We start from the raw sequence: 72,089 nt of genomic DNA on the forward strand, positions 1-72,089 counted from the left end.
AGACAGTGTGACTACTATTAAAATAGGTTCTAAATGATTTTGTGTCAGTATTTACCAGGGAAATGAGGCTGGCTAACTGAGTATTAAAGTTAACATGGTGATTAGTGCAAGGTTTGAGTTCATCCCATGTAGGCCAATTAGTTTTCTACTCTGAGCCCACACATGACAGTCTCCTTCTTCCTATGGTCCTGCCTGACATATAGGCATATTGAGGGATGGAATTTGAATAGATCAACACAAATTCATGTGTGAGCCAGGCCTCTTGTGTTATGTTTATTTGATTCTAGTTCTGGGCTACAAAATGGCTCAACAGGAAGAGGTTTTTTTCTGTGCAAGCCTGACAGCTTGAGTCAGATTCTTAGGATTCACATGGTGGAAAGAGAGTAAATGACTCCAACAGGCCTCCACATACCCCTTGTGGCAGGTATGGGCGTGTACATGCGTGCGCACGCGCGCGCGCGCGCGCGTACGCGCGCGCACACACACACTAAACACTGCTTTTAAAAAAGATCTAATTCTACATAGAATGAATTGCAGCACTAAAGGCAGATTAGAGACCTATTCAGTGGTGTAGAAGATCGCCCATTTACTCTGGCATCATTCCCTTTACAACCATCAGGTCCTTTGGGTTTTCATTTGATTATCATGAGAGTGAGCATGTCAGTACTAAAATGATGAGATTTACTGCAGAGTTGATAATTAAGGTGCCACCAAATGTTTCAAGGAGTACAATATCATCCCCACTTGGTAGACACAGGAGGATCACATGTTCAAGGTTTTGAGTTGTAGAGTGAGTTCAGGGTAAATCTGGCTAACTTAGTGAGACCCTGTCTGTCTTAAAAAGTGAAAGAGATAGGTATGTAAGTGATGGAGTGCATGCCTGTATGTGTGTGGCCCCAGATTCAATCCAGTACTGACAAAAGAAGGAGGAGGGAGAAGGAGGAATTGCAGCAGACATTCAAATTAATACTTGCTTAAAAACCAGGGTAGGAGTTTGGCGTCCCTCTCAAGCTTGCAAAGACTCCAGGGTGGGTTATATATCTCATCTGGGACTGTTTGAAAAACCAATAAATGATTTACAAAGACACTGACTGACTTTAGAAACTGCTGTAAGTTTCCATCAAAATTTTTTCTATGATTTCCTTAACTATGTTCTCGTGTGTGTGTGTGTGTGTGTGTGTGTGTGTGTGTGTGTGTAAGTGCACATGAGAGCATGTGCTCTTGAGGGTGAGAGGGTGGCATCTGACTCACCGGAGCTCTGGAGTCACAGGCAGTTGTGAACAGCCTCGTGCGGGTTCTGAAAACTGAAGTTGGGTCCTCTGGACTGGGGTCCTCTGGAAGGACAGTACACACTCTTCAGTACTGACCCATCTCTCCAGCCCCTGCTGTACCTTTTCAAAACCAGTAACACCGTGCATTTCTCTCTTATCCCTCTTTTCATGTGCATACAGTTACACACATACAAACACACATACATACACACACACACACACACACACACACACACACATGATTCAAATTTAAGTGAAAATTGCCCCTTTATAGTGTTAGAACCACCACTTAAGGAAATAACAAACATTTTGTGCAGACATATTTAAAAACGACTCTGAGATTTAGATATAAAATAACTGTGAACATTCATTAAAAAGCAACAGACATTAGGTCAGACTGTTTACAACTGGCTCTGCAGAGACTGGAGAGCAGAGTGCAATGGCCACACCCCTCCCAGAAACTGTTTCCAGAGCTAAGAATCAGAAACCAGACCGTGACCTTGCTATCTTCTCCCTCAGAGTCATTTTCTTTCTTTGGCTTCATTCTCTTCTTAGAATATTTGTTTTGTTTCCTTTAATGTCGTTTAACTTTGGTTTTATTTTTGTAAAGTTTTGCACGATCTATAATCACAGTCCCCGTGACATCAAAGTTCCAATTGCTGAAGTGGTACTGTGGCCCCTGCTGGCTGGTGACACACAGTCTTCCTTGCTTGGACGCTTGGAGCAGGAGCTATTTGATAAGTTAGCTCCAGCTACAGGGAACCTTAGATGGTTTAAGAATCTCATTATTCTGGGGGATAAAACAATACATTTTCCCCATGTCTTGCAAAGAAAGGGAAAGAGAGTAATTTCTGTATAACAGGATAAGACTGGTTACTATTTAGAACAATTCCTTGATTGACACATTGTATGTTACTCCTGAAACATTGTCTGGAACTCCTAACAGGCAAACTGGTTTGAGAAATACATTCTACAAGATGAGAACTGAGATTTACAGGTTGTGCAGAAGAGTGTTGGGGAAAAGTGCAAGGTGAAGATTTGCAGCCTGTATTTCCTCTACAAAAGAGAGGTGGAAAAGGCTATTCTAAGAGCAAAGATGTCTAACCATCAAAACAAGCATGTCTTACTTTAATGTCTGGCTTGAATACACTGTAACATACACATCTGTGAGTCTGCAATGAGTATATATCACAGAGGAAGGTGGAAGATAAGGTTTGGGAAGAGGTGAGAGGTGTCTTATTCAAGGTTCTATTACAGTGATGAGACATCATGACCACAGCAACTCTTACAAAGGAAAACATTTAATTGGGGCTGGCTTACAGTTCAGAGGTTTAATACATTGTCACCATGGCAGGAAGCATGGTGGCACGCAGGCAGACATGGTGCTGGAGAAGGAGCTGAGAGTTCTACATCTGGATCAGCAGGCAGCAGGTGAGTCATTGGGCATGGCTTGAGCTTCTAAAACCTCAAAGCCCAACCACCAGTGACACACACTTCCTCCAACAGGGCAACACCTCCTGGCACCACTTGCTAATGATCAGGCATTCAAATATATGAGTCTATGGGGTCTTAATAAGTCATTCCTACTCAAACCACCACAGATGTGCAGAGAAGAGGCAGTGAATAGAGACAGTTTTGTAAATAATTACCAAGCATTTGATTGTAGAGAAAGCAAAATCTGATCAAGGAGCCTGGTATGGCAAAACATGGAAGAGCTGATGTTTGGGTTTGAGAAGGATGAGGTCATAAGCCCCTTGGTCCCAGGTGAATGAGGTGTCATTTCATCCTGAAGCTCCCAAGAACTACTAAATCCATTAGTGACAAGGACTGGGCAGATTTGCAGTCTGGCAGATCTTGGGGCTGTATTCACCAGAATGTCATTTCAGGGATGTCATTGGGGAATTGGGAGCCTCATTAGGGGGTTGTTGGTTTTCCCAAGCATCATGAAAAACTTAAGTTATGGTAAAGATGTGATGTAATTTATTATACAGACACAGAATATAAATTTATAAAACTGAAAGACTGGGGCCATAGCGTGGTGGTATAATATTGCCTAACATACACAAAGCCCTTGGTTTGATTCTCAGCCCTGAAAGAGAGAGGAATGGGTGGGTGGGTGGGCTTAATAATACATATAGCCTATGGAGGGTAAGGAAATATTCACTGATCACTTATTCATGTGGCTTCTGGGTCATAAGGTAGACGCAGATGCAATTCTCTAGATCCGATTTTGGGATGCCATCACCAAAGGACTGTAGGAACAAACATGTTATCTATGGGCCCTGAAAAGTCTCCAGAGCATCTGATGCATGAAGTACTCTTATTAGCTTTGTGCTGGGTAATTTCCTCAGAAATCTACATGTAGTAATTCAGTCACTCTTCTTAGATAAACTAATATTACCATCTTAGTTAGGGTTACTCTTGCTGTGATGAAATACCACAACCACAAACAACTTGGGTAGAAAAAGGGTTATTTGTCTTACACTTCCATATCACTACTCCTTATTGAAGGAAGTCAAGGCAGGAACTCAAACAGGCAGGAACCTGGAGGCAGGATGCTGATGCAGAGGTCATGGCAGGGTGGGGGTTGCTGCTTACCAACTTGCTCCCCATGGCTTGCTCAGCCTGTTTTCTTATAGAACCCACAATCACCAGCACGGTGTGGCCCCACCCACAATGGGCTGAACCTTCCCCCATCAGTCACTAATTAAGAAAATGCCCTACAGGCCTGCCTACAAACTGATTTTACGAGGAATTTTCTCAATTGAGGATCCCTTCTCTCAGTTGTGGCAAGTTGACATAAAACTAGCCAGCACAATTACTTCCATCAGACATGGGTGATGGTTATAATACAATTAATTGTCTGTCTAGGTGATAGTAGTAATACAACTGTATGTCTAGGTGATAATTACAACACAATCATATGTCTGGGTGATAGTTACAACACAAATGTATGTCTGGGTGATAGTTACAATACAATTGTCTGTCTGGGTGATAGTTATAACACAATTGTTTTTCTGGGTGATAGTTACAATACAATTGTATGTCTGGGAGACAGTTATAATTCAATTGTAGGTCAGGAGACACTGAAGCTTAGGATGGTGTTCTTGGAGTTCTGGGGTATGGATGAGAGATCAGAACATAGGTCACAGAAACAAATAGTGTGGCGTGGCCAAGGGATCATGGGGTAAGAATCCCAACCTGCTAGGTTCACTCCTCTGACACATTTTCTGGATGTCTCTGATGGGAATGTATCAGTTTGGGTCATAGGCATTGGAAACACAAGATAGATGAAATTGGTCTCTACTTCTATCATATATATATATCAGGTATATATGATCTAAATAAAAAAAAACAGAAATTATTTCTTGAAGACAAAGTTAGAAGCACCTGCCACCAACTTGGGGCCATCAGTGATTCATATCCATCACTTCAGAAAATGATCCACTCAACTTCCTTTTCCTGGAAATACACAACATAATTACAATGCGGTCTGCATCACACACATTTCCCTTCAATTCAGCAATGCATCACTAATGTTCATTTTCGTAAATGAGAAGGGGATGCACAGTCCCACCCTACATACAGTGCCTAGGTATCTATCCCAAAGTTTGCACTGCTGTTCTTTTTATCCAACTTCGTTCTTCTATCCCAGCTCTCACCGTTTGGAGATAAATTCCATGGAGGTCTTATTGTGTGTCCAAGTTCTTGTCCTGTATTCAGGACAGAGCAAGGAAGTTGCCTGTGCAGATTCTGCAGCACAGAAACTTTCTCTAACCAACTGTAGACAGATCTTAACCATGTTCACAGCAGCCTCGGTCAAACCTGAGGTCTGTTCTTGCAGATGGGTAAGACCTGCTAGTGTTTCTCACTGAGTATCTCAGGGGGCCGGGCCTTTAACTCAATGCAGTCCTCACACCTGAAGGTCTTTCTTGACCCCTGTCCCCCATTGTATCCAGTAATCAAGAGCAGTGACAGAAGTGATGATGGATACTAAGAGATAAGAACAGAGGTCAGCAAAAGGAAAATAAATACTACAATCACACTCAGAGGCCATGCTGACCTAGCTATCAGATAGAACATTCACAAAGCTATGATTAACATATTAGGAACCCCCAATGGAGGAGGCATGGAGAGGTCTTTGTATTCACAGATAGGCACTAAGGGAACCTGGAATGTTAAGCACACAGGGCTGTTCCCTCCAGGGAAAGAAGGCAAAATCTGTTATCTGTCTATGAGACTGGAATTGGGTGTGCCTTTTAGCCTGGTGATCTTTGCACTCTCTGTGTGGCCAGAGACTTTTCCTGCACCAGTTGGATCCTCCCTCAGACCCTTATCATAAATTTGCTTTTCTCAGTCAATCTATAGAACTTATCTTTATGGGCTTCACAGAGTTCCAGCGTAGTCATGTCTGATCTGTATTTAGCTCACTTTGTTCCTCAAGGAGATTTACATATGCTTTGTTGTGTTGGCAGGATTGAGTTAATTATCACCGGAATAGTTTTCACCAAATTGTGCTTTGCTTAAATATGCTTAAAATAAACCACTCAGGGTCAGACTCCTGATGTTTAAACCGACATCGGCTGTGAGTTATATGGATCTAAACTGCCTTCTTGCCTCCCTCTGATCTTTGCTCTGCTGGCTGTGAAGTTTGCGGAGACCCCTGCACCCCAATGTTCAAAAGTAGAGAACACAGAAAATCATTTTAATTGAGAAATGGAAATTTTGTTAAGGGTCAAAGGGAACTTTTAGAAACAAAATATTCTGGTATAAATAAAAATGTGTCTGCTGGGCCTATCAGTATACCAGACAGGGTTGACAGAAGAGTCAGCAAACTTGGTGACATATTAGTAAAAGCTTCCAAAACTGAAATAAAAGCATTTTTAAAAAAGTTTAAAAATAGAGAGCAGAACACTCACGGGTTACGGGGTGATGTCCTGTGGTATAACAAGTGTATAATTGAAAGAGCATGGGAAGTTAAAAAAAGTTTAAAATAGCAGTGGTTGAAATTTTTCCAAAATTAATGACACATGCAAATTCAGAGATCTAGGAAGCTCAGAGAACACACACACACACACACACACACACACACACACACACACGATGAATATAAAATATGAAAAACTGCACGTAAACACATGCAAATTGAAGGAAGCATATATATTCAAAAGCCCTTTAAGACAACGGGATGGAAATTAATTGCATTCTGAGTTAGAATCCATAAAGCCAAGAAGCTCAAGTAGTGTAATATTCAAAGAATTCAAAGAAAAACCTGCATACAACATATTTAGAAGGGCATTTGGAAGTGAAAGAAAATACAATATTCTATTTTTCTTACCCTTAATCGATCTAAAAGGTAACTGTTATAAGTAATATGAATAGAAATATATTTAACAGTGCTGACAGACAAGATGAATGACAGTAATCATAAGGGATTAGATAGGAATTGGGAAATACCACACCTGAGTCACTCTGTTTTCATTTGAAGATATACTTAAGTAAGTCAAGTGATTCAATTTTCAGCTTAAGGGAAAACCATTACAACTTCAAGAACAGACACAAAGTATATATGGTAGTAAAAAAGAAAATGGAATTCTAGAAAATGTTCAGTAGCAGCAAGGAAAGACTAAAATAAAAGAAAGGATCATTGAACTTAAAAAATATTGTGGGTCTTGATTTACAGGTCCAATAGAATAAGACCTAACTTCTTGCTGTCTGCAAGAAATCCAACTTTAAACATAAAGACGCATGTAGATCAGGAATGGGGAAAGATTCATCACACTAATGCTCATTAAAGGGAGGCTGATATCAAACTGAGGCAAAGCAGACTAAGATGGACTCCCGCTGTCCAGACACCCGGCTGAACACAAGCTTCAGCATGGCCTGGGCCGGGGAAGCCCAGAAGCCGCTGTCCTGATTATGGCTTCTCAAGGAAGTAGCGGTTTAGAATTTCTATCTTTAAAATATTATTAATGGATAATAATAGAAAATAGATAAAAACAGATTAATATCTACTGTATGAGATTCTTTGAAGTTAAATAAATTGGTGTATTTGAACAGGCAAATTAAATAAAATGGTGGATTTCCTATTAGTTTGAGAAACTAGTCCTAAATCTGGACAATATATGGTGAGAATTTGCTGTGGAATGGTCTGTATGTCAAATTGCTGTGATTGGTCAATAAATAAAACACTGATTGACCAGTGGCTAGGCAGGAAGTATAGGTGGGACTAACAGAGAGGAGAAAAGAAAGAACAGGAAGGCAGAAGGAGACACTGCCAGCCTCCGCCATGACAAGCAGCATGTGAAGATGCCGGTAAGCCACGAGCCACGTGGCAAGGTATAGATTTATAGAAATGGATTGATTTAAGATATAAGAACAGTTAGCAAGAAGCCTGCCATGGCCATAAAGTTTGTAAGCAATATAAGTCTCTGTGTTTACTTGGTTGTGTCTGAGCGGCTGTGGGACTGGCAGGTGACAGAGATTTGTCCTGACTGTGGGCCAGGCAGGAAAACTCTAGCTACAAGAATTTGCGTCAGTTGTTAATATCATTTGGTTTTAGGTGAAGAGGGAGCTTTGGCCCTCGGCTGCTGTGGAGACTTACCACCTTGTGGAGGCCCAAATTACTCAAGGTCAGAGACTCTGAGCTTGCTTTACCCAGCAGGGTTGCATAAGGGGATGATTTGACCATGGGCGTGGTTACAAGGTGTTTGGAAGGGTCTACACTTGGCTGTATCTAGCAAGGGGGAGGTCTTTCGCCTCACCCCTTGGCATTGTTATAAAAAGCTATTTGAATAAAGTTCTGGGCCATTGAGTATTGACCCAGGTTCTCCCGAATCTATCCAGTGTTTCTGTCTTTCTTTTCGTCTGCTAGGTCTCTGTTTCTATCTGATATTTTCTTATTCCTCTCTCTTCAAGAGTACCCAGGGAAAAGTGGGGGCAGGTCCCCCACACTGTCTCAAGCCATTTCATCTATTCTTGGTCCTCAGGTGGGGTGCCCAGCTTATTCAGCGATTGTGAGGTTCCAAGTTGCCAACAGACTTGGGAGGTGGAGTTTGTTAAAATGTTCAATTTTGTTAGGTACTCCTGTTAAATTAACAGAGAAATAGTCACAATTTCACTTGTGCAGTTCACCTTAAGGTAGCAGGTTGATCCCAGAGCTCTTGAGGAATAGCACCCACTGGATCCCACACACCCCTGCTTTCCCATGCGGCTGGTGGTCTAGATGGAAGAGATCTATTTTAAATCTTAGGAGTCTTTTGGGGAGTCAGCCTTTTGGGTCCTTAGAGGAAAATGTCGTCCTCAGTCGCAAACAGGATACTCAGAACTTCAGAGGTCCTGGGCTCCAAGCTTTGGCTTCTAATCTGCATATGGTGGCATGCACCTCCGCCCCACATTCTGAGCAAGTCAGCAGTTCTAAGAATAGCATCATTCCTACACCAGATCCATAGGGATATCCACCCATGGCAGCCATTCCCTGGCCTCTGAGGTGCAGAGGGCTGCAAAGCTAAAATTATACCTACTTATAAATTTCTGGAAATGTTTTGTGGTATAAAATCTGTTATAACTAGTAAAAGCTCAAGATGAGTCCAGAGTTTTCTCTAGCAGGATGTTAGGAGAAATAACCTCTAAATGGCTACGCCCTGCCCCCTCTGCTTCAGCACCAGGGCCTCTGCTCAGTTCATGCTCAAGCAGCTTCATCAACGGTCCCTCACTCAGTCTCATTTCTTCTTCCTCCTCCTCCTCCTCTTTTTGGTATGTAATACCTATGTGTGGGGTGTGAGTGCAGGAGTGTGTGTTGTGTGTGTGTGAGTATATTCGTCCGTGTCTGTGTGTGCATGTGTAAAGGCCAGAAATTGACTTTCCTTATCCCTTCGCTCTCCAGGCTCTTTTTCAAGGCTGGGTCTCTTACTGAACCTAGAGCTTGTGGTTTTCACTAGACTGGCTGGACAATGAGCCCTAGGGGTCTGACGGCCTCCATCGCCTCCTCTCTGACACCCAGGTTCCAGACACATGCCGCTACGCCTGGCTTTTTACATTGGGTGCTGAGGATCTGAATTCAGGCCCTTGTGTTTGCCCTCTGACCAGTGAGCCATCCTCCAGCCTCTTTTTGTTGTTATTTCTCTACTGCTTTTTAAATGATACTGAAATGTTTACAAATATCAGGCCGTGGTGTGTGTCCGTCTGCATCTACTCCCCCATGCAGATACTGACATTTGCCGATGCTCAGGACCTTTACGTGAACTGTCATAACTCTAAATTGTCAGGAGCTGACATCTAGAGCCTGATGTAGCATAAATACTTCCTATGTATGCTGTTTGTTTAAGGAATGATGAGGAAACACTGTCTGCACATGGGGTATGAGGGTGTGCTTTGAAATGCTTTCTGACTGTGTTGGCTGGGTAAGCGGATCCATGGATGGGAATCCACGGATCTGAAGGAGACTGCTTTTCTCTTCACCTCCCTTGGCCAAAACGTCCCTCTTCTCAAACACAGCCTTAAATCGTCTGAGATTGACTTTGCTTGAGTTTGATTTCTTGGTATTGCTAGAAAATGCACTAAAATTTGGCCTCTTGCTGTTCTTTTCCTACACAGAAAGCCAAAACACAGACATCTCCACACATAAGTTTATATCCTGTGTTTATAGATTTGAGATTAATTTCCCATATGTCTAAATCTCACCAGGCCTCTCTGCAGATACAGTTGACAGAATAAGTAACCAAAATGTAGACTGGAAAAACACAATAATGACTTTAATGGGTAGTCTTGGAAATCAAATCTCAATTCATCACATTTCTTGTCCAAGTGTCAATGACTACTTTTTACTCAGGTAAATGAAAGCCATCCTGTGTTCATATTATTTTCAAGTCAGATATTTAATCTGAAAAACAAATTCATGGTGTGATGTTTGTGATGAGCATTGGAACTAAAGGCATATCCTCTCAAACTAAACATCACTGAAAGTAAATCCCATGGCCAGTGCTTCAGAATGGGAGGAGAGGAGGTGAGGGAAACTGTGGTCAGGATGTAAAATGAATAAATATATTTAATTTTAAAAAATAGTTAATCCCAGCACTTGGGAGGCAGAGACAGGTGGATCTCTGTAAGTTTGAGGCCAGCCTGGTCTACAAAGCAAAGTCCAGGACAGGCTCCAAAGCTACAGAGAAACCCTGTCTTGAAACGCCCCCGCCCTCCAAAAAAAGTTGAGCTTCAGGTAGCTAACATGTTGCTGGCCACAGTACATTTCAGGACCTCCAAGCACAGACTGGCCCATGGCCAGGGTCTGGTAGCCATATCATAATGTAAAAATGCATTCAGTTCAACTTCAAAGGTTCACATAGTCTATAACAGTCTCAAACTTGTTTAAAAGTCTATAAAGTTCTAATTATTTTCTGAGATTCATGCAATCTCTTAACTATAATCCCCTATAAAATAAAAATCAAAAAGTAGATCATGTACTTCCAACAATATAATGGCACAGGATATACATTACCATTCCAAAACATAGGAAAGGGAGCATAGTGAGGAAATACTAGACCAAAGCAAGACTGAAAACAGCTGAGCAAACTCCAAACTCTGCGTCTCCATGTCTGATGTCAAGTGCTCTTCAGATCTCCAGCTCCTTTCAGCTTTGTTGACTACAACAGACTTCCTTCTCTTGGACTGTTTCCACTCCCTGTTAGCTTTCCTCGGCAGGTATCCTATGGCTTTCCTGTCTCCAACATCTTGGGGTATACAAAGCAATCCAGGCTTCAACTTCACAGATTCATGCAATGACCCCTCTAGGCCTCCATTCAGGGACACCCCTGACACATGCCTGGCTGCACCAACTTTCTTTAGGCACAGAGGCAAATTCCATAGCCCATTTCTTCTATCCTTAAGTCTAAAGCCAGAACTACGTGGCTACAGCTACCGAGTTCTGCTGCTTACTGGGGCTGGAACATGGCCCTCTCGTTCAATTACATCTTCACCAGCTTTCTATCCTTCACTGCCTAAGCTTGGCTGTTCTGAAACTGGATCTATAGACCAGGCTGGCCTCAAAGTCAGAGATCTGCCAGTCTCTGCCTCTGGAGTGCTGGGATTAAAGGCTTGCACCACCACCGCCGCCGCCGCCGCCGCCGCCGCCACCACCACCACCACCACCAACTAAGCTTTTCTTTAATTCCTTTTCACAAGTTGGAAATTTAGTTGGGTGGGATCTTGCCCTGAGGTCACCAGTCCCTTTATTCCATTTCTTAATCTGTTTATCTCCTTGAACACAGGACTTAGCTCCATTCCTCTTCCTGGTTCTTTTCTCGTCAGATTTTACACTTTGGAATTTACCCTGCTCAGCTTGCTCCTTTTCATTATAAATCTTCATTAGAGTTACCCTTAATAACCACACAACAGAATCTATACTTAGCTGTTTTGAGATTTCTCCTGCCAATGGAATTAATCCAAAACTCTTCACTTTAGCCCCAGGCAAACTTTTCAGACAAGGGCAAAGAGCAGCCACATTTTCACCAAAATATCACAAGAAAGATTTCCAGGCAACACACTAAAATTCTTCTCTGAAACCTCTTGAGCCAGCCCCGACAGTTGAACTCACTGTTGGTACCACTGTCTTCCATGCTTCTACTGGTATGGCCCATTAAACAGCACTTAAAGTACTCAGCTGCTTTCCTAACCAGCAACTCCCAAAGTCCAAATTCCTCCAAACAAAAACATGGTCAGGCCTGTCACAGTAACACCCCAATCCCTGGTACCAACTTCTGTCACAGGGTTTCTATTGTGAAGAGACACCATGACTATGGCAACTCTTCTAAAGAAAAACATTTCATTGGGTATGGCTTACATTTTCAGAGATTTAGTCCATTATCATCATGGCTGGACATGGCAACATGCAGGCAGACATGGTCCTGGAGAAGGAGCTGAGAGTTTTACATTTTGCAGGTTATAGGAAGTGGTCTGAGATACTGGGTGTGGCTTGAGCATATATGAAACCTCAAAGCCCACCTCCACAGTGACACATATTCTCCAACAAGGCCACATCTCCCAATAGTACCACTTCCTTTGGGGGCCATTTTTCTTTCAGACTACCACAGGTACCTTGACCCTTCTGGTCCAAATCTGAGCTGAGGTCAAGGGCCTCTTTACAGAGTAAGTTGGCTTGTTCTATTCTCCAGGTTTAATTACAAGGACAAATCTTCTCCCTACTCCCTTTGGAAAGTTGAGATATATTTACTGATTTCATTTTGTCTCTGCATGTATTTATATAGAGAAACATGTGCACATCTCCAGAAGTTTGATAAAGAGCAGTCTATGAATTTACACAGACACTTGGACATACATGTGCGATACACACAAGTGCATGCACACATTGGGTATATAGTTAACTTGGGAATTTGGTCTTTACTGCTTCCAAAGTGAGAATTCATTTTCTGGAAACTACATCTTTTCTAAGCCAGGGCTCTGTGAGTCCAGCCCCAACCTTCTACATACAGGTGGGCTCTGTCTGAGGCTACAGGGTTCAGCTTGGTCTACCCCTCATCAGAGTGGCTGGGCCTGGTTTATTTGGGGATTAGCCCCATAGCATAGGGTCATGAGGAAGACATCACACAGTGTTGGGCTTTAGACTGAGAAGGGACCTTATGGAGCCAGCTTGTGGCTGGGAGCCCTGGAGAATCCCAGGCTCCTGCTTCCCCACTTGCTGTGGCGCAAGTTACCTGGGTGTCAGCACCTGGCACCTCTCCCTGTGCCAGAGGAAACCTAGATTGACTGTGCTCAGAAAACACCTGCAGGCATGATGATGGTGTTGGGAAAGCTCCCGTGGAAAACACTTCCGAAGCCCACAGGCTTCCCACCAGGCCCCTCTCAGGAAGGCACAGCAAGTGCCACTGACTGATGCCATGTTGCCACAATTGTTTATTATGCTTCACAGAGTGGCACCTATAGCTCAGAGGGGACCTGAGAGGCCCATCCCCAAGCTCTCAGAGGCCCTCCAGCCATAGTACCCACGGCTACCACATGTGGTAACATAGCTTCATTTAATCCAAAGACAGCTAGTGTGTGAGCACATGCTCCAGGCTACCAACTGCAGCAGCTCTCCAAGGACTCTATTGCTGAGAGGCAGCCCATGGTGGGAGGGAAGGTCTGCTGGATGGCCAGGTCCCCCCAGAACTCATAGCCTGTGTCTACACCACAGACTCAGGCAGCACAGTGCTCCTGCTTGGTGGTTTCTAAAACTGCAGCCTATTTTTCTGGAATGCTCCTCTGTGAGAATCCACATCTGGTTCTCATGTCAGATTGTCTCTGGCCTTGGGCTCTCCTCTTTGCAACATCGATATCTGTTGATGGGGTGGACAGAACCGGCAGCCTTTCTGTCTAAGCTAAATGCATCTTAACCTCTTTCTGAAAGGTTCTGGCAAATATATTTTTCACAAAATTGTTTTTCCTATCAATCACTGGTTTTGCAGAGAAATGTGCATTTGATTAAGTTTCCATTACACTCTGAAAAACCCCATTATAAGAAATGAAATCCTTGAAAATATTCTTGTTTAAATCAAATCTTCCCGTTTTGTTAAAGTAAAATAAAACATGAGGTCAGCACCTTCGATTTGATTCTGTAATGAGAATTCTACGTTTGAAAAACTACAGGAGGGTGAAAACTTACTAACGTAATTTAATACATGGTTTGTATTCTGTTCGCAGATATTTTTGTTACCCCTCAATCACACACTCTGTGATTGCTGCTCACTAAATGACATGGAAGTGGATAACTGACGTCCGCATCATGAAATTAAATTGTCTTTAAGTTTAGCACTAAAGTGTAAGCACACAATTGTTTCAGAATGTAAAGTCCTTCGCTGTGTAAGCAAGCATGAATATAATAACTAAAAAAGTATGGATTTGGAAGAGTGGGAAAAACCTTCATAGTAGAGACCTTTGTCTGTACAAGGAAGGTGGGCAGGAAGTGCATAGCGGCTCGTTAGGCTCTCAAGAGACCACAGCTCCCTCCCTCCAGTCTGTCCCTCTGAGTGAGTCACAAGTTCCTAACCTCAGCAGCACCTATACCTTTTCTGGTGCCACACTCAGCACCAGCCTGCCTACTGACTGGAGCATCTCCCATAGCCCAGCAGCACCTTCCCTTTATGCCCCTGTCCATAGCATAAAACAAAACAAAACCCCTTTACTGGGACTGTAGACATGGCTCAGTGGTTAGGGGCACTGCCTGCTTTTCCCAGAACCTACATGGCAGCTCACAACGGTCTGTTCCAGGGGATCTGAAGTCCTCTCCTGCCTTCCCAGGGCACTGTATGTCTGTAGTGCACAGACATACATGCAGGAAAATCATCCACAGTTGTAAAATAAAGATAAATAAAAATCTTAAAAAGAAAACAACTTAATACAAAAGTAAAATTGCAGCATAATACACTAAATTGATTTAAAAGCTCCATTCAGTATGCTCTCTCTTCACCTTTACTCAGATGTAATTCTCTGTAACCAGTTATGAGAATTTTTACTATCTTTCTGTGGACAATTGCCCTATACCACCTCCACTCGCCTCCTCCACACTTCACACCAAGAAACAAGCCTCTGTTGTTTACTTTTTAACCAGTATAACTTAACGACATCATGGCCTTCATCAGTCTTGTCTATTATACTCTCAGCAAACAAAATGGTGGTCAGCACATAATGATATATTATTTATTGCTTGGTGACTGAAAAAAGCAGAATTTAAAGTGATGAGTGGAAGAACAGAGTAGAAAATACGGGATTGTATGACTGGAGAATAAATTGTGATTCTGTCAGAGATAATTTCAGTTAAACAGCGGGTATAAAACAAGATCACAGTGGCTTTTAAAAAGAAATGAAAGCAGAGGACAGAGCAAATGAGCATTAAAAGCCTTCATGAGCTTTGCGTGATGAGCAAGAGAATGGGATGGGGAGCTTGGCACACTGGCTATGGCGTGAATGCGTTTTGATGTTGAAGAGACGGTACCAGAACAGAGTAAGGAATTAGGAAAAAGGAAAGGGAGAGAGGTGGGGCAGGGGATTCAAATAAACTGAATGTCAGAGGAGGCAAGAGGACACATGACCCCCAAGAGAAGCAATGGCTAGCCCAAGGGAAGACAGGAGACCAGAAGTCACATCTCAAAATGCAGGGGATCATGCACCAACTGTGCAGATACAATTTGGGGAGCTTTTTACTGTGTGTCTGTGGAGGGTGGAGGTGCCAGGGTATGTGTGCTGGAAGCTCAGTTTTGTGCAGAGGTGTGCATGTGTGCAACACCATTGGCTGAGTAGCAGTTGCTGATGTTTCTGACAGTGATGCCCTCACAGGCAATGCAGGATAAATGCTGTACACTGACTGGCATAGGTCTTTCACCACATTTCTACCACGGTGTCCCAGTTTTGTGGGTTCAGGATCATGGCGGTCTGTTCTGATCTGCACTAAAATCTAGGACTGTGGAAGGATCAAGACTGAGAGCACCAAGATTGATAAAGTCAAGCTCTGGGGTGTAGAGGTGGCTGCCACACTTTCCAGTGATAATTCCACTGACTGAAGCTACAGTCAGCAGATGGTTCCTACCCGGGGCAACCCACCCACTTCGGCCAGGAAAAGGACCATATCTGGGAAATGGAATGTGCTACTTCTTCCATGTCTCTTATGCTGTTGTGGTGTTTAGCTTAATTATTTCTCCTGCTGATGGCTTTCTGGAAGCCTGGTCACTGGATTGCCTTGCTGTGCCCAGACGAACAGTGATGAGGGACTTCCCCAAATAGCCGAGAATAAAAATAAAATGTCCAAAATTTATGGGTGGCACATTGCCTAAGGGGGTGGCTGATTTCTCACAGTCACTATTTTGCTGGTCCAAGAAATTCCTTCTAAACAAAGCTCGTGACCCTCTTCAGCTTCCCGTTAGCTCTATTAACTCTCTCAAATCTGAAGGTGACGTTTAACTGCAGAAGGGATGAGAAGAGGAATTTTATAGCAGATGGTGCTGCAGTGTGTCCCCTTGCTGGCCATGGAATCATTGGAAAAGCAAGGGTTTGAGTGGCCAGTTTGCCATCGACCGGTGGGAGTAACCTAGCTGTCCTCCTGGCCAAAAGCCTCTATGGAGGAACAGACAGGAGCTTCTGAGACCCCATTTCCAGAGCACCCTCTCCCCTGCACACTGCTGCAGAGCCTGACAGCTGGGTGAGCTCACACTGTGACCTGAACAAGATGTGCAAATGCTGTGTAAGCAGATGTTCATCACATTTATAGGATATATATATATAGTAAAATTAACTATATATATTAAATATATATTAAATATATATATTGTAAAATTAACATCCAAAGTAATGAGTTCCATTGAGGCATTTTACTACATACTTTGGTCTTACTGGCCCACCCTCCCCATTTTTCTTTCTTGTTCCCTGGCCTCCTATTGGTCCTTGTCCGGCCCCAGTTCCCAGTTGTCTCCATTGTGTTTCAATGTCACATATATTCTGTTAGTTTCTTTTCCTCTTCCTCTTCCCTTCAGGCCTCCTTTGTCTTCTCGGGGTTCCATTTCTAGCTTCGCAGTCTACACTACACTCACATCCACATATATGCAGAGAAAGAAATTGAAATCCAGGACCTGCTTATTAGATGTGGTGTTCATCGTTCTGAGTCTGGGTTACTTCACTTAGTATAACAGCTTCCATAGGTCCTTAGCGTAGGTGCTTGTCATCAGCCTACAGCCTTCCTTCAGTGAGGAATGATCTTAATGCCTGCTTCGGTGATCAGGCAACTGCAACGAAATGGTAACTTGCCATATTTGTGAGGTCAGGGTTTAAAGTTTCTCTTTGTGGCCCCAAGTCTGCACTAAACCTTTTCTAACTTTGGAGCATTTCAGATTTCGGTTGTTTGGATGGGGGTCTCGACCTGTGGTTGTCTGGCTCTCTGACTTTTTGTTTTGTTTTGTTCATGTTACTTTTGAATAGTGAGAGTTTTCAACAGTTTCTTACTTTATGTTCTCTCCCCATGTATGGCTTGCCTGTCTTTTTCTTTTCATTTTTTTGAAGATTAGCATCATTTAGTTTTGATAAAGTGCTATTTACCAAATTCTTCTATTAGACATTTATTTAGTGTCATATCTAAAATTTAAAAACCCACAAAAATCTCAAATACTTTGTTCCATGGTTCCCTGGAGAAATCTATAGCCAGCCTTGAATACATTAAGGTTGCTTTAATTCTGGATCCCTTGAATTCCCATGTAATTCTAAAATCTGTGTGTCAATTAACAAAACAAAACAAAACAATTTCTGGGATGCTTACTAGTGTGATTTTAAGTCAATTGGAAAAATTTAGCCTCATAACTTTTTTTAATTGTGGCTATAATAATATGAGTCTTGACTTGGGAACCACTCGTGTATTTTATCTAAATCTTTGCTGTCTCCCGGAAGTCTCAGATTTCTGTATGCAGATTTTTAAATATATTTTAAGTTTATTCTTATATTTTCCATGCTTTTGATGCTGTTACTAATGGTACTTCAATTTCAATTTTCTATTTTTGACAGAACTTGAGTCTACAGGGACAAAAGAGACCTCTGAGCTTCATGCTTCAACGTGGCCCTAAGTGGACAGTGGTCCGTGTCTATCTGTGCATGTGGGTGGTATTCTCAAGGGCGACTATGCCACTAGGGAGGTAAGACAGATACGTCACATTTTCCTGATTTATATGACCTCTGTTCTTCTTACCACCTTCTCACATGGCTTACTTGGAAATTTCTGGTAAAATGTTTTCATTCTTTTAAACACATAAAGAATGTTTTAGAGCCTCTCTTTTTCAGTTCACAGATTTCCAGGACTGAATCTGTTCCACGTAGTATCACATTTGTTAATGTGAAACCACAGGTAAAATGTCCATATGGGAATTTTTAAGTGCATGTTTTACTCCACATTTAATAAGTCATGAATTTCTTTCCTCCTTCCTCCCTTCCTCCCTCCTTCCTTCCCTCCCTCTCTCTCCCTTCCTTCCTTCCTTTCTTTTCTTTTCTTTTTATCTTAATCTGGCACAGGCTTGTGTGCTACAGATCTTTGATCTTTTCAAAGAGCCATTGATTCCATTCACATTAACATTTTGCCAAGCTAGCTCCCGTGGACTGATTTCTATTTTTCACTTTTTTCTTGCATCGACAATTCTGCTTTTCTTTGGTGTTGGTTTCAGCTTCTCAAGGGAGGCGGGATTAATGACGGTGACACATAGATGCTTTCAAATCCTCAGTCCCTCTAAGCATTTCTTCATCTGCATTTGAGAAGTTTTGTTTATTTATGTGCGTGTGCAAGTACACGAACGTACGTGTGCATTTGGAGGCCACAGCTCAAATTTAGGTGTTCTTCCTCAGGTGCTAACCATCTCATCTTTTAACACGGGGTCTCACAATGGCCTGAAACTGGTCAATAGACTAGATGATCTGGCTAGCAAGCTGTTGGGGTCCTCCTGTCTCCATGTCCCCCAGCCCCTCCTAGCACTTGAACTACAGACATGGCTGCCATACCTGGCTTTTTACATGGTTTCTGGAGATCGAATAGAAATCCTTATGCTTGTGTGCTGAACATTTTAGTGAACGAGCCATCCCCGCACTCCCTAAAATTTTCTTATTCTCTTTTTCAGTGTGTCTTAGCTTTCCCTGTATCCTCTCTTCTCACCCAGTTGCTTCAGATATTTGTTTCTTGGGCTTTTCTGGAATGGCTTTCTTAGAGATACTGTCATGTTATGTGAATAAATGCTTCTGTTAGATTTTAAACAAGCATGTTCTCATGTTTTCAGGCTTGTTTGTGGACAAAAATACAATCTGTCTCGGTGAATATACAAGGTATATCTGCAAAGATCATCTATTCTGTAGATCTGGGAGGGAATCTTCTGTAAGTATTGTTTAGATCTGGATGCACCTAACACTGTCCTGGGCTTCTGAAGGTTTACAGGGACCTTTCTGACGTTTGTTTTATTCTGATAACATCATCACACTGTAAACTCATGGATGTAGCTGCGAGGGTAACACCGAATGGTGCAGACTTTGGCAACAACCTGATATGGGGACAGAAGGGACCTGTTATGGCACCACCATCCTCAAAAGCGTCACCTCTATCTTCAACTGTTTTCTGAGAATCTACTGGAGTGTCTGTCTGCTCTCTTGTCATCTTAGAAGTTACTAAAGTCATTAAGTCTCAGGAACATGCTGGGTTTTGTTTCAAGTGTTGATGAGTTAAATTTTCATTTTGTGTGTGTGGTTTTTTTTGTTTTTGTTTTTGTTTTGTTTTGTTTTTTACAACGACTTCAGCTAAACTGCTCCTTTCTTTCCTTTATGGGAAATTAGGTCATACTTCCAGTCTGTGTGTGTGGAATTTAATGGAAACTTCATTATATACAGGTGTGTCTCTGGCCAATCAAATAAGGTCTCCCAAGAGCTGTTCAGAGGCTTCTGCTCTTGAGTCTGGACATGAATTGGGGAGGAGTTGAGCGCATCTGCAGCGGGCAAACTGTCATCAGTCAGATCTGTGATCATCCTCCTTCAGCCTTGAATAAATGCAGGCACAGAGCACATCTGCTCCCTCCCGCGGCTGGGCCTCACCCCTGCAGGTCTAAGGGTGATTGATAGGTGAGCACTGTGTAATTAGGAACCGACACAGCCAGTCTGAATTTTCCCCTGTTGTTCCTAGCTATCGATTCAAAATGATCTACAAACAAAAGTTCCAGGGTAAAAGAGAAGGCGTCATGAGGTTGTCCAGACCTCTGGTCTGTATGAGCACCTGTGAGACCTTCATTGGGTGGACAAACATCCTTCAGGGATGAAACCTTATATGTGGCTAATCAGGCAGGAATTGTGATGTTTTCTCGTTGTGTGGTCAGGAAAGAACCATTGATTGGGGGAGATAGTTTTGAATGAATTAGGAATGCTGAGCTCTGTGAGGAGGACTCCCAACAGCTTCTAAGAGTGGCACCCACAAGCTGAGGGCCTCGAGAAGTGAGTCCTGGATGTGACCTATGGAGACCTGTGATCCTTGAGACCGGGTTCTGCCTGAGGGATGCCCTTCTTTGGGAGAGGACACATAGTCCCTCATAGGCCACCCCAAGACTGCACCCGCCTCACTGGGAGGTGGAAAGAGGATGAGCAAGTGCTAATTCCTCATGTACCATTTCTCCACCCACGGTTCCTTCACCTCAGGGAACTCCTTGCTTGAGACCATGTCCTCGCTTGAAGTTCAAAGCTTCTGGCCTAAGATTGAATCTCTCTTGGCCAAACACAACCTCTGCTCCATTATTTCACAAATTTGGCTTGAGAAAGGAAACAGGCCCAAGATCTTTCTCTGTTGAAGTTGAGATCAGGGAGTCTTGCTATGCTGTCAATTCCCAGAAGCCACAGAGCGGCACTCGGACCTGAAGAAATGTATAGTTCACATGTCCAGAGACCACAGCCTCCTAAACCTCCAAATGACACGTAAAAGGATGGCCACCATCTGCACCAGGAGGAGCAGGCAGCTCAGAAAGTGCCAGCATGGGAAAGAGGAGAGCAGCTAACGTTAGCGCTGAAACCGTGCCAGCCCACAGGGTGCCCAAGCTAGCATCACAGGAGAATTCTGCTTGATCCCAAAGCTTTGCTTCACATATCTGTCTGCCCAAAGGCAACAGAAAGCTTACATTTTAAAATGTACTTCCTTACATCACAATACAGATAGAAGGCTCTGGCAGTCCCCTAGCTTATAAACCAGCCCTTTCACATCATCGCTCATGTACTTGCACTGATGGTTTTGAGAAGGAAGATCCGGAAATTGGAAGAACTATTTCTTAACTCCTAAGCCAGAGGAACCGAAACCCAGCAAGGCATTTGCACTCTCATTCCCGCTGAATTAATTGTGTGTTTGTTTTGCCAGAATTCAGCAACATCAAATCCCAATACAAACATAAAAACTCCTTTTTACTCATTTCAGTACAGATGATAACTTTATTACTTCTGCTTTATAGAAACGAAAAGCGATAGACTTAGAAGTTGATTGGCACAGGGTGGCCAGGACAGACTCGTTCCCCTTGCATCCAGGTATGGGCTACTCAGAGGTAAAGAGGGAAAAGTCACTCTGTGTTGCTGATGGTGGTGCAGCTGTGCTTCCTATGGACCGTTCACAGGCCTGGGTCTCACCACCTAGCTTGGGCTGGCTGGCACTGTGCCTCAGGGATCCTTCTGTCCCTGTGTCCCCATGCTGGGGTCACAAGCATACTCTACCACACCTAGCTTTTTCCATGTGAGTTCTGCAGATAGAGTTCAGGTCCCACTTGAGGGACAAGCTCTTTATTCACTGTTATCTCCCCACGACCCTTTATATCCCATTAACGGCTTCTGATTACTACACTTTCAGGCCTTTATTTGATGATCCAGGACTCTCTAAGCTCTCAGGACTCCTGGCCTCTTTCAAGATCTGTGAATATCAAAACTGACATCCCTGTGGAAAAGTCAGAATGTTGGCTTGGTTACCTAAACCCATTTTCGGAGCTTTCTTCTAATGTTCTGTATCAGTGTCAACAGCCGTCAGTTTCAAGATTTGGAGTTGATCCTGTTCTACATCAGCAGTAACAAGTAGCCAGTGTGTAGGTGGAAACACTGTCCAAAACAGTGTACTGTGAGTTCCTCACACAGCACGGGGCAAACTGTTCTTATTAGGCACACGTGTAGTCGCCCACAACGGCTGCTTTCAATAATACGTGAGTCCTTGGCTTCGTATGTTTTCAGAAATGTCAGTGTCAGAGCTACTAAAATGAATGATTCAGAATCCATCCGGTCCTCTGGCTTGGTAAAAGAGAAAACATCAGAAAACACAACTTTCTTCACAACACTCCTCTCAATTTGTCCACTGTCCTGTGCACAATCCTCCAAGCTCTCATTTTGGAGTCCATTAGAAAGTGAGTTCTCATTGGGGGTCAGAGGTGAGTGGCAGTGAGTGGAACAGATCTATTTTGGGCCTGAGCTTGTGGAAAATGTGGAGAACAGCCCATGCAGGTGAGGGTGGCTCTTCCGGATTGTTCTCTGACCTATATCTTCTCTGACACTAGCCTCTTCAAGTGGAGATTCAGAGTTGACTCCGATGAATCTTCCCTGAATGCAGAAGTCAAGTAGGAGCAACTCCCCTGTGGAATGGTGAGGGGCAGGTGAGGAGTCTGCTCGCTTGGCAGAGTGGCAGAGACAGGTCAAGGTGGAGGCAGAGGTGAGCCAGACTGCCGAGTCTAGAGGAAAGGAGGGAGCCGTGAAGACAAGGGAAGGTGAAGCGGAGCGTGAGCACACCTCCCATAGAGTGCTGTGACTTCAGCCATGCTCTTCTGTTTCTTCAGATGACTCTGAGGAGACTTCAGTAGGCCTAGGCCAGAGGCTGAGTGACACTTGCTGACTTAAAACAAGTGGGTCCTGAAAGCTTGGTGCATGCAGAGCAGCCCAGGCGTCTCTGCCACTCTCGTTGACTTCCCCTCTGAGCCCCAAGAATACCGCAACAATGTGAGTCCCCGTGTCTGAGAGTTTCAAGACAAAGCCAGAGGGAAAACTGTATATTCCCTTCAGAGAGCAAACTATTTTCAAAAGAAACCAAGTTATCCCAGTTGTCATCAACAGGCACGTCACAGCCCACCTTGCTGACAGGCACAGAAGCCCCTGTGAGTGGGGGCAGCAGCACTGGCTGATTTTACTCAAAGTCAGAGTTAGTGGTCAGAAGTGCCGTGGAGCCTGTGGGAGTGATAAAAGGGACAGTGCAGTACAAGTCCGCAATGCCTGTGGAGGCCAGAAGATTGAGTTGGATCCCCTGGGACTGGAATTATTGGGTGATGAGCCACCATGTGAGTGATCAGAACTGAGCTGTGTCCCCTGGAACAGCCAGTGCTCTTAACTGCTGAATCATCATGTCTCCAGCCCATATCTTCATGTTATTATTATTTTTTAAAACATTAACTGTAGTATTTTATCTTAACCTTCTCTTATATAGCTCTAAACAGCAGAGGCTCCAACTCTGACAGGTTTGGACCATGAACCTGGTTATCTAACTGAGATGGTTAAGCCTCTAGGATGATATAATGAGTGTCTCTGCCATTTGTGGATTTCTGTTAGATTTGATGTGTTGTGCACAGACAGGTGAACTTACTAGCATTGTTATTTTTTGTTTGTTTGCTTGCTTGCTTTATTTTTTTAAAAGTGCTGCTTTTTAGACAGAAATATCCTCTCTTGTAAATTTGTAAGTTTACTGCCTAGTTAACACTACTGCTTAATTTCAGACAATCTACAGCTTAGAAGGATATTCTTAAGAAAATTAAGGGCTGTTATGAACTAGTTTGAGGAAGACAGACTTCTCAGAGCAATGAAAATGGGGACACCATTTTCTTTAAAAACAATGAGAAGAATTTGAGAAGAGGATTAGTTAACCTCTTGGGGGAGGGGCAAACTCTCTCACTCCAGAGGCTTCAGAGGTGGTCATTGTCATCAAGAGCAGCTCCGGGGTCCCACAGGACTGAAGGCTCAGGAGGAAGCAGCAGCTGGAGCCAGCACAAGTCCCCTGGAGGTGCTGGAGATACTCAGTGTCTCTGGGTGCAAGGCCTGATTGGGGCTCCATGGCAGAGGACGGTGAAGGAAAGAGCCCCACTCTTCATGTGGTTTATGAACTCACAGCCCCTGCTGATGGAAAGGCTAAGATTAGTAAGAAGATGGTGAGAAATAAGTCAGATTGGAGTGTTTAAAGGTTTTACTTAACCTGTTTTCATGAGGGTTGAGTAGTCAAAAAAAAATCATAGTTTAGAAATGAGAGGGAAATTTTAAAAAAAGTCAGAGGTAGGAGGGTAGAGGAAGCAGCCTGAGGCCCAGCGTCACAGCTGGGACCTGGAGCCCCACACAGCAGGCAAGGCTCTGGAGCACAACTGGAGCTCACCAAGCTTAAGGTTCAGGGACCAGACTAAAGATGCTCCTTGGGAGGCAGATGACCTAGTGAAAGGGATGACCGTGGAGAGTTTTCTGAAATAGAGAAGATATTCAAAGGCAAAGATTCAAGAAGTACCAGAAATCTGAGTAGGTTAAATACCAGCAAAATAGGCAGAGTCAAGTCAAATAAGATGAAATCCAAGAACGAAGAGGATCCTAGTGGCTGCCAGAAGGCTGGGCACAATCAGGAGAGAGTGGAGAGCCAAGCTGGGTTCTGGGGAGTGCTTGCCACACAGAGGATCCAAACGAGGGGGGAAAATACCCAACCCAGCAGTGTGCAGCTCCTCTTACACACAAAAATGCAGAACACTTTTTTTTTTTTAAAAACAAATTATCATTAAATGTATGAAAAGGGTAACTCAGCATGCACACCATGGGGTGTGCATATGAGACCCTGCTGTGTGCAAAGGAGACTTCTTCCCTCTGTGTGTACACAGGCCATGCTTCACTCCCACGATGATGCTGACTTTATTTCCCCGAGACCCTCTATGGGGCTTGGCACTAGATCTCCGAACATCTTTACATAAGGACAGACAACTTTGCCTCTGTTTAATGAGCACACGCAGGAAGAGGGGTGAGGACAGGAAGAGTTCTTTGTCCCCCTCATTATCACATTATCAGGAGGGATAAAGAGTGAATGTTTGAATATTTGGAACACAGATGAAGAGGCCTGGGAGAAAGTGCTGCCTGAGCAGAAAATGCAGCCAAGTCCCCTTGCCCAGCCTCCAGGGAGGAGCCAATACTGATGGCGAAGGGGCTCCCTGCTAGCAGAGGGCCCAAGGCTGACTCTGCTGATGACTTACAGAAGTCAATCTGGATCCCATTGCCTCTGAGTTGAAGCTTCTCATTTTCTCTGGTTTGGTTTCTCCCTCAGGTCAACTGTGACTACAGACTGAATCAGTGGAAAACGGAGCCTATAGGCTGGTAGTTTTGAGCGTGTGCCCACAGCTGAATTACTGGAAACGCCAGGCAGACTTTCCCAAGTACCACAGGCATGTCTGGTTTCTGAGCTTCAGCAGGAAGGGCTTTCTTTTTTTTCTTCCTGTGGACAATATGAACTTAATATAAATACAACAAAGGAACATCCTCTCAATTTATTTTGTGGTGATTTTGCCTTTCTGTAAGCTGGCATAGATTTTTAAGCCACATTTAAGTATTAAAAAATAATAACTATTTCAATAAAAATTGAGCCAAATTTATTTCCAATTTGGAGAATTTTTAAGTATTTTTAGTGGTGGTTTATAACAATACAGGAAAAATCGTAATTAAATTAGAGACAAAAATAATGTCAGGTGCTATCCAACAGTATTGCCTGTAAAAACAAATAGCACAGAAGGCAACTCGGATGCCTGTGTGGGTTCTTCCTGACCAGTGGAAAACCGGAGGAAAGACCCACGTACACATACACACACACTGTGCTTCTGTGACCCACCACACATAGCGGCTCTGACTTTCCAGGGTTGGAGCAGTCAGTATCTAAGAGCCTGGCACACCTCCATCAGCATAGAAGACAGCTGTGCATACCCACAGCTCCCAACACTCAGGCACTATCACAGAACCCCTTTGTTGTGTCTCTGCAGTACAGTTTTTTAACTTAGAAGGTAAAGCCTCCCCCGAACAGGAAACATCACACATCTGTGCAAGGCAGAGATCTAGTCCCCTTGGTTTTCAGAACATCTGTCACAGCTGTGCCTCGGCCACCATGATGACAACTGTTGCTGAAGCCCACCCCGAGCCACCGGGGGCTCCCTCATCTAAGCTTTTAGCTGACCTAACATGGTTTGGGTATAAATGAGAAACGTGGGCATATATGTTCAAAACAAGTGCCATTTTGTAAGCAAATTAACCTCTTAAGAAAGTAGCCAAACAGATGAGAATAAATGCAGGTACATTTTTCTCCAATTTTTTAAAATACAGTAAAATATTAAAAAAAAAAAACCAGACATTCACAGAGATTAGAACATATGAAAAAATATGTATCAAAAGGTGACTGTTTTATCATGAGTAGATGCCTTAACATGCCTTTAAGTTTGCCTTTTCTAGATTTCCTGTATCTATTTTTGTTTAACAAACACATTTTTAGAGTACTTCGGGGTGACAGGCCCAGTTGCAGGAAAGAGCTGCCAACACTCTAATTGGAAAGGATTTTCTGGAAAGTTGAGTTAAGAGCTCATGGATACAAAAGAAACGCTTAGATTTTAAATATTCCTCATAAATCTCTCAGTGTTTGAATCTGCAGAGATACCAGCTTATTTGTAACTCAAGCCATTTGCGAAAAGTTTCCATTCCCAAGCAAACCTCAACATAAAATCTAAATACAGAGAAATAGATACTCGTTAACCCCACACGAGGCATGGGGTTTGGAGCCCAGTGCTTGGTATGCAGAGGCTTCTATGCTGCTCTCAGTCAGCTGTGTGAAGCGTGTTGGCCTGTCTCAAGTGACAAAACCAAGAAATGATAGCAGAGCTTCGGAACGGCTGTTGAGAAGGTCATTTGAGGTTGTTGAGGGTCATTGAGATGTATAGGTTTGGGGTCTAGTTCATCCCTCTGCATTTTTAAAAATTTGGTCATTATAAAAAAATTTTAATAGATTAAAAAGAAAATGGTGACACAAAGAGATGAACTGGAGTGAATGACCACATGATGGGTGGCAGAGTTGGGCCTGGCCCTGAGAGATCCTCCCTGAGCCCCAGCAGGCTTAGCTGCTGTGTCTCTGTCCACAGTGTGTGTGCAAGTCACTTGAGCTTTGAATAAGGAAGAACCATATAATAATGAAATGAAATGGTAACATTGTTTCTCTGCAAACTACTGTTGATAAAAGGGGGCAAATGTATGAAATAAGGTATGATGGTATGTAACATGCCATAGATAGGGAGAACAACTGTTCAAACCATCAGAGACAAACTGTGTTCACTCCTCTCTGGACCAACCATGCTCTTTTTCCCTGTTGCCCAGGGCAGTGGATTCTGGGGCCACTGGATGAGTTCAGGTTCTGGGGTTCACTGGGAACTTCATCAGGTCTGAGAGTCACTCTGTTCTGAGACATGTTCTGTTGCCAACGGTAAAGCCAGGGGCAGGAGAGAGACAGCAGGCAGAGCTGGGTAGGTCCTGTGGGTGGCACCCTCTTATCTGCAAGGTAGAGTTCTGGGTTGGTGGCTCCAACAAGAGCAGCTGGCCAACGAACTGAGGCGAAGTGACAAGGCCAGAGATGCTTTGGTGCTGAAATGGGTCTGCGATCTTGGGTGGTAGCAGAGTGATGCATGATGAGACTGTCTATTCATGGATGCCTATCTGTCTGCCACTTTTACTGTGCCTTCAACTAAATTCAAATGCACCTCTGGGGATTTCCTGGTAGACAAAATGCCACATGGGCTACGACAATAAGTAGATGGTAGAAGACTGCTTCCAACCTCTGTCTCTTTATCTATGAGCAACAGCCCCCAACACACTCCACAAGATACAGGAGGGTAACAGGCAATGATGAAGAAAGACACAGAAAATTTATAAGGAAGCAAAGAACAGGGAAATCGGTTAGTTAGATGTGAGGGGATAGAGCATTGGCTGGACCATGCCAGGGACAGTTGCTCTGTCTCCAGCCACTTTGACTAATCACACATAAATGGTTGAAAGCAAGAGAACTCTCTTGATGTCTCACAGCTCTCTGCTCCTGTGTGCCTAAGATCCCATACCACCCTTATCCCTTCATTTAACCTCAGGGGGTCATTTCATGAGGGCATCTCTCATGATCTGCTCTACCTCTGTGTTTGCCTCCCTGTATGGTTAGCACAGGTCCCTCTAGTGAGCACATCTTATTCTCCATGGCAGACACACTCATTTATGAAGACCATATCCATGAGGTCCAGGAACTAAGTCTTCAACACAACGCCTCCCAGATAAGAGGTAAGGAACACATTTTGGCAGAAAAGAGTGATGTAAATAAAGGTGGGCTGCAGGCAGAAGACAAGAAAACCTGGTTCAGGGAATCAAGGGTACTCATCGAGGCAGGAAGATGGGGTGCAAATATACCCTAGAAGGCTGGGAAGTTGGGCCTGCTGCACCCGAGGAGAAGGTGGTCGGAGAGAGATGGCTTTCTATTCTGTGCGTGGTTTGGGGCAGGGTTGATCCGAAAATCACTCCAAGGAACTTTCGTGGGTACCACATTGCATCTTCAAAGAATCCACGATGCTGAAGCCCAGGGTTTCCCTTAGCCTCCCCAGCTGTAGACACACTATGTGTCTGAACAACTAGCATGACTTTACCAGGTGTCCTGTGCACAGTTTGATGTGTTTATTGCCTTAAGCTTGCTAAATACACATCATTACATACATAGAATGACTTGCATTTTGGAGCTCATGGCAACCTAGAAAAAATGATTTAGGAGCTGGAGAGATAGCTCAGAGGTTAAGAGCACTGACTGCTCTTCCAGAGGTCCTGAGTTCAATTCCCAGCAACCACATGGTGGCTCACAACCATCTATGGTGAGATCTGGTGCCCTCTTCTGGCCTACAGGGACACATGCAGACAGAACACTGTATACATAATAAATAAATAAATCTTTTCAAAAAAGAAAAAATGATTTAAAAAAAAAAAAGACCATAGTTTACAGATGGGGAAGATGGTGCAGACAGCTGTGCAGTGAACCCCTGAACACATGATAGTAATTTGCTTTTCTGGAGTATTTAGCTCATGTTTAAGGTGAGGCTCCTGCACTTGGACTCCACTTCAGACTTTCTAAGCAGCAACATGGAAAACTGCTTCCAGTGATACAAGATTGAAGCAGCTAAGAGCACCCCACTGCTGAAAGGTAGAGCATGGTGGGGTTCCCAACTCAGGAATGCAACTAGGATTCTGCTTGCTTTCATAAGAGCTGAATGAAGAACTTTTCCACAGAAAGAAAAATAAAAGACTGAATAATGAAAACACCGGCGAAGCCAAAGAGATGGGTCCACTCATGTCTGCTCCTTGTCCAACAGAGACTCACAAGCTCAGAGGGCCTTGGAACCCAGCTCCTCTGCAAAGGCAGTCTGTGGGACACCTGGGTGTAGCCTCTGCCTCTCACTGAGGCTGCAGAAGAAAGCCACGCTGTGTTGCAAATTCACAGGAAACTGAGCTGAAAAGGTTCTTTGTTAACTTTGATCTAATACAGGACCTGTCTCATGGTGGCATTAAGTCTTCACTGTCAACCACGTTTGCAGCCAGTGTCCTCCGTAGATCAGCTGGCCTGTAACGCATGGCAGAGACTGGGCTTGTCACAGCTGGGGTGCAGAAGGCTCTATTTCCTGGACCCATAAACCTACCTTTGGTCTTTGATAATTTGGGGAACCCAGCAGTGATGTTGATGTTATAGGGCATGCATATGCTCTCCGGAATCCTCAGCCCTTGTTCCCTTGCCTTACAGCCCTGGGTGCTGACTGCTTAGTAGAGCTAGCATTGAACTCACTCAGGTCTGCTTTGCAGAGAGTTCAGGCTAAACAGCTTTTCACAACTGTATCCTACAAAACACCTGACTCCAGGCATGCCATGATATACTTACTGTCTATATTAGTTATGGGTAAACTAATTTTCCTAAGGTAAAATTTTCAAAGAATGACTTATGTTACATTAAAAATATTAGCGTTTCTAGGTAGTAGAACAGCCTATGGATGGCATTTTATAATGACACTAGGAAAAGATGTTGCTTTGTAATCTGTGTTTTATTCAACTTGCCTTTCTTGGGGAGAGGGGGATACTGGGACTGCATAAGTTGAACACCGAGTTATGACTTCCTGAATCAAACATTATTCACATCAGCTCCTGCCTCTGGTTCATGTGAGGATACATTTACCCAGCTGCTTTTCATAACCCAAGGCTCCTGAACATAATCATAAATTCTCTAGAACCAGAATAGAAGCCTGAATTCTTTTCTTACATAACTACCCATGTCTAAGAATGCGGTTCAGATCTGAATGGAGCTCCTGTGTGGATCAGCTGACCCCATGTGAAGGCATCACTCTGGAGGGGGCCTGTCCAGTCCAAGGTCTCTAAAATAAGGGAGGCAACCCAAGGAGAAAAATCACCTTGCTGTGCAAGGATGAGCAAGACCACCACAGTTTCAGGAGGCCCAGCATCCTCCATGGTGGTCTCCTGGCTCTGCAGATCCCCACCGTCTTTACCAGCTCACACATGTGTCAGTCTGAATGCAGCAGCTGAGTTTGAGTGTCAGTTCTCTGGCAGAAATGTGCTAATGTCCTCTTTAGCTTAATCTAATATTAAAGAGCCCAGCAGGCAGGTACTATGCACCCCAACCATGTCCAGCCCCATGGCTACAGAGGAGCCAAGCCTTAGTCTTCATCCTCAAGATGCCCAGAGAACATGGGCATGTTGTGACACCCATGGGTCACAGAAATTCTCGGCAGAAGAGTGTGGTTCTAGTAAGAGCCATAAGATCTGCTAAGGACAAAGACACTGGCCAATCAAGAGTGAGCATAGTATAGGCAGAGGCGGAAACAGTGTTCCCATAATGCTAACCATCACTCCGATATGCCAAGGAAGTGAACATAGGAACAGTAGCAAGGCAGAACCTTGAGTAAGGAGACTCCCAGATGGAGACAAAGGGTGCAAGTCATACCCACATTGAGTAGACGAGCCTGGGCCAGTCTAGAGAGCTGAGGTCCAGCTGGTGAGCTACAGAGAAATTATTGCATTGTAGATTGGCCATCTGCAGGGATATTTTCGTACATAGCAGTAATGACATGACAGTATGGCTATGCATCAGCCTGTGGTGGTAATTATATATAGGACACCCTGAATAGATACAACTCAAAAAGAATACAATGGTAACCACTCAGTGTTCAAGAATGTTAGAGACTAGGACCTTGGAGGGTTCATGGTGGTCGGTGCTGTCTCATAGCCTCGAGTCTGGCATATACACTTGCTGTTCTAGCCAGATCATATATCATGTCTGTGGAGGTAGGTGCTGAGACAGCGATCCATGGTGTGTGAGACCAGTCTTTCTAGCCATCCCAAAGAAGAGCAAGCTGGGGATAGAAGTTGTGTGTGAGGGGTACATTAGATGTCACTAATGGGAGTCATGGAGGTGGACTTTGTAGTTTTCAAGGTAACTGGAACAGAAGAGAATGAATTAAAGGGAAGAAGAATCATTTTGTTTTCTTCAAAGCAATGCCTGCTAAGTGAAATGTTGTGTTATTTTCTCTGCAGAGTCGTGGATAGTCCTTCCTTTAGACCCCTCCTTCCTCTGAAATATGTTTATCAATATATTATATATAAAAGGACTATAGAAGGTAGGCATGACAGAGAAGAAAATTTACCCCTTGTCTAGAATTTGAGGGACTTTCTCATAGTCTTTGGGAAATATATCTTAGAGTCCCAGTTTAGCAGGTACTGACAATTTGAGATGTTTGAACCTTTTGTTACTACAAAAAGCTTAGATACTTCAAATTTCCTATTACATTTAGTTATAAATGCAAAACATTTATTTAAACATTTATATGCATTGTGGCTGGATATGAGGGTCTGCAGGCATCTATCATTCTCACGCCATGAAGACGTGCAATTCCTGTTTGCTGCATATCCACCAGGTCTGTATTTGTTTACTTTTTTGTTAGGTCTTGGTTTTGGTTTTGAACTCTATGCAAGTGAATTTTTGTTTTTCTGGTTTTGGAGACCCTTATATGGTGACTTCATTTCAATTCCTTTCGTATATGTACATATTTTAGGAAGCTTCTGCAGTAGTGGGTTTCTAGGCGGCTTTTCAAATGGCCTTTAGTGTCAGCTGTCCCTCCCTTCCTGTCCCGCCCCCTTCAATCCCCCTGTTCTAGTTTCCTCTTTATCTCTTTATAACACTATATTCTACTTCCCCTTCCTTCAAAGATCCCCTCCTCTCCTTGGTCCCTTAGTAGAAACCTAACCTCTGTGGTTACTTAGATTTCAACACACATATCTAAAGCTTAAAATCTAGCATCCATACACAAAAGAAAACATGTACTATTTGTCTTTTGGGGGTCTGGGTTACCTCACTCAGGATGATTATTTCTAGCTCCATCCATTTACCTGAAATTTTCATAATTTCATTTTTCTTCACAGCTAAATAACATCCCATTGGCTAAACAGACCACATTTTTTATTATCCATCTATCAACATCAATTGATGGACATCTAGGCTGTTTCCAACTTCTAGCCATTATGAATAAAGAAACAATGGACATGCATGAGCAAGTATCTCTGAAATAAGGTGTTGAGTCCTTGGATACATGTCCAAGACTGACATAGCTGTGTTTTGTGTTAGATTGACTTTTAGCTTTTTAAGGAACCTCCACACTGATTTCCATAGTGACTGTATCATTTTGGATTCCCACCCTTGATAAATAACTATTCTCCTTTCCCAGAATCCTTCCCAGCTTGTTTCACTTATCTTGGCCATTCTGACCGGGGTAAGATGAAATCTCAAAGTAGTTTTAATTTACATCTCATTTGAGTTTCTCTCCACTTAGGGTGATGTTGGTGAAGGCTTGAGCCTGCTGTAAACTGCCTTTGTTGTGTTGGGGTGTGTCCCTTGCATCCCTAGTTTCTCCAGGACTTTTATCATGAAGGGATGTTGGATTTCGCCAAAGGCCATTTCTTCTTCTAGAGATCATGTGTTTTTTGTCTTTCAGTCTGTTTATGTGGTGGATTAGGTTTATTGATTTATGTATATAGAACCATTCCTACATCTCCGGGATCAAGCCAATTTGATCCTGGTGGATTATCTTTTCTGTGTGGTTTTGAATTAGGTTTGCAAATGTATTATTGAGAAATTTTACATCTCTGTTCTTAAGGGATATTAATCTGTGTTTTCTTTCTTTTTCATCTTAGTGCCCTATTCCATAGCTATGGTTCATAGTTCTTCCTTCATTTCTGTCCTCAGCCATGTCCAGACACCTCAGCTCTGCTGATTCCATAGTGGTCTGGGTGGTGCAGCTTCTTCAGCAATGCCCACAGGCTCCCACTTCCCCAAAGGTCTTCTCAGGCTTAACAGTCTCCCGTAGTTCTTTGACTCTGATTTCTTTCTTTTTTTATTAAGAAATTTTTTATTCATTTTACATACCAACCAGAGATGCCTCTCTCATCCCTTCTCCCACTCCCCCACCGCAACTCACCCATCCCCTCCTCCAAAAAGGTAAGGCTTCCCATGGGGAGTCAGCAGAGCCTGGTACATTCAGTTGAGGCAGGTCCAAGTCCCCCTGCTCTGCATGAAGGCTGTGCAAGGCATCCCACCATAGGTAATGGGCTCCAAAAAGCCAGCTCATGCACCAGAGATAGATCCTGATCCCACTGTCAGGAGCCCCTCACACAGACCCAGCTACACAACTGTCTCGCTTATGCAGAGGACCTAGTCCAGTCTTATGCAGGTTCCACAGCTGTTGGTCTAAAGTTCATGAGTTCCCACTTGCTTGGTTCGGTTGTCTCTGTAGGTTTCCCCAGATTCTATGATGCCTCTTGCTCATAGAATCTTTCTTCCCTCTCTTCGACTGGACTCCTAGAACTCAGCCTGGTGCTTGGCTGTGGATCTCTGCATCTGCTTCCATCAGTTACTGGGTGAAGGTTCTATGATGACAGTTAGGATATTCATCCATCTGATTACTGGAGTAAGCCAGTTCAGGCACCCTCTCCACTATTGCTAGTAGTCTAATCTGAGGTCATCCTTGTGGATTCCTGGGAATTTCCCTAACACCAGGTTTGTCCCTTACCCCATGTCTCCCTCTATCAAGATATCTTTTTCATTGCTCTCCCACTCCATCCCTCCCCCAGCTCTACCATCCCATTCCCTCATATTCTCATCCCCCATACTTTACCCTCTATTGCCTCCCTTACCCCCAGTTTACTCATGGAGATCTCATTTATTTCCCCTTCCCAGGGTGATCCATGCATCACTCTTAGGGTCCTCCTTGTTAGCTAGCTTCTCTGGTTATCCTTTGCTTTATATCTAGTATCCATTTATGAGTGAGTACATACCATGTTTGTCTTTCTGCGTCTGAGTTACCTCACTCAGGATGATATTTTGTAGTTCTATCATTTGCCTGAAAACTTTATGTCATCATGAAATCAGTATGGCAGTTTCTCAAAAAAAAAAAAAAATTGGGAATCAATCTACCTCAAGACCCAATGATACCACTCTTGGGCATATACCCAAGGAATGCTCAATCATACCACAAGGACACATGCTCATCTATGTTCATAGCAGTATTATTCATAATAGCCAGGACCTGGAAACAACCTAGATGCCCCTCAGTTGAAGAATGGATAAAGAAAATATGGTACATATACACAGCGGAGTACTACTCAGCAGTGAAAAACAATGGCATCTTGACTGTGCTATTTCTACCATGGGAAAAAGTCTTAGTACATGTCCTTTCAAAATGATAGCCTTCTGGGGCTTTATCCATGGCAACCTGAAAGTTTAGTGGCCCAGGATACATTGATTGCATCCATCTCAATATTGCCCCTTAGCAGCCAGACTGCTTACTGGGCAAATTTCAAAAAAAAAAAAAAAAAAAAAAGATGAGGGAAATGCAAGTTTATGGAAAAATTGAATTGAATTTTTCTTTAACTAAATGCTTTGCCTGTGGATTTTATGTTTAAGGTAGAAATGCGGGAATAGTTTTTAAAACGCTTTCTTTTCCTCTAACCTACCATTAAGTATTTCAACTATTTCCTATTGAAACATGTGCAATTTTTTTCAAGTCACTAGCACAGCTGGACAACAAAGACTGAGAGTCAGTTCCTGAAAGAGGTGTCTGAAAAGGTGGAGGGAAGTTCCTAGCTCATTGTTTTGCCCTCAGTGTAGAAGGATCTGGTGTGGCTAAGCAGCACAGAGCTTGTCAAGCATGTACAAGATTCCAGGTTTATCCCAAGCATACACATTCATGTGAGTGTACACACATCCCACACACATACTACAAACACATACCACACATGTACACACACATACACACACACCACCACCACCACCACCACCACCACCACATATCCTTACATCTCCTCACACTTACACACAAACACCACACACACACCACCACCACCACCACCACCACCACCACATATCCTTACATCTCCTCACACTTACACACAAACACCACACACACACACACACACACACACACACACACACACACACTACCACCACCACCACCACCACCACCACCACCACCACCACATATCCTTACATCTCCTCACACTTACACACAAACACCACACACACACACCACCACCACCACACCACACCACTAGAAAGACCAGGCTAAGCAGCAGCTTTCCGACTCATTTTCTTTTGGGGAGTTGGAAGGACTGTGTGTTTCACTAGGGATGAAAGGGTCCTGGCTCACCCAGGATATTATTTATCAAGATTAAGGCACACCATATGGACTAGATTAGGGCTCAGTAGGTGGTGCCTGGATGTAAATTACAGATGCCTGAGGAAGAGTGCAATCAAAAACCTCATTTCTCTTATAGTTTATATTCCCTTAATGTATTGAAGGGCTAATGTTAAAGTAATTCTCTCTTTGCTGGAATTCAAATTCTGGGATAGGAAATGGACAAAACAGCAATCCTAGAGTTTGTTAACTTGTGTACAGTGGGCAGGAAAAGCTTCCATGCTGACACAGACGCCGGAGACCCCCGTGCCTCTCAGGCCCTGGGCCTGCACACACCTCTGCAGCACTTTGCCCTTTCTGGTCTATCATTTCTGTGAGTTAGTCTGGGAGCCTAAGCCACATTTGCAAGTCTGCTGAGCCCTGCAGGAGGGGAGTGAGTCAATTTGACTTGAAGACTGAGTGTGGGTTACTCAAGCGGTTGTTTTAGAGGCAGATAAGAAATGCAACGTGGATGAGGGTGGCAGCCTGCATTGCAGCTCCCTTCCATGTCACTCAAACTGCACGTGTGGCAGCACCGCACCTCTACACCACAACTGTCTGGAGTACTGTTGGGATTTCCTACCACCACCCCACCCTATCTTGCCTTTTCCACATGCCTCCTCAGGACCTGACCTGTGCCCTTTCCTAAGGGTCCTGTGCCTTCCCTCTCTTTCTCATGGGTATGAGGTTCAAATCTCTAGCTTGCACAGCTCACTTCCAGCTAGGCATCATAAAGAAGCCAGACACAACCACACCCATACACATACAGTATATAGTAATGTATGCTTTTCTAAGACAAATCCTATTATTTTATCACTTTTTTTAAAAAAAAGTTTAAGCTCTTCTACATGATGTTAATCCAACTCTTTGGTCACCTTGATTAATTGATTTTTCCCTATTAAATAACCCGGAGTTACTGCTTAATTGCCAGAAGTACTGTTGCATGGTTTATAGCATCTACGCATAGACTTCCAGGACGAAGCCAAGAAACAGATGGTCTTAGGGTCTTCCTTAGAGACACAAAATGAAATTAAGACAGTTACAAGAAAAGAAAAAAGTCAGCAAAGAAAGAACAGGTCTAGTTTTATTATGGGTTGAACTTGGATTGCATTGTTCAAATTCTGGTAGAAAGGTCTCCGTGATGCCGTCTCTCTGGTTGTCTCCTTCGTTGTAATGGCTGCTGTGAACATGGTTTCCATAGCAACATCTTGATTCCTCATCCTAACACTTCAGCTCTAAGAATTTCCCTATTGTTTAAGATGAATATTATGAAGTGACCCACAATGTTTAAGGCTATTATTCACTTTTATGTCAACTTCAAAGAATATTTGATCATGGTTTGGGGAGAAAAAAATGTGTATATTTTGGGACTGAATTTTATTTCATTTATAGGCATCTTTATTCTTGGCTGAGCTCACAATCACACTTTTATGTCCATGATTCTCCTTTTTGGAGTATTTTGTCACATAAACTTTAGCCCTCTTATTGCACTCTTCCAAAATTTGTTTCCACTTGACTTTCCAAACCTGCTTTTCAAGCATGTCCACTCCTCATTTTACATTCTTCTAAAGTTGTAGCTCTGTTATTCAAGTCAGGTAATGTTCATTTATGTAAAGACTTATTTGTATAAAACACATTTAATAAAAGGTCTGGAGGAGCAGAAAAGATTGGCCTTGCTCTTCCTTGGATACCCATGTCCTTCCAACCTCCATCATCTTTATAGTTCTATATTCCACACGGTGTCTCTTCTGGATATGTCCCCATTAGACTTCTACTCACCCCATAGGAATCTGGTTTCCTGAACTTCACACAAAGGTCATAGTTGTTTCTTCTGCCATCTGGGGCGGTTTTAGCTTTGATTTTTGGGTCAGTAACATGGTTTTTGTGGTACCTGTGTACATGAGCATGCCATGCTACGAGTATCCCAGTGCTGATGTGTGAAGGGATGGGTTTAGGTCAGTATTATCTGAGTCTGGAACTAACAAAGGAAGGAGCAGGTAATATTTTTGACAGGGTCTCTACGATCAGCATTTCCACTATTTCAAAAACTCCATCCAGGCACCTATGAAATCAAGTAATATTATCTCTTACATTTTTGTATCTTGCCCAATTATATGTCACTGAAGAGAACACAAAGCTCAGGGTTGTTAGGGCATGACTCATCTAGATAAGAAATAAAGTTTCTTCATATTGCCCAATAATAGTTGATACAATTTGCTTCTACATTCACATCTCCCAATGAGCAGCTTAACTGAATATGGTTCATCTTCAAGAATGAAAGCCAATCACTTAATTTCATCAAATATTCACACTCCCAACACATGAGTGTCTGGGACAGAGTGTCTCCTCACTTTAGTGAGAGCTGAGCTGAGTATACACCAAACATTAGGCCTATTCTCCCTCTCTCTCTCTCCTCTCTCTCTCTCTCTCTCTCTCTCTCTCTCTCTCTCTCTCTCTCTCTCTCTCTCTCTCTCTCTCTCTCCATCTCTCTCTCCCTTCTCTTTTGGTGTGGGATTTCTCCTTAGCAGAGCCAATGTGACTCTGCAAGTCTATTAAAACTGTCTGATTTACAACAAATCCTTAGAAAGGCCTATGCTTTCTATAACTATTATTAATATCACTATAATTACTATTTTGCTATAATTTTTAAATAATCTGTGCCTTTGCCTTATCCAGTAGTTTAAAGCCTTCTTCTCATCGAAGGCTGGTTCTGCTCAGTCTATCCATGTTGGCTTCACTGAAAAGGGAAGGAGACTCTGCTGCGGGGTGGCCAGTGGCATCAGTCCAGGGCTTTCTGGGTAGTTGCTGCTGTCTCTGTAAGTCCCTGAACACATGTGCTTGTTTGTGCACTCGGTCCCTGGACTCTGAGTAACCAAGGTTCTAGATTCTTTGACCTAGCTCCCACACTTTCCAGTCTTTAGCCCCATACTGTAAACTTGTATAAAAGTAAATTTTAGGTGGTCATTATATACACACCACAAATACTGTCCATGAACACATACCCCATAAACATTACATGCATACAATCCCTATACACAATACACACGCACCACACATATTACACACTACACACAGGTACCACACAAACTCCACACCAGATGTACACACTACATACACACCACATATACTGTATGCAATACACAAACACCACACACACTGTACACTACACACAAACAGTACATACACTCTCTTCAGGCACACACCTCACACAACACACATAAACACACATGCAATTAAAATATACTCCACATACACCACACCCCCCCTACACATACACTCATGACACTGCTCATATATACCACACATAAAACAGAGACCACAGATGCATCACACACACTCACACACACTCATTCCCACCTCATGCACAGTATTCCATGTGACACTCAGGAACAGTGGTTGCTATGTCAGGGTATATACATCCAATCATGCCATGTGCCTTAAATAAAACTCTGATGCTCCTTGTACTCTCAGAATAATAAAAACCAAATGTCAGATGCACACGTGTTTTCTGGGAGAAAGAAGTGGAGAATTTGGGTCATATTCTGAGCAATTTCTCTGAGGGCTAGCATGTGCCAAACTGGAGTACCTTAAAAGAAAAAAGCTCTGGGCGCTTGCCTCTGCCTAGTGGAGAAGAGTCTGCTCTCAAGGTTCAGATCCATAGGGCCCTGGACAACCCTGGAGGAATTTGGAGAGAGTTAGAGCCTGCTGTGAGTCAGGCTGAGGTCACTGGTGTGGTGAGAAGTGAATGGTGAGTCAACCTGGCTACTGACAGAGCCCAAACCCCGCTTACCATCATGTTTTACGGCCTCATGTGGCTAAGCTGTGGTGGCAGGAACACTGGCAGAGAACTTGGGTGGACACCAGGGGTTTAACTTGGTGAACCCACGCAGATCAGGCGCGCTCCACTCCATCACACTCGCACAGGTCTGTCAGAAACAGGCAATCTAGGCAACACATCCTGAGGAAAGGGATCTGATCCGAGGAGACCACAAATCCAGACTCAGGCACATTCGGCCAGATGTGGTGTCAACACCCTCTCCCACCATTCTCAAATGTGACACCTCGGTGGAGACGAGGAAGCCTATCAGCACTGGGCGATGTGACCTCAGAGTATCTGTCCCCAGAGAGCACAGGACCTTAGTCACTTCTGTGAGTTACAACACACCGCATCACCAGCCAAGACGGAAAAGTCATGGACCTCATTTCTTTGGGCCCCAAATATTGAGTAATAGATTTTAGTATCTAGAATCTGTGTGCCTACTTGGGTCTCTGATTCCACGTTAGGAGACATTAGTATCAAATGTTGTTAAATGCACCCATACTTGAAGTACCTGTCAGCATTTCATGAGTGGTTCACCCTTGGAAGATAGGGAGGTGGTAATTGGAAATAGAGTTACCCACACCCCAGTGGCACTTGTCACCCTTATCAGAACTCCCTCCCCTTTCTCCAGAAGGAAGCCTTTCATCTAAGTGCTGTGGGATAATGCTTTTGTACACTGGTTTAATAAAATGCTGATTGGCCAGTAGCCAGGCAGGAAGTATAGGCAGGATAAGCAGAAAAGGAGAATTCTGGGAAGAGGTAGGCTGAGTGAGGAGACGCCAGCCTGCTGTCCAGGGAGCAGCATGTAATGGCACACAGCTAAAGCCATGGAACATGTGGCAACATATAGATTAACAAAAATGGGCTGAGTTTAAATGTAAGAGCTAGTCAGTGGTAGGCCTGAGCTAAAGGCTGAGCAGTTTTAATTAATATAAGCCTCTTGGGTCTGAGCAGCTGTGGACCAGGCAGGACACAGGAAAACTTTCCGCTACATCTAAGTGCTTTAAACTGTGGGCACAGGTCCTTCCTACGGACTTCTACACTCAGCTCGATGCCTTGGCATTCACCCAAGCTTCATGTGGCTTTCCTGTGAGGCACCTATTTTGAAAAGATACCTTAATTTACTGACCCATACAATAGTTGATTGACATGATTTTTTTTTCTCAGTCTGGGCTATAATAAATCACTATCAACAAACTCACAGGTCTAGTAGGAATGGAGATGTGATCATGTTTTGATGTCTAAGGGAGCAAAGAGCAGAATTGAATTATGCTTCTTAACTCCATCTGCACTGGCAGACTTGTCCACAAGTCCCATGAGAAGAATTTCCATGAATTTTTCTTGTACTTGCCAGAATGGACTCTGTAGGCACCTCTATGGCCTGGGACTATAGGCCTCTTCTCTGTTTTCTATCAGGCTTGAATTCTATCAGGTTCCTGCCAGGCCCAGCCCACCCCAGTTAACATTAGCTTACTTTAGAGCACTTTTGTGTCTGTTTGCTGCAAAGTTCCGGAGCGTCACACTTTAACAGAAGGCATTCTGAGGCAACAGAGCAGCACAGAGCCCAGAGGGGAACACTCACTTAGGGCTTAGCTAGAGCTCTTTTTACAGATCAGGCTGAAGCTGTGACATCACCTGAAGTGTCTGCTTTATTTGTCTTTGTCCCCTGCTTTATCCTCTCACCTCCATCCACTCACATTCTTTAAATAAATTACTTGAGACGGTAAAGACAGATACTTAGAGAAGTCTAACAATGTGGCTATACTCATTTTTATTATTGAGCTGTGGTGGTATTGTGTTCCCCAAAACATTGTGCACTCTAATAAACTTATCTGGGGTCAGAAAACAGAGCGGCCACAATATTAAACATAGAGGATAGGCAGTGGTAGCACACGCCTTTAATCCTAGCATTCCAGAGGCAGAGATCCATCTGGATCTCTGTGTGTTCAAGGAAACAGCCAAGCATGGTGACTCATGCCTTTAATCCCAGAAACTGAGCCTTTAATCCCAGGGAGAGATGGCAGGAGGCAGAAAGGTATATAAGGCATGAAGACCAGAAACTACAAGCTTTTAGCTGCTTAAGCTTTCAGGCTTCTAGCAGCAGTTCAGCTGAGATTCATTCTGGATGAGGACTCAGAGGCTTCCAGTCTGAGGAAACAGGATCAGCTGAGGAATTGGCGAGGTGAGGTAGCTGTGGCTTGTTCTGCTTCTCTAATCCTCCAGTATTCACCCCAATAACTGGCCTCAGGTTTAATTTTATTAATAAGTACCTTTAAGATTCCTGCTACATTGAGCTGTGACAGTTTTTGTGAACAGCAGCACCAAATTTGCCACAGTGTGTAGAGTTTCCATCAACTCCACCTCTGAGTTGTGACTCTGTTGTCCATCATGTGAGATGGCACTTCCCTGGCAGGTAGGTGTGTGGTGAGATCATGTTAGAATGCGATCTGGTCCTATTTATATGTGTGTGTATTGAGTATATTTATATTTAAGTAAATGATCTTGACACAGATTCATTTTGAGATAATCCTCTAGGTATTTCTTTATACTTACTATTAAGACTGTATTTCTGCATAAAGAATCATTTACCTATCTTAGATAATTAAAATACTGTTTTGTCTTCTACAGGCTTTATTCTTCATCTTTTAATCGTTCTGCTGCCTGGGGGACCAGCCTCTAGCAGCGCAGAACTCAAAGGGAATTCACAGGGAGTTTCATACTATGACTTTTTTTTTTATCTGAGAGGGTTAGGGAAAAGAAACTCACACACTCTCTTGATGGTTTCCTTCAGACCTTTTCTTTGTTCTTCTTTTGCATCCTCTATTCTTTATTTTCCTGGTGATTTCCTTCTCTCATTCTTGACATTTTCCTTCTAACTCATTTTAACTCTACCTTTATTCTTTTCCTTATAGCTTATATATTCTAGCAAAATCTTTCAGGCAACATAAAAATTACAATGTGGTTACATTCTGTTTTTCAAGTGAATGATTATAATGGAATACAAGTAAAAAAAAACAGCATGTTTTCTATATCCCTTACACGATTAAACACTTTACATATTACAGGTGAAAAACAAATTATTACAAGAACCCACGTACATTCATATTCAAGCAACTTGTTATATATTAACTGTGTGGGCAAGCAAGGTTTTTTTTCTCAGTAAGGTCTTTTACTGGCAGGCTGCATTTAGCAGTTACAAAGAAAGGATCAATCATTTTATGACTTATCTTTAAAAGCAATCTTATAAGGAATCTTAAAGGAATCACAAATTTAAACTTATATATATAAAGAATCAGTCAGCTCTACTTTAAATCTTTAGGGTGCATACACACTCATCAATAGTTTTTTATACAAGGAGATTGAGGGCAGAAATGGGTATAAGGAATTAATCATCACCTTTGGTCATCAACCAATCCTAGCAAGAAAGACACATCAGCTGATAACAATTGGGCTGCTTTGTTCTTGTTCCCTGACCTTAACGAGTTCCTCACTCAACTATGTGCCTTTCTAAAATTTTAGATTGCCTTCTTGGGTTTTTCATCTCAAAACTGTTTAACAAAGCATCTTAGTCTAACTTTAAGTTATTTTCAAAGCTTTGTTTCAGCTATGATGCACTCTGAAACCTGTGAACACATCTCCCAACATTAAGATTAAAAGAATTTAAGCTAGCTGGGCTACTGGGATTCAATTGTTTTTCTTAATCATTAACCTAAGCTATGGTCTATATGGCTCCTCAATAGAAACTCATGTGTTCTAGCTGTGTGACACTTCCTTGTTTTATTAGCACCAAAACTCTATTTAAACTATTATTATTATTATTATTATTATTATTATTAACAACAATCAGACAGTACAGCGTAGGAAGAAATCATCTTCATAATAATCCACAGGTAAAAACATCCAGTAGAATGGGATGTTTCCATGAGTTAAACACACTACATAACAGGCAGTGGGGATCTCCCCACATCCATCCACACTATGCCAGATACCAGAGAAAGATGGCAGCTGCAGACATGTAAAGGCACAGCAGAAGCAACAGACATTCTGGAGTCTGAGGTCTCAGGGCCTTGTCTATCTGAGATTCACACATCAGGGATTTTCCTCCTGGTGGGCTGACACCTTGAACTTCAATTGCCACCCGCCACTCCTCTGACATGGCTGCTGGCATAATTGTACATATATGGTACACCTGGGATTGTTTTTAGGCTACAGTTTGGAGGACAAAGGTTTACACCTTTCCATTGTATAGACACATGACCAGAGTTTTACTGTTTCTATTAGCTCATGTTCAGATCCACCTGCCTCTGCTTCTGTACCTCACCATTTATTTGTCTGCCTTTGTGTTGACACCACCTAGGCTATAGCTACATCTGTACACAGCTCTCGGTGTTCACTAACAAGATTTATTGTTCCTCTGATTGTCCACGATCATGATAGCCAGAACTTGACCTCTGGACTTCCACCTACAGCTTACAATTACTTTAATCTACTTGAACAGAGAAAGAAAAACATTGTATTATTGATGATCATTGTGTTAAATCTCTAGTTTAATCCATGAACATCGTATAGCCTCCATGCTTTGCTTTTTTGTCTCTCTGATATCATGTATATGCTACTTTTTCATTTTATGTTTTTTATTAATTTTTTTACTTTAATTACACTTTTTAATTTCATTTTTAAGGCTTTATTTATTTATTATGTATACAATGTTCTGCTTGCACGTATGCCTGCACACCAGAAGAGGGCACCAGGTCTCATGTTGTGAGCCACCATGTGGTTGCTGGGAATTGAACTCAGGACCTCTGGAAGAGCAGCTAGTGTTCTTAATCTCTGAGTCATCTCTCCAGCCCAACTATACTTTTTAAAAATGTCCTTTATTTTTTAAGATTAGAATATAATTCCATCATTTCTTCCTTTGCCTTCCTTCCACTAAACCCTCCCATATATACCCTACTTGCTTCCTTTTGAATTTATGGCATCTTTTTAATTAATTGTTGTTACATAATATACATGTTATATACATGCATATGACATGTGTATATGTACACACACACATGCACACACACACACACACACACACACACACACATATATATATATATATATATATATACATACATACATACTTTTCAGTCTGTATAAAGTCACTTGTATGTATGTTTTCAGGAATGACCATTGGGTATTGGAAAACCAACTATTGTGCTTTTCCCTGGGAAAGACTATTTCTCCCACTCAGCATTCCTTAGCTTCCTGTAATCTTTTGTGTAGGATTGACTCCCCCTCCCTCATCCACATTAAACTGTCTATTGTTGTTTGTGGTGATATTTTGTTTGTGATCTAACAAATAAAGCTTGCCTGAAGATTAGAATGCAGAGCTAAGCCATGAGTTAGCCACAGAGGCCAGGCAGTGGTGGCATATACCTTTAATCCCAGCACTCAGGAGGCAGAGGTAAATGGATCTCTGGTCACCTTGGGCTATACAAGATTGATCCAGTCTAAAAGAGAACCAGAGCCAGGCAGTGGTGGCACACAACTTTGATCCCAGCACTAGGGAGGTAGACACAGGAAGTGATATGGCTGGGCAGAGAGAGGACTATAAGTCAGGAGGAGACAGGAGCTCAGCCCCCTTTGGTCTGAGAAGTTGTAGAGGTAAGAACTCTCTAGTGGTTGCTGCTCTGCGTCTCTGATCTTTCAGCTTTCACCCTGATAGCTGACTCCAGGTTTTTATTATTAAGACCAATTAGAATTCCTGCTACAGCTGTTCTTGTTCAGCTCATGTTTAGGTAGTTATGTTGGTAAGATGTTGGTAAGAGGTGTAGCCTCTGAGCTTCCTAGAAGACAGTCTCACAGCAATTCCAAGCTCTTAGTCTTGGTTTTATTTGTGTAATTTGTGACATGTGTGGTGGTTTGAAAAAAAAATGCCCCCCAAAGGTATACCTTTGTTGGAGTACATGTGGTCTTGTTGGAGGAAGTATGTCACTATGGAAATAGGCTTTGAAGTCTCATATATGCTCAAGCCATGCCCAATGAGACAGACCACTTCCTGTTACCTGTGAGTCAAGATGTAAGAACTCTCAGCTCTTTCTCTACCACCAAGTCTGCCTGCAGGTTGCCTTGCTTCCTGCCAGGATGATAATGGACTAAACCTCTGAACTGTAAGCTAACCCCAGCTAAATGTTTTTCCTTTATAAGAGTTGCAATGGTCATGGTGTCTCCTCACAGCAACAGAAACCCCAACTAAGACAAAAGTTGGTACTGAGAGTGGGGTATAGCTATGATAGGCCTGAACATGTATTTGTTTGGAATAATAAGGACCTTGGGACTGTGGATTAAAAAAGCAGTTGAATGCTTTAAGTTCTGTTTAATGGGCCATCCTAGTAGGAACATGGAACACAGTGGTGCTGAGTGTGATTTGAACTGTGGGTGCCTAGATCAAAGTGTCTCGGAAGAGAAGAATATTAGTATGTGACCTCGAGATCATTCTTGTGATATTTTGCTTAAGAATGTGGCTGCTTTTTGTCCTTGTCTGAAAAGTTTGCCTGAGGCTAAAGTGAAGAGTTTTTGATTAATTCTGTTGGCTGAGGAAATCTCAAAACAGCTTAGTATTGACTCTGTTGTGTGGTTATTATTGGTCACACTTATACAGATTTATAATGAAAAGGAGCAAGAAAATGTAAATTTTGAGGAGAAAAGGAGCACCAGAAACTGGAATGGAGCTAAGTCTTGTGTTTAAGGAGATAAACAAATTAAGTAATGAAATAAAGGGAGTGGTGACCTCAGGGCAACATCCTACACAGCTAAGTTTCCAACTTGTGAAAAGGAATTAAAGAAAAGTTTAGAGCCTGGTGTGGTGATGCAAGCCTTTAATCCCAGCACCCTAGAGGCAGAGGTTTACAGATCTCTGAATTTGAGGCTAGCCTGGTCTACAGAAGAAATACCTTGTCACATGGGAGAGGCTTGGCTCTTCACCCCTACACTGCATACCAGAAGCTGCAAGGTGGCTAATTGAAGAGGGTGTGCATTTTTTGAAGAAGCATGCTGATGTGAGGTTCACTGCTATGCTGAGCACTCTGGGGCAGGAAACTCCAGGTGGGCTCTAGGCATCTCAGTCCCACAGTTTCAAGGATCTGAATTCTGCTGACCACTGCTCCACCTCTATTGGTAACCCTCACTCCATAAGGAAGCTTGATTGCTGGCATTGAGCTGTGGCCTCCTGAGGTCCCAAACAAATGACACAGTCCAGGTGAGCCTAATGCCTGATTCACAGAAACTGGGTATTGTTTCAAGTCATCCATAAAATGTAGTTATTTGCTGTATAACACTAGGAAATTAATGCAATCCAAAAGTACCCATGCACCTATTCATCAAAAGAAACATTACTGTTTATTCCACTGAAGAAGGTCAACGGAAAAAGAACCCAGTGTCAGTAAATGGGAAAAAGAATAAAGTGTGACACATTCATGCAACATAACAGTACAACCCAATGAAAATGAACCAAGTGCTAGTAAACTGTGCATACAATAAATATGTATCCAAAAAAAAAAAAAACAAACAACCCAACTCCGTCCACAACAAGAAACAGAGAAGAGAAGGCTAAGGACTCATTATGCTCCAGTCACCTCTCTGAAGACAGAAGAGGACATACCAAGAAACCATAGTCCATCAAACAAAGAGACCAGCGCTTTGAGGTGTTGTCAGGGGTATCCAAGAGACCATCAAAACAGTACAGGGTACTGCCTTTGCTCTCGGTTGCCCACTAGAACTTGATGGTGAGACCCTATTGCTGAAAACACTACCGACTTTGGTCAAAGGACAGGGAGAAGTCAAGCTGGTACTAAACCAGAAGTGTCCTCCTGATGGGTAGCTTTCATAGAGCCAGAGTGCTATGCAGGCTGCTAAGAGAAAAGAGTCATCAGCTGTCTTCCCTAGCTGTGAAACCTGTGAACCACAACAAGGACTTGCCCAGCAAGGGACGCCCACTGGTGCAAGAGTGGCACAAACGACTGGAAGGTAACCACCAGTTGTCTCATTGGGCTTAAGAGCCACTCAATAGGAAAGAACTCCTTCCTGGACAAGAACCCAGAACCAGGGAAGTCATAAACCCGAAGGGAGAACCTACTACTGCTGAACTGATACAGTACCCAACTGCCTAAAGACATCCTTTCACCTGTAGATTAGTAATAGCTCTCATCATAGAAACCCCTTTGTTGTATGATCCTTTGTTTGTGTTCTGACAAATAAAGCTTGCCTGGAGATCAGAGAAGCAGAGCAGCAGCCACTAGAAACTTCTTTTTGTTATTGTTATATTTAATTATATTTATTTTTGAGAAATTCATATAATGCATTTTGATCATAATCGCAACCTCTCCTCCAGCCCTTTCAAGACCCACCCTCTTTATATACTCACCTAATATTTTGTCCCAATTATTTTTTAAACCCAAGTCCAATTTGTGCTCTCAGGTATTTCACTAGAAACTTCTTACCTCTACAATCTTCAGACAGAATGCATGGTGAGATCCTGTCTCCACCTGCCTTATTTATATTCCTGTCTCCACCTCCTGATTGTGCTGGAATTAAAGGCATGAGCCACCACCACCTGGCCTGTATGGTTAACTAGTGGCTAGCTCTGCCCTCTGATCTCCAGGCAAGCTTTGTCAGAACACAAAACATCACACAACACCCCTTGTTCCTCTAAAAACTAGAGTGATTAACAGAAATACATAAATGAGCAAAGTGCAGAGAATGAGAGACCGTGGAGGGGTCATTCCTAAACTGGATATCTATATCATGCCCTACCCCAATCTCAAGGCTCAGGTAATGCCCCAGAAGATGGAGAAGAAAGCGTCAGAGGTTATGGAGGACTGACTGGAGTAAAACAGTGTCTCCCAGACATAACAGGCAGTTTGAGCTCTAAACACTGTGTCTGCTACACAGGACCTGCACAAGCTCAGTGTGGTCAGTATTCCAAATGGGTGTCTAGGGGCTCACAAGGCCTTTGTGGAGGACTACATCGATGACTACTGGGGGAAAGAAAGCCAGTACCCCTAGCAGGGGTCAGATAGTAGGCTTACCATGGTTGCTGTACTGGAGTGCGGCATTGGTGGTATAGTGGTGAGCATAGCTGCCTTCCAAGCAGTTGACCTGGGTTTGATTCCCAGCCAACGCAGGGTGCCCACATTTTGCCAATGTCCAGGGCTGAGGGTGGCCCTGTCTGGTGTCTCTCAGCTTGTCCTGAGACTGTGTGACCGACCAATCATGCTATACTGGACAACCATATACACATGTGCATGCAGACAGTACCAGTTGGTCTCGACAGGCTACATAGATAGATAGATGATAGATAGATAGATAGATAGATAGATAGATAGATAGATAGATAGATATAATAAGGACAAGAAGTTAGAAGGGAAATGTGGGGGAGGAGACCTAGGAGAAATTGGAGGTGGTAAGTAAAGGGGGATTTGATCAAAATACAATTATTCCTGTATGAAGGTAAAATAAATCTTAATTTAATTTTTTTTAAAAAGCAAAAAGGAGTTGTATTGTTTTTCACTATTATGACTGTATTTATATAATATTACAATAGTTTTATACTTTAATTCAGTACTAGTTGTTAATTCAATATTATAAATGAAATCTTAGAGCTATATCAAATTTTAAGTATCCAGGACACACCAGAGACAAAGAATTAGTGGACAATTTTCATGATAATTTTTTAAAATTTTAATGAGAGTCTATATAAACTATATTTTCTATCATTTTTTTCATAGCTCCGTGACATTTTTTTTAATTAAAATGTAATTACATCACTTCCCTGTGGAATATTCCTTTACACTGTGTGAATAGATGTTGCCGTGGCTGGTTTAATAAAGAGGCAGGACTGGCCAATAACTAGACAGGATAAGGTTAGGGAGAGAGCCAAACAGAGAATGCTGGGAAGAAGAACAGAGTCAGAGAAGTAGTGAGCAGATGCAGACAGAAGCCAGATGGGCATGCCATACTGAGAAAAAGTACCAAGCCATGTGGCAAAGCATAGATAAGAAATATGGGTTAATTTAAATGTAAGAGTTAGCTAGTAACAAGCCTGAGCTATTGGCCGAGCATTTATAACTGATATTAAGCCTCTGTATGGTTAATTGGGAGCAGCTTGTGGGACAAAAACTTCTGCCTACATTCTCTTTCCTCAATCCAGTCCCTCCCATATACCATCCTCACTTGTTTTCTCTCTCTCTCTCTCAAAATCATGACCTCATTTTCTCTTTTTTCTATGTGTCTTTTACATCTTATATCTTGATCCCATTCATTTTTCTGTCCCTTCATATCTGCCCTCCACCCCTGCACCCCCCAAATAAAACAAAATTTAAGGAAAAAATAAAATGAAATAAAGGGAAGAATTAAACATCTTGTCATGGAAGCTGCAATGTGGCACAGTGAGTCATGCCTTAAACCCCTTTGTCCATATTGCAAAAGTCATTGGTCTGGTCCAAGGCCTCTGGTTTCTACTACACTATGCATGTGGGGCCCTCACTAGGACTCTTCCTAGATATCTTGTTGTTGCCCTGTGTTGTGGAGATCCTGCAGCTTTGGGCATGCGGGTCAGATCCCTTCATGCACCCCAACAGATCATAGATGGGTTGGATGTTGCGGTGGGTCAAGTCTTAACCCTGGGTTTGGCCCTGGGCAGTTGTAGGATTGGTCCTCCAGATGTGAAATGAGGACAGTTCTCCCATGCTCACAATTGTAGGGCTGGCTCACCCATACCTGTATTAACAGAAATGACTCTGTTGTACTGCCCTGGCCAGGTGCAGGGCCTGCTCTCCTAAGTGTTGCAGCTGGTAGGGGTCAGGAACAGCTCTCCTGCTCTTATGACCACAGGGTCAGCTCTCCCACCTGCCCTAGGCATTGGTGGACCGGGGTGGGGGGGGCAGTTCTCTCCCACCCATGCAGCCACAAGACAGGTGGGTAATGGGGACAGCTAAAGAGCTGTATTGTATATAAACAAGATTGCTTCCCATCAGGAATCTGTAAGTGTTCTTGTGAATAACTGTGGTATTTCTCTCTCAAGTCCAGAGGAGTCTTCCAGTTCCAGAGAAACAGATGAGGAAGAATCCAGGATGTAAAGAGAAAGGCTAGAGTTTGAAATAGTTTTCTCAAGCTCTGTGTAGAGTACCAGGAAACAAAGCTCTGACTGGACTGAAGGTATAGATGAGCTGTGGTACCTATATGTCCTCACCCCCCCCCATTGTTTTAGTACATGTTTCAAAGTACCTTGGCTTTGTACATAGGGATTAATAAAAATAACTAACATTTATTTGTATTTAAATGTGCGTGTGTTTGCAAAGTAATTTAAAATAACCAAAATGTCCAGGATAAAATCTTGGACTGGTGGTGGAATCACTTTCCAAAATAAACTTAGAGCCTGAGCATGTCTGTTGAAGAAGCTTGCATTTCCTATAAAGTCATACCGGCAAAGGGTGGTGTTCCCACATCAGCTTCCTTGGCAGCTCTGGGTGGCCTGTAGCTCAGAGATGCAGACTTGGGTCTGGCTCTTGTGTCCTAGATAATGGCCTAGTCCTGCGAAGCTACAGCTGAGCAGACAGAGCAGCCCAGGAGTGGGGTCAAGCAGAGTTCTCCCAACCCATACCAGGAATTTTGACCATTACCCTGGACCTTAATAGATGTATTATGGCTTATAAAAGTATTTGGGCATCAGCCAAAACATCCCAGCTGTCTCTCTTCCTTAATTCTGCAGCTTTGCCCTAAATAACGGCTGTATTGCAAGCTCAGAAAACTGTGTGACCTGTCCCACACCGATGGACTGGGAGCTCAGCAACTGCTGAACAGATGTACAGGAGAAAGGCTCTCTGCGTGCCAGACCACTGATCTCCCCAGTCTTGGTCACCTGAGGGAATTTACTTAACTTCTGAAGGTTTCTTTTTCATATGTATAACTCGACCTCCAAGAACAGTTAGAGGGTGGTATAAATACCTGCAATACTCAGGGAAACAGGGAAGTCATTTGTAGAAAATACATTTTTTTACTAAGGGAATAAAATAAAGTGAATTTTTAAAGAAAGAATACAAATATCCATGAGATGAGTCCTATAGACCACACACCGTACTGTTGAGTACAGTCTGTGGAAGCAAACTCTTCAGAGGCCAGTGTGCTGGTGTCCTCCCTGTGGCTAGCTACCATGTGTACCTCCATTAAATAGCTACACACTGCTTTCCTAATGAATAAACAGTTACAAGCAAGGATTTCCTCTCAGGTACCCACTGGCTTTGCCTACTCCTATGACTTTGGCCCCTTGGAGAAGCCATAAATAAACTGTGTGGATGTATCATTCCATCTTTGGGGAAAGTTGGCCTCGGTATAGTCAGGAAAAACAAAACATATTGGGCAACTTTAGAGTAAGCCAAGGGCTACCCTATGCTCCGGATATTCAGGGATGAGTCGAGGTAATTACTTCCACCCCACTTGGATTACAGACTTGGAAACCAGGCAAGGAAATTTCTATATAAATCACTGTAGAAGATCAGAGCATTTCCACAGATTAGGGAAGATTCACTATTTATGGCTAATCATATCTATGGCTAAGCTAGGAGTAATTAAATAGTCAAGGTAGTTAAATCGTCACTGAGAACTATCATGCACATCTTCTGGAAAGTCTTTGTTTTCAGAGAACTATCATGTACACCTTCTGGGAAGTCTTTGTTTTCAAAGAACTTCCTATTCAATTGATCCAACTGTGTCAGTGCCTCATGAACAACCAGAGAGTAGGCTAACTACTAAAATATCTGCTGTAGGCTTCACTTACTTAACCACTCAGAAAATTAAGATGGCATTTCCCTGAGGCTGGGGCAGTGACTGCTGTTTTGGGGGACCATGGAAACACATCTTGGTTTTGTTTTTAGCATGTGGCCAACATCCCAGTTGAGGAGAGATGAGCTGCAGATTCACTCTTCAGCTGTGACATGTTAACACGGGGTGAGGGTTGTGCTAAAGTCACACCACACATGGCCTGCTTATGCCCCTTTCACTGGTGACATTGGCAGACACAAAGAAAGCCTTCGCAGCTCCCAAGGAAGACATTGCTTACACAACAGCTGAGGGCCGTGGCTGAGCTGAACATAGTCTTTCATTTTCAGTAGAAACTAGACTGAGCATCAGAAAAAAGGAAGTAAATGGTCCATTTTCTGAGCAGTCATAGTCCCTCCCTGTCAGCAGGATGCTGTGTTTGTGTCCCTGCTGTGATTGACATGAGTGGTGCATGCTGGGAGCTGGTGTGGGAGGAACATGGAACCAGACTAGTAGAGACGGCCAGTGCCACAGGTTCACTCTAGACCAAGAGAAACCTAGGCAGGTGCTGGAGGGTGACTTGAAGAGTAGTTGGATGGCAGGTTGAGGGGTTTCTCATTGATTCTATAAGCAAGATGTGTAGGAATTTGCCAAGACACAGGTGAGGAGAATATCTGAGAGTCAGGCATGCAGAAACACAGTGAAGGCTGAAGGGCTGAGGGACCCTTGTGTGGGGCTGTGGGTGACAGAAGAGAACAGGAAGAGAAGGGACGGGAAAGGGTCCAGTGGCCAGGCTATTCTAACTCAGCCCTAGAGATGAGTTTAGGGAAGCTGGGCAGCAGAGAGATGCGTGCTGGTCCTATGCTTGCTTGCTTTTTTTTTTTTTATTCCAGCTAGGATCTCAGCCCATGGAATGGGGCCTCCCCTAAATGCCCAGAAGTTTGTCTCCTAGGTGACTCTAGAACAGTGGTTCTCAACCTTCCTATTGTTGCGACCTTTTAATGCAGTTCCTTATGCTGTGGTGATCCCCAACCATAAAATTATTTTTGTTGCTACTTTGTAATTGTAATTTTGCTACTGTTATGAATCGCAATGTAAAACCCTGTATTTGAGTCCCCAAGGGGTCACGACCCACAGATTGAGAGCCATTGCTTTGGATCCTTGTGTAGACATAAAGTTGATAACATTAATCATCACAGTTTATATGCAAATTAAAGGCTGATTCCCTTCTAAAAAGTGCTTTTCTTTCCTTTCTTGGCCTTCTTGCCACTCCCTAAAACACCTGAGGGTGAATCAGAATATATTGATATGTGTACAAAATATACTATCTGGATTCTTTGTAAATATCTGTTGTATTATATAAGATCAGATACCAGTAAATCATGTATTAATATTTAGGCATTTGTGCTTTATTAAAAATATATCCAACAAAACATAAATTAAAAAATTTGGGAAACTTTGTTTCTACAACATTCTTTCAATTTTTTTTTTCTGTTGTGCACCTAAGCTTGTGGGATTTAAAAAGGACCCACAGGAACTGGAGAGACGGTTAGTCACTGTCATTCAGAGAACCTGGGTTTACTTCCCGGAGGATCTGATGACCTCATCCGGCCTGCAGAGGCAGCTGCACTCAAGTGCACATATCCACATGCGGACGCACACACGTACACACAATTATAAACAAATAATTCTTCCAAAGATAAAACCTGTGTATAATCCATTTCCTTAAATGAAATTATCTGGTGTGCTTGCAACCCGTTTTGTATGATTGCAAGGAGAATCAGCCTGCCTCAGGGACGAACCCCCTTATTTGTCCAATGCAAAGGGGTCAACCTTGAAACCATATATAAAAAAACGACAAAAAATATACTCAGCAGGTTGCATATTTATATGTATACCTGTATATATTTTATATATGTGTATCACCTATACACACAGATGTATAGAAATGTAACAATAATGAAAAGTGAGGTTATTAACTTGAAAGAGGGAACATAAGAGGGATTCAAGGGAAGACAGCTGGGGGATGATGGAGGGATGAAGGGGGATGGTGATGTAATTCTATTTCGATTAAAAATCTATTTAAAAAATGTCATTTTTAATACCTGGAGGGGCTATCGCAGAACAGTAATTCAGACAGCTGTGTCTGTGTCTGCCGTTGCTGGCTGTGGGACTTGGAGAGGACACACAAGAGGAGCAGACAGAGGAGCCCCTCTCCTCCATGTTGGCCTCCAGGCTAGACCGGCACCCTTGCTCTCCCACCTCGAAGCCTCATTCTCAGAACAGAACCTTGGAGTGATTGCTCCTGGTTCTGCTGCAGGTGTCCATGCTGAGTGAGGACCGAGAGCTGCTGGGCGGAACCTCGGGGTTCTGTCTCTCAAAGGCAGTCAGATCTGTGCTACCTTTATTGTTTGACTCTTAAAGGTCTCCGGCTCCCGGGATTCTGGACTGTCCCCAGTACCTTTTGATCTTGACAGCGGAATGATTATTTATCTCATTTAGGTTTTTTGGTTTGTGGGACATTATCAAATATGACCCATGACAACTAAAGGACTCTCTCCCAAACAAGCCACTAGCATCCTGTTTTCTTCAAACATGCAGCCAGCATGTCCACGTCCTCTTGCTCTACTCTGGGTCTGCTGTCTCAGGGTCTCATGTGACTCTGCAGCAGGCCGATTGCCTCTCAATTCCAGCCTCATCTCTCTCACTACTGCTTTCCTGGACCCTGGATAGTAAGGTAGCTCTTGTGTTGAGAAACTGAACTTATGTTTATATTAGAAGCTAACACTAGGTTATTTTGTGAGAACCCTAATCTCTCCAAATACAGTAAATTTGAACTGTTAAAGTTTGCTCTGTATTAATGTTTCATATGTTCCAGGTGCATGTGGTCTCTGCTCTTCAGAGACACAACGTACATGGTCAACAGACTAACCACCATTTTGGTTTCAGGTGTTCGTCACATTGGAAGAGAAAGCTCTTGGCTATTTCATCTGGCAGTTAAAACTCCGATAAGAACTAAGACACAATCTAGCTGAATCTAACTAACTTCAAACAGGTGCCAAGGCCACACCACATGTCAGAAGATGGGTGGCTTGGGAATCTGAAAGAAGTATTGATAGTTGCTATCCCTCTGAAAGCACCCACGCTCCGACTCCGCAATGCCAGCCGTGTTAGCTTTTCCACTAAGAATCATCCCAGGAAGAACTGGATGACTTTTGCAGCCATTAGAAATGGCGAGAGGAAACAGTAGTATTTCCAGAGGCAGGAAAGAGGCGTCTGTGTTTATATCAGTTTATTAGCTGATGACCACTTCTGCTCTGGCACAGTCCAGCACAGGGCACATGTTGTTAAGCACGTCTCTGTTAAAGATCAGGTGACCATACTGGCAACAAGGAAGATACTCTAAGAGTCAGTGTCCTTCCCTTTCAGCATCAGACTACTGAAACAATGGTCCTCAAGAAACTGACATTTTCCTGGACTCCTATGTGGGGCAAAGAAAAGACTGAAGCCTGGTACCAGGTGGAGGGAAAGGGGCCTCATGGCACCTGAGAACTTGTCAGATCACCTTGAATGAGAAACTGCAGCTAAGACAATCATGATGAGTGGGACAGATCATGCTTTCACCAGAACTGCTTAGGTATACATCTCTCTGTCCTTTTTAAACTTCATATCAAGACCTCAAAAATGAAATGGACTTATACAGGAACTATGCCCCTCTTCCTAATATACCCACATCGAATAAGACTTCTTTTTCTCAGCTTTTCACTATTATTTCTTTAACTGACCTATTGAAGATGCCTCCTGGGCCTGACTCATTAGGGTTGCCAGGCTCTGACCCTAACAGCTCTAGGAACAACTCTTACATGGGGTTGCTGTGTAAACATACGCATTATCAGCATTACATGCCAACCTCATCTCACGCCTATATCACTTTACAAAAGGAACAGACTCTACCCTGCCAGTCATGAATTCTCATTTGGAACAAGAAATCTATTTGACTTCCTCTTTCTCAGCAGGCTATAAGGGTGGGAAGGTCGTGAACCAGTCAGCCCCAGCACACTATCCCACATGGTGTTGATGTGATCTCTCACATCCATGCAGAAGACTTGAGGGGGAGTGGTGCACACCAAGACTCACACAGCACTTAGTTTTCCAGCATTTGCAGAGATGTCTGGCCATCTCAGACATCTCTACAAATGCTAGAAGCACTTCCAATGTTTGGAAACATGTGTATCTGCCGTAACCAGTTTCCAGCTTGGTGAGCTCTGCAATAAAATCTGGACATAGACACCTTACAAAGACAACCTATCTAGGAAGTTACTAATATGTCTAATTCCATACCATTCAGAATTGATCACAGTGCACATGAAGTTGTCAGTTTATCAAACAGTAACATCTACCTAATTCCAGAGTCTGCCCAACATTTCAGGAACACGGTACAAACAGTTTCCCTTCATGCCACACCACACTGAGTTAGCTGATGTGGGAACCTCGGACCTTAAAGAGCTGGGAACAGCATACTTTCAGACAACAGTCACTACCATTGGCTTATGTGCTGAAAACATTTCTCTTTAGATGCACCAAAGAAGTGAGTAGCTCAAGGAGTCTACAAAGAGCGGAAACCGTCTCCTCGAAACTTCTAAGTGATTAATAAATTCATTAAATATTAGAATGTTGACAGGAGGAATCAAATGATGTGGGGGATGGGGAGAAAGTGGGGCAGAAAGCAGCAGCTGTCTCTCATGGAAGACTGGAAGGAAGGGAGGTAGAAAAGCTTCCAGGCCAGCTGGTGCTGCTGCTGCTCTTGAATCCCACTGGAGTCCGCCTTTTCCATGCGCCTGCTCCCACAGCACCTTGGAAAAGTAACATTCCATGAAAAACAAACAAAGGAAAGGAACTTTCTGGGAAATGGGACACACATGGAATGCAAACGATCCTTCCTGTTGTCCCTAATAAAGGAATATGGAGCAAGAATTTCCACCGCAGAGCTGGCGTTCAAGTCCCTTCCAAACCCGAATTCTTCGTGGAGTGGCTGTGTAAACATATGTATCTGCCTGCCACCCTCTCTCTGAGTTCCTAGGGCTGGCTTCCATACAAAACAATGACAGTGTGAGGAACTTTGTTTGAATCTTCTGTAGTTTCCAGGGCCCTGGAGAATTTATTAAAAACACATTTAGAGAGATGGCTATTAATTTTGCTCTTGAAAGAATTGTGAGAAATTTTTGATTTTTGTTTGTAATGGATCATCAAAAAATGAGGATTTGTGTGTGTGTGTGTGTGTGTGTGTGTGTGTGTGGGTGTGTGTGTGTAAGGTTTTGACCTTTATTTAATCTTCCCAACATTGAAGCATTCTGAAAATGTTGCATTACAAATAAGATTTTTTAATGTATCTCATCAGCATAAAATTATTTTCTAGATCATATTTGTCTTACTGCAAAAATAAATTCAAGATATTGCTCATTTTTGCAGTGAAAATACTAAGAGTCATATTACTGTACCCAAAGAGCTGTTTCCCTGGAGCAAAATAACAGGATCCAGGGATAACAAATGCTAGGAGGTGGGCCATTCCATGAGTCTGCTGTGGGCCAGGCTACAGGCATTGCTACATTTCCCTGGGTCCAAGAGGTAAGGTGCATGTCATCCCATGGTTCACATGTGTAGGGGGGCTATCCATCACCCACACATTCCCCCAGAGTGCTCTTGAGTGGGAGCAGCAGGAAATATTAGATAGAAGGATTTAGAGTGTGGAGATAAACAGAAAACATAGGACAGCCTCAAGAGGGCCTGGAACCTATTCCAATGGGCCCTGACTGTCTCTGCCCCAGGGTATTTATAGAGACGTCAAGGGGTGGAGCAAAAGACCTCCCCCCAGCACAGCCAAGTGCAGACCATCTCAGACACCTGCACTCAGGCCTGTGGTCTAATCATCCTCTATGTAGACCTGCTGGGTAAAGCCACGAGGAACCTGAAAATGGGCTCCCACACACATGCACTGAAAACAGGTGACAGAGTGAAGAACAGAAGAAACTGTGAAGGTTTGGCAGTGTTGAGCAAGGTGATATTTAAAAATCAGCCATGGATGTTATAAGAACATTTAGATGATTCCTCTAATTGCACAGCACTCCAGACCTGTTCAAAACCTCTCCACAGAGGCTCCCAGTACTGAGATAAGTACAAATAATTCCAACCAACAGGCCGTGGACGCATTTCTCTCCTTCTGTCTTTCAACAATGAGACTTCCCTGATCCGGACAGCCAGGCACAGACCTTATCTCCTGTTAGAGGTTATTCACTGGGATAAACATTCTTTTCTCTTTATCTTCCAAATATTGGAAATAAGATGCTTCCTCATACATTGAAGAATGAGGTATCCTTTTCCTGACTTCCAAATTCCCCTAGACTCAGCTGACCATCACACTTGACGCCATTCATCACTCCTCTTCTGAGCTTGGTGTCTCTGTTTTATCCAAGGCAGCTTGCAGTGATTGTCAGGACGATTCCTGACAACTGGAAAGATCCCTACACTGGAAAGCCAATAAATGTCTACAACTCAGCAACCGGGAACAGAGTAGCTCAGTTGTTCTCTTGCTCCTAAGTGTTGGTTCTTAAATCAAGGCTGGGCACACAGGAAAGGACAGGGGACAGACAGGATGGAGCCAGTTTGCCCTCTGAGGGAACTATCATATGAGGGTGGTCACAGGGCTCCTGAGAGTCACCTGGAGACTTGTACACAACAGAGGCCTCACCCTTTCCCAGTCTCCTTACTCTGAGGAGGCCTACTACATACAGCCGTTGCTGCAAAATAGAATTCATTATTTTTATTCAATATCTATCTTGATGTATTTCATTTTATAATGAGCATTTAAGATTTTTTTTATAATTTTTTAAGGTTTATTTATTTTATGTATGTAGTGCTCCATCTGCACATACATCTGCATGCCAGAAGAGGGCATCAGATCCCATTATAGATGGCTGTGAGCCCCATATGGTGGCTGGGAATTGAACTCAGGACCTCTGGAAGAGCTGCCAAGGCTCTTAACCTCTGAGCCATCTCTCCAGCCCCCATTTAAGATATTTTTTAATCAAATTGTGCATTAATTATTATTTATATCATCAATAACAGAAGACAATATATATATATTTTTTCCTGGTCATCTTCCCCTTCTACACCCTGTGGCTCCAAGAACTAGGAATAAAAAAAAATCACTCTGCTGAATTCCAAAGTAAAGAAGCTTAGCATGAGGTACAAAGAAATAAAAACAAGCACATGGGTCCAGTTACTGTCCTGATACCCGGGGGTTAGACTTACAAGTCCTGAAATGAAAACAGGTTTTAAATCTTTTCAGAGCTAAGTAAGGATGCAGTGGAATGAGAAAGGAAAGATGAACAGGAAATGAAGCTGGAAAGAGAGTGGTCACAGGGAAGACTGTTGTTCTCTGTAGCCAGGGTTTCATGCTTTACTTTGCATGAGACATTAAGGAAGCTGTAAAGCTGAATGTCAAAACGAGGCTTCTCCTGTGTACAGGGAAGTATGAGAGAAAGGAGTTTGCAGATTCCAGCCCATGCTGAGGAGAATCAGGCTTTCTTTCTGTAGGAACTACTGGAGAAACAGTTGCATGAAGGAGGCTTGATTGTTTTTAGGCCCTGTGTCCTTCACAGCTTCACCCCACCCCTCAGGCCATGGTTCAGGTGCATCTCGAAGTCCATCTTTTCTTTTCTTTGCTCATGTAACTCCCTGGTCCAGGTCAGACTGGCTCTCCCTTGTTTTGCTCCACACGTCTGTCACCTCGCTTTCCACCATAGAAGGGGCTTGTGGGATAAAGTGTTGAGGTCTTGGTGCATTTTAGGTTATTTTTTTCCCAAGCTTCAGTTTCACTTTCTTAAAAAAAAAAAAAAAAAAAAAAGAATCATGAATTCCTACATAACACAGATGCTGAGCAAGTGAGCTAAGACGCTGGAGGACTGTGATCAATGAGAAAGCACCAGGCTGGTCACATGGCCTGTTTCCGCTGCTGCTATTTTTCATGAAGATCCCAAAGGATGGCTTGATTTTGAAATTTATGGGAGCACAGGCAGGAATTCCTCAGGAACACAAGTACACAATTCATCACAGGAAAGGCTGAGCTCCATCATGGTGACAATCGCAGGATTGAAGACTCAGGATGATATTTCTGATAAGATTCCAAAAGAGTTGAAAGTTTAATACTCCCAACATATTTAAAGCCAAAAAAAAAAAAAACCCTCTCCCTTTTATGCCTTCCAAATCCCTTTTCCTCTTAACTTTTCCAAAATGCTGAAGGGAAAAATACAACAAAGAAAATGTGTTTCTACTCACGAAATGTTAAAATAAATATGTAATGATTTCTTGGTCAAAATTTTCCTTTCCAAGATAAAAATAATTTGAAGTCACATATGATAACTATTAATGTGACCATTCCAAACCGTGAGGCGTGGCATTCCTCAGGCAGCTCACAGGCCGCTGAGCAGGATACGGGAGCACACCCAGGAAGCGGAAGATGATGGCCAGGCGGAAGTTGCCACACAAGAGTTGGGTTTTGGCATGGAATGAGAGAGGAGCTGTGCATCCCTCCCTGTGCCACTCTGCAGCCATGGTCCAGGACCTTCCCAAGGTCAAATCCTCACAGATATTTCTGGTTTTAGCCCATTACCTCACGGTTGTATGGATTGTGCCATGGTATGTGTTGTGTTGTGTTGTGTTGTGGTATGGTGTGTGTTGTGTTGTGGTGTGTGTTGTCTGTGGTGTGAGTTGTGTTGTGGGTTGTATTGTGATGTGGGTTGTGTTGTGGGTTGTGCCTTGGTGTGGGTTGTGCTGTAATGTGAGTTGTGTTGTGGGTTGTATTGTGATGTGGGTTGTGTTGTGGGTTGTGCCTTGGTGTGGGTTGTGCTGTAATGTGAGTTGTGTTGTGGTGTGGTTGTTCTCAAGATCTGAACTACACTAGCCCTCTGTCCTTCGTGCCTTCATCCCATTCCATGGGCCAGACTTCCTAAAGACCATTACTATGACATTCCAACAACACTAGGAGTTACTGCACCACTTACCAACTATTTTTTAGAATGTCTCCAACTACTCATTCTCCATCTGCTGTTCATCATGAAATGTGGCCCTCAGGTTTTGTTCACAAGAACATCATGTGCCATTATCAATACTGGAAATGATTGCTGTGTCCACTCATGTTGTCATAATTTTTTAAATGCCTATTGTGTGGCAGACATTTTGGGAATAATTATGGGCAAGGGCAATAAAGTCACCATTTTCAATGAACATAAAAGTCCAATTCAGGAGAAAAGCAGTCATACAGGCGTGGCAGGAAGGGAAATAGGCAGAAGCCAAGGCCCTGACACTGAAGAAAAGAAACACCTCAGAGGACAAGATGCAGTCATACTGGACTCCGATGGCCATGAAGGGAGAGGGCTGAACAGCAACAGAGATCCCAGAAGCAGGACTGAAAGTGGCTTCTCCCAAGACACAGCAGCAAGCCCAGGAAGCCGCCTCAGAGCCCAAGTGAGTGTTGTGTGATCTTGGTCTCTAATTGCCTCTTATGCCATAAAGATTTTGTAACCCATCTTTCTAATGAATGAGCTATGAAAGTTATATGTGTGTATAGAGTACACTTCTCCTTTGATAATATAGATGTTGTTTATTCCACATTCACTCTTATATCTGCTTTTTCTTATTTCATATGTTTTGGTAAGATGCATTCATCTTCATTTACTTTTAGAATTCTGTGAATCCTCTTTTAATTTCTCCATTAACCTATTGGTTGTTCAAGGGAATATTATTTAATTTTCATATATTTATAATTTTCATTGTTGCTCCTATTAACTTACAGTTTTATCCTACATAATAAGACATGCATGATATATTTTCAATTATTAAAAATTTACTGACTGTGACATTACACAGGTCTATCTTGAGAAACATCTCAGGCACTGATGAGGACATACATTATGAAACCATGGATGGACCAAAGCGTTCTGTAAACACCCATATGTTTTTTATTGATTTATAACTAAATGATCTATTGCTGAACATGATTATTGATAATCTCACTTGAAATTGCATGAGCACCCATTGCTCCCTTTAGGTCTGTCAACAGGTAACATTTGCTCTATATGTTTGTGCGATTTGGGACTGGGCACATAGGTACTTACAAGTGTTTATAGCCTTTTTGCTGAATTGAGCCCTCTGCCACTACTAAATGACATCCTTTGACAAGGTTTTAACCTGACGTCTATTTTATCTGATAGAAGTTTCTCCTGCTCACTTTAGGCCTCTGTTTACTTGGAGGATCTTTATCCCTCTCTTCATCTTCGATCTATGCGCACCCGTACCAGAGAGCTGAGTTTGCTGCAGACAGCACACAGTGGCTCTCATTCACTTCATTTCAATGCATTTTTCCAATACATTTTCAGCTTATGGAATTAAATGTTTAAATTCATGGACATCATTATAGGAATTTTGTCTCTTCATGTTATTAATCTTTCTGTTTGTTTTTGTAAGGTCTTTGTTCCATTAAATCTCTCTTAGTACCCATCTTTGTGATTTGGTGTTTTTGTTTGCTTGTTTATTTGGGGCTTTGGGGGTTGATTATGGTTGTTTCACTGGTTATTTGTCCTTTCCTGCATATGCAACCTGTGTTTCCAGTAAGATTTACTATTTCTCATCCTTTCATGATGTTTGTTACCATCCTTTCACTTCCTATTACAGCACATTCCTTTTGTTTTGTTTTTGTTTTTGTTTGAGACAGGCTGTGTGTTTCCTGGCTGTCCTGGAGCTCACTCTGTAGACCAGGCTGGTCTCGAACTCACAGAGATCTGCCTGCTTCTGCCTGCCCCCCGCCCCCACATGCTGGTATTAAAGGCGTGCACCACCACCGCCTGGCCTTTATTTTTTTGTAGGGGCAGGGAGTTTTCTGTCTTTTCCTTTTTATAAAACCCATAATACAAAAGAAAATCATTTACTGGTTCCCTACAAGTCTCATAGGACTTTTTACTTCTTAGTTCCTTCTTCATTAATAAACTTCTGACTTGCATCAAAAGTTATACTGTCAGCTTAGAAACTCACCCTTAGACTTTGTTCGGTTTGTAGATAAGTCTTTCTGATGGACTTTTCTGCTTCATCCATTGTACCCACAAGCTCCAATATTTGCACTTGATGATTTTTAATGATTTTTAAATCTGTTGACATTTGTACTCCGGTCAGTGATTGCTCTCCTCACATCGTACCCTTTTGTATTCTCTTGCATCTGTCCAGGTCCACTAGAATCATTTTTTATTTCAAACACTTCATGAATTTTCATCATGTTGGTGTCTGTGTCTTCAGAGTAACATTGTGCCATCGGCAGTGTCGTGATTCCGTGCTTGTTCATGCTTCTTGTGTCCTCGCTGAATGTCTGCAGAGCTGATGTAGCAGCCACCTCCTCCGTGCTTCTGAATGGACACAAATGTGATCTCCATGATACTTCTGTGTCTCTAACAAATAGCAATGGTTTCTGCTGCTCCAATAATCCAGACTTCTGGTACTTGTGAAAGTAGAGGGGACAACTTTACAGTAGGTGTGTGCTGCCATGGTTGTATTATTACCTTAGGTGCCAAGGGAAGAATGCTAACTGCCGACTGTGGCAGAGCCTCAGGCGGTGGTCGCAGTGGCACCTGAGATTTGTTTATTGGAAGGTATATCCTTAAACCAGACAAAGTACCAGTTGCAATGAGCACAGTGCTGCAGGTGACGGTAGTGTTGATACAAGCATTAGGGGAGTCTGGGAAATAGGTCTCTGGGCCCCTGGGGACAAGGAATTCAGGTCTCCTGGCCTTGAGGTGCCCTTCCCTGCTAAACTGTACAGGTGTTACCCAGACTCTATCAGGAATGCAATGTAGTGACTGGGTTTGGATACTGGAAATTCTGGAAGTAGCTGGACTCATAAGTCCACAACCTTTTGAGCTGATGTTGTGGGTGTCAGTAGGGCCCCAGGTTAGGGGAAGGTACTGTGCTTACTCAACCTTGGGGTAGGATAGACTTTGGCAGTTTCTCTGTCCCTAAGATGTCTCCATGCTGTCCTGAGAACTAGGCATACTACAGGCTTCTTGTCTGGCATATAGCAGCCATATTAACTCTAGAAAGCTCCTGGCACTGGGTTCAAAGGTAATCAGGACTTTAGGACTTGTGGCTCCTGCTCTATGATGGTGTTGATGTCCCTCAAAGCTTAGTGGGCATTTTCAGTCAACACCCACCCTCCTCTTCTGTGTTTTGTCTTCTTCACAGTACTTTTGGCCATCTGAAATTACTCATCTCCTAGAGAGGTGCCCTGGATCACACCCTTTAACAGACCTGATGCAGAATACATGCTCATGGAGAACCTGTGAAATGAATGAAAAAACTCCCCCGAATACAACTCTTAAAGAGAGAGCTTTACAGCTCCCAGCATGATGTAGATAGAAATGTGAACTAGCCCGGCAGCTGGCGACACTTCTGTCCTCTTGTTTGATGATCTTCCTTACACTTCTGCAGTTCTGCAGTCCTCACATTCTCACGGCCCCGAGAGCCTCGGTGCAGTATGTGGTGGATTAGCACTCCTACGAGGAGGTCAAAGCAGGACATGTTTGGTGACCAAATACGTGATGCAAAATGGAGTAGATTATACACTGTTGACCTTTGGAAGATGTTCAGTATAAGTATAAACCAAAACAAAGAAAACTATGTGAAGTGTGTCTTTCAATTAAATTTGAACAGAATTGCTTTCTCATATAACATCTCTCAGCAAGTCTGAGGAGTTAGCTTCCTCAGATAACACACTTTACAAGTGGGTTTTGAAAGCTTGTTTGGATGTAAGAGAAGAGGCAGAAAATCAACACAAGAAGTTTCCTGTTTGGGGGGCTTACTAGCATTGGTCCACCAGACCAAGTTTACAATCAATATTAAATATGGTGGAAAACAGACAGCACTTCCCTTGAAAGCAGAGTCCCACGTCAGACCACACTTAGGCAGTGGAACACTAAGTCTGGCTAAAAGCACCATGTAGACAACAGGATGATTAATAAACAATCCATCCTGTCAATAAAGTCTCCAGCTTTGTCTTCATGAAGACAAGAGTCCATTCTTACCAAAACAGAACTCTGTTATGCGTGATGTGATGTGTGAGTCCCTCATTATTCTTTTTCCAACATCTGTGTCCATTTCCACAGATAGTTACCAACTCTGTAAAGCATGTCTTGTTGTATTTTTAGCAAGCATATTGAGGTGGTACTGACAGGAAATAAATTCCATGTGTCTGGAGTGTACAATTTGCCATTTTAATGCAGGTCAGCACATATGAGGCCAACAGGGTAGTGAGACTGATGCCATCTCCATCCTTGAAACTGCTTCTCTCCCATGGTTCCTGCTCCAAGCCTGACTCTAGGAAAGCACACAGTCCTTTCTACCCAATTAGTACTTTGTCTTGTATTTCTTCTGGATGTGATGTCTCATCTGGGTTCTTTCTCACACTGTAATCTGTGTAATTCTGAATCATTTGTATAGCAGTGTGGTTCAGTGTTCACATCTCAATGTTACTTATCATCATTTCATTGCATGGTGAATGATGTTATCCCAACTAGCAGTCTGTGAGTAACAGCCTATCAAATGCTGGCTTACCAGGACCAGGTGCCTGTACTGCTGATAACTGCCTCAGTACTGGACTCTCCTATAATTCTGCATATGAACCAATAGCTGAGGAGCCCCCAACTGGATCAGGCCCTCTGGATAAGTGAGACAGTTGATTAGCTTGATCTGTTTGGGAGGCATCCAGGCAGTGGGACCGGGACCTATCCTCAGTGCATGTGTTGGCTGTTTGGAACCTGGGGCTTATACAGGGACACTTGGCTCACCCTGGGAGGAGGGGACTGGACCTGCCTGGACTGAATCTACCAAGTTGAATTCAATCCTCAGGGGAGTCTTTGCCATGGAGGAGATGGGAATGGGGGTTGGGCTGGGAGGAAGGGGGGGCGGGAGGGGGGAGAACAAGGGAATCCATGGCTGATATGTAAAATTAAATTAAATTATAAAAAAGGATGTGATTACATAAATAAGCACAGACAGAAACATTTTTTCATGTGTCTCATGCTTAAAAAGTGTCTAAAATGTGTCAAATAATCAATAAATATTTGCAGAATTAATCAGTCAATAAATATAATACTTCCTCAGTAAAACATAATTTAATCACTTTTAGATTTTATTCAACAAAGATTTTAAAATTCATTTGAGTCACTCATCGGCTGACTATGCAGTCTTTTTTGTTTTGAAAATATCTTTTCATTCAACAACTCTATCAGGGATAATTACAGATTTTAACTGACAGTCTCTACCCTCAAGAGTGTAATGTATAATTGGAGATGAGTATTCTTGAATAAAATATCAAGTGGCTTTAGCTTAAACAATAAAGTTTACATCGCGAATGATGTGTGATACACGCTGCAAATCAGCCAGAAACAGGCTGGCCAATTAGCCACTCTCTCGCCCTTGTTCTCCCCCCTCCCGCCCCCCCTTCCTCCCAGCCCAACCCCCATTCCCATCTCCTCCATGGCAAAGACTCCCCTGAGGATTGAATTCAACTTGGTAGATTCAGTCCAGGCAGGTCCAGTCCCCTCCTCCCAGGGTGAGCCAAGTGTCCCTGTATAAGCCCCAGGTTCCAAACAGCCAACACATGCACTGAGGATAGGTCCCGGTCCCACTGCCTGGATGCCTCCCATACAGGGCAATTGAAATGGAGCATCCCTTAGTTGGAGTCCCCACAGCTGTGTCTCCACACGACTACCAACTCTACTCACTAACTACTGCTAAAAGAGAATCAGTTTGTGTGTAAATACTAACGCAATGTCGGGAGAGGTTTGGGCAGTTGAGGCCACCAAGGCCAACATTAACTTTCTGTCGGTATAGAAGCGACTTACTTATAAATTAGAGTACTCTGGTAGAAAGGACTAGAAAGTAAATATTATTAATTAAAAATATAATGCATTTGTAGAATACTGGAAGTTCACAAATTTAGAACTCTGGAGACCTCTGTGACATAAATGTCACAGGGCAATTACAGCAGAGCAACCCACTCAGGTGCTATAGTCATGGCAGAAGCACCTGAGCCTCACGCTATCTTTAGGTCTTCCTTCTGGAGAAGACATCCTGGATACCACAGAACATGTTCCCTCAGATCTCAGTTACTGCTCAGGTTCCTAGAACCTGAAGGAAGGGCCTCTAAGGGAGCTTAACTGACCTTGTAGTTATGGTGATAGCCTGAATTTACCAGTATATCAAGTACAGCAAGAGTCTACGTACTAAGAGAAAAGAACGATCCATAGTGGAGTGCTTGCCTAGCCTATGTGAAGCCCAGAATCACCATCAGCACTCATGGGCAGCAGTGGGGAGCTGCTGTCCATGGAAACACAGAATGTGAGGAATGCACTCTGATGGTACAGAGTGGAATGAACCCAAGTTGATTAGTAGATGTAAACAACTTAATGGACATCTAGAAGCCAAAAGCTCTCCAAGAGGAAGGGGCTATAACTGCAAGGTCAACCCAGAACTTGTCTTTTCTTGGTCACTTCAGACAGTTTTGGCAAGATAAGCAGTATCCACCTTTTGCTTTCCATTTCATAGGCCTCTTTCCAGAAGCTACATGCTCAAAAAAATATTTTCCAGACAGAGAAGTGACCTACCCCCAGTGGAGAAGCATATTCAAAACAAACAGTAGGGAAGACTAAGAAATTCGCACAGGAAAACCGCTGGAAAGGTCCTATGGAAAACTGAGATGGACTCATACTTTGGAACATCTGTCACCTGTAATATTTCAAAAGCATCTGAATATACATTTCAGAAATGCCGCTGAAACTGCCCAATAAAAATATTTTTAAAGCTATCATATTCCCAAACTGTCTCCATAAATCAACACATACTCTTGTCATCGTCTATACATATGTTCTAAGTTAAAAGGAATTTTATGAGCTTTGAACATCTTTTATTCATTTTTTAGTAACTTAGTGCTAAACTAGTGTATTTTTTCCCAGCAATATCTTGCACAGTGTGAAGCAATATTAATATGAACAGAGAAAACAAACAGCAAATTTAAATTGGCATTACAGGGCGTAGTAGCAAGTCATGTCAGGTTGCCCCTGTTTCCTGAACTGCCAAGACTTAAGCAACACTAGCTTGAGTCTCATGTGTAGCCTTGAGTCTCTTGAATAGCCATGCACTCATAACATTAAAAATGCAGAAATGCCTTTGCCTTCGAGAGGAGGAGATGGGAGTTTATATCAACCATTATATACACAAAATGTGAGTAAAAACTTACCTGTGTGTCATTCAGAATTCTTAGATGTATCATGCCATCCAGCTGGGCCATCTGGATGAGGATCTCAAGCTAGATGACGCCTATGTCTCTGCTGTACCCCTTTATCTGGGTTGCCATAGTAAAGCTATCAATGTTTTGAAGAACACTGTACACAATTATTTTGTGATATAGTTTCTCTCACTGAAGTAAAGTGGCAAACTATAAAAATGGGCCACTGTGGTAGGAAGTGGGACATGCAATCAAGTACGCAACTGAGAAAAGGGGAAAGCCTGGACTTTAACCAAGGAACAAGGAGAAAGTGGAACACACAGTCTGTGAGTACAGAGGCAAAGGCAGTGGATAGTTTGGCTGCTGCTTCAATAAGCCACCAAAATCCCCTACAGAGGATTTTATCAGCTCCTCGAGTTTCTTTAAAAAACGTCCCAAATGCAACTAAACTTCTTATCCACCCAGAAAACTAGGAGAATCTCAACGAAAACCCAACAGAAAGGATGATCAGCAAATGCCACACAGAGACGACACAGACTTAGGGATTATTTGCTGAACTGTTCAGCAGTCATTACACCATGCTTCATCAAGTAAGAGCAAACACCACTGAAAAGAATATAAAGGTGAAAATTCTTATTAAAAAGTGGGAATTATGAAAAGAATCAAATGGAATCTTCACCATGAAAAACTACAAGAGAATGAATGAGTGCATTGGGTAGAGTTTTATTTGAAAGAAGAGAGTGGGAGGAACCAAGAAACTTAACACAGTAAATATGAATAGGAATTAGAATCTTCTAACCTGACAGGATTAAAGAGGATGCACAAGTTCAGGGCGATGCCTGCAAACCAGGCACTCCTGGATCTCAAGATCAAATCTGCTTAAGCTGACTTATGGAACTGAAGGTAGACTGTTTTCTCTGATTAGTATCAAACAGTTAATGCTTCCTAAATTCTGAAGCAAATTTTCATAATCATGATGTCTATAATCCTCAGGTATTGTTTTTCTGATTTACTATGACTGGCTGTGTGCATTTGGTCCATTATGAGGGATCTGCCTTTAAACACAGACTAGGGTTAGCACCATGGTTCAGATCTGATGATGTAGCTTATATCAGCAAGGACCCCTCTGGGTACAGAACAGCTGAGGGCAGAAAAGAGGGCATGGAACCTGGTCAGACAAGAATCCTGAGCTCAGCTACTCCCTGTAAGGTCCACACAGTGGGGACACATGGTGCTTCTGCAAAGTTTGGCTCAAGAGCCACCATCTTCTCCTAAGGTCTGTCCATGTCACATACTGCCATGCAGCAGTTCTGAGACTGAAACAATGCATCCTGCAGGGAAGCTCCTTAATACAGAAGGTAAACAACTCAAAATAGCTTCAAGACGTCCCTGAGCCTGACTATGATTGGGGTGTCTTTGGTGATACAGTCTGAGCACCCACATGTGTCACATTCTGCCTTCAGCTTCAGTACTGAAGAATTCCACATTCTATATTCACATAGCCAGAGGAGAACACTGGAGAATCACTGCCAGGCTGTCCCTCTCCAACACCTTTTGTCAGGAGCCTGCCTGCTTTTTAGCTATGCTAACCTGAAACAGAGTCAGCAAACCAGGCCCTTGGGTGAGCTCCAGCCTGGCTCTTCTTCTTACAAATAAAATTTAATTAGAATAGAGCACACCCATAATTTACACAGCAGTCATCTCTTTGTCCCCATTGCAGGGGCAGTTGAAACCAGTGGCAAAATGATTATAAAACATATACTATTGTCTTGTTTTCAGAAGAGAAGTTGCAGTTCTTAGGTGTAGAGCAAGAATGTTGTGTTCCATTCTGGTTTTCTCAGTCAGTGGTATCTGTTCTGGAACTGAATGATTTGAGATCAGTAGTGACAGTGTCTGCTATGTGTGTGTGTGTGTGTGTGTGTGTGTGTGTGTTCTTCAGCCATCAAAGAACACTGAATGTCACCTGACTCTTCCCTCTGGCAAAGCTCGGGTTATGCCAACTGTTGTGTTGGCAAGTAACTCATGTAGTCATGATTGGCTGGTGAGGTTTCCAGGCCAGACTGAGGAAACAGTCGGCAGAAGTCAGGACTGGTGTTTGGGAAGTCTTAAGGGCTTGGGGCACACAATCTGTAAGTGCAAAGTGCATCTGTGTCTGAGGTCGGATGCCTGTGGGAGATACTATCTTTTAAGGTAAATTGGGGGGTGGGGCATCAATGGTCACAGGGTCCTTCTGAACACCTCTTACCTCCAGAAAAATTCCCAGTTCTGATGTGCTGCAGTTTTACTGTTGAGTCTTAAAGGTAATGTTAGATTCCAGGTCATTGAAATTGTATGAAAGAGGAATTCTGAACACTTCGGCAAATGTGCTGTGGGAATAGGGTGAGTTGTATTCTCTGACACAAAGCCTGTAGGCGGGATAGTTCCTTCAAGTGGGAGGTGATTCTGAGAGCAGAAGGGTCATGCCCATGGTGGTTCTGTGAGCACAGGTAGTTCAAAGCATCCACAGGTGAAGGATCTGTTTCCTCCTGTCTCTGTAAACTTCTCTTCATGTTAGCCAGGCTGAAGGACCCAGGGACAGGCAGCCATCCCAGCTGTACTGTGTCACACAGGCAGTGTGCTAATTTGTCCTGGCACTGTTTACTTGTGGAAGTGTATCCAGCCTTGAGAACTCACTTGGGACTACTTCTGAGAAGCAAAGCAGAGTGTCCTTTCCCAGTAAACATGGCTTCATTCACAGCTCAGACACTAGAATGGTCATGGTGTGGGAAAACCACCAGCTGCTTGGAATAAACACATGAAGCTGAACTCCAAACTGTGATAGCATAGCTCAGCATAAGCATCCATCACTTAGAAACAGGTGACCAACAAAACACATTCTGACAAAAATCTGTGTCTATTTCTGCCATCCTTTCACTGTGCTGGGGATGCACAGATAACCTGTGCCCCTGCTCTCCCAGCAGTACTTACACATGCATCCTTTGTCCACCTGTGAGCAAATTCTGTGGAAATTATGGACTACGTGTTGGCAGAGGCTTCAAGAATAAGAAAGCCACCCCCCCAGCAGACCCTGCAATCTACATGCCCTGCCCCCACACCCATCCCCCTGAGACTCCCGCCACTTCCTGAGACTTAGAGACCAGCTCCCAGCTCCCATCTGGCCCAGAGAGCTCCCATCTAGCCCAGAGTACTCCCATCTAGCCCAGAGAGCTCCCATCTGACCCAGAGAGCTCCCATCCGGCCCAGAGAAAGAGAGAGCTCTCGTTGGACAAAGGGCCGTCATTGGACCAAGAGTAAACTCAGGAGACAGGGAATCTGCCAGCTCTGATTAGACCAAGAGTGGCTTTCTGAGAAGTAGAATCCACCACCTCTCATTGGACCAAGAGAGGCTTCCTGAAACACACAATCAGTCAGCTCTGACTGGACCAAGAGTCCTGAGAAGACTAAGAAAGCATCTGTGACTCACAGAATCAACTAGCTTTGGTTGACACAAGAGCAGCTCCCTGAGACACAGAATCTGCCTGCTCCAATTAGAC

At 43.1% G+C, this 72,089-nt stretch overlaps 1 long non-coding RNA gene and 1 other non-coding gene across 2 annotated transcripts; one reads left to right on the forward strand and one right to left on the reverse strand.

Annotated features, from left to right (window-relative positions):
- Nucleotides 1-36,705: 36,705 nt before the first annotated feature.
- On the reverse strand, nt 36,706-40,927 carry LOC131918334 (uncharacterized). Its single transcript, XR_009380954.1, has 3 exons — nt 40,637-40,927; nt 39,405-39,540; nt 36,706-37,586 (listed from the first exon to the last, which is right to left on the reverse strand). It is a non-coding gene; the product is annotated as an uncharacterized LOC131918334 (long non-coding RNA).
- A 7,601-nt stretch (nt 40,928-48,528) lies between these two features.
- Nucleotides 48,529-48,600, forward strand: Trnag-ucc (transfer RNA glycine (anticodon UCC)). The gene has a single exon. It is a non-coding gene; the product is annotated as a tRNA-Gly (tRNA).
- The last annotated feature ends 23,489 nt before the right edge of the window (nt 48,601-72,089 follow it).

The sequence above is a fragment of the Peromyscus eremicus genome, chromosome 8b, assembly GCF_949786415.1.
Source record: "Peromyscus eremicus chromosome 8b, PerEre_H2_v1, whole genome shotgun sequence".
Classification (NCBI taxonomy): domain Eukaryota; kingdom Metazoa; phylum Chordata; class Mammalia; order Rodentia; family Cricetidae; genus Peromyscus; species Peromyscus eremicus.